Source organism: Ammospiza nelsoni, chromosome Z (genome assembly GCF_027579445.1).
Source record: "Ammospiza nelsoni isolate bAmmNel1 chromosome Z, bAmmNel1.pri, whole genome shotgun sequence".
NCBI classification, from domain to species: domain Eukaryota; kingdom Metazoa; phylum Chordata; class Aves; order Passeriformes; family Passerellidae; genus Ammospiza; species Ammospiza nelsoni.
In genome coordinates this window covers 22575087-22647175 of record NC_080669.1, presented here as the reverse complement: position 1 = coordinate 22647175, position 72089 = coordinate 22575087, and the positions used below count along the sequence as shown (strand labels likewise).

The 72089-nt window shown below is 39.5% G+C and overlaps 1 protein-coding gene across 1 annotated transcript; it reads left to right on the top strand.

Annotated features, from left to right (window-relative positions):
* The first annotated feature begins 32862 nt into the window (after positions 1-32862).
* MTAP (methylthioadenosine phosphorylase) lies at positions 32863-64943 on the top strand. Its single transcript, XM_059492115.1, has 8 exons — positions 32863-32951; positions 37889-37975; positions 45359-45417; positions 47680-47847; positions 52947-53049; positions 57720-57959; positions 58496-58618; positions 64068-64943. The coding sequence occupies exons 1-8, from the start codon at positions 32913-32915 to the stop codon at positions 64104-64106; spliced, it is 858 nt and encodes a 285-aa protein (XP_059348098.1). The 5' UTR covers positions 32863-32912; the 3' UTR covers positions 64107-64943.
* Positions 64944-72089: the final 7146 nt, after the last annotated feature.

Here is a 72089-nt window from a genome sequence, read left to right as displayed (position 1 = left end):
ACAGCAATGCAGACTTGTGAATGCTCTTATGGGGGAGGTCAAAGGCTTATCAAAAAATAAGTGTATGTTCTTCTTTTCTGACAGACTTGGCATATTTTTTCATTTGCACTTCAAGTCTTCCTTATTTCTCAATTTTCCAATATCAAAATATCACAAATGTAATTATTTTACATGCTCTGTTCTAGTGAAAGAGAGTGTTTCTGTGTAGGTCTGATGAAAAACACCTGGTTATTTTTCAGTTTGATAGATCTCCATAATTGTTTGTAAGGCTATGCAATTCTGCAGCTGAACTTCATATTCCTGCTTTTTATAACATAATAGGACATATTCCTTCAGCTAACAAGAAGGAACACAGTAAATAAGGTAGTAATTTTATTTTTAAAAAATCAAAAGAGGTACAATTGCACTGCATCTGTCTACCATCCCTTTGCACTAAAAACAGGTTGCTTGGATGAGTAAGAATGACTCACGAGAGCATACTGATGCTTAAAAAACCTGACATTACATTTAACCTAATTTATAACAGACATTAACAGACATTTCAGAAATAATTCAAGTTGCTATCGGATCCTTTATAAAAGCAGTCATGGTATGTAATGTCTGGGACTGTATGAGAGTGGGTTACACAAATTGCTTAAGTCTTTTTCTTCGCTCCTGTTTATAAATTATTGGTGGGGTGAGATACAAAAGTCTCCACAAAATCTCTGGCCTTTCTTGGGGAGCTTGTTCAAATTTTCTCAGTGCTCTGTGTGTGTGAATATACTGTGACTTATCCACATAATCATGTTTTCATTGCCCACTCTGGCATCACCAGCTGCTTTCACTTTTTCAGTGAAATTCTGTGGAAGATTGAAAGAGGTGTTCTTTAATATAAATAACTTTTATCTTGTGTGGTTGTTACCTCACACAGCTTCTGAAAATTTCTTTACAAATGGATAAGTTTCTCTTTCCCAATTATTACTTTTTTTATTAGGCATTGAAATAATGTTTATATAAGGAACATGGGTATATTGACTATTGTATTCATGATCTATTTTGGGACAGAACAAAAGCAACATGAAGCAAATTTTAAAAAATGAGATGGGAAAAATTGTGAACTACATATTTGTATGTCTGCTTGGAGAAAAAAACAAAACGTGTTTTTTTATTTAGTCATTCTTTAAACCATAAATCAGGAGGAACATTACAGGAAAGCTGAGTTTTGACATGCTAAGTCTGAGCACCAGAAATTGCACTTTTGTTTTAGGCAATGTAAAGAAAAGAACTCTAATTTCAGAAGAAAAACACTTAGAGATTGTATTTTATCTCTGAGTTTCCAAATAACATCCTGCCAGCCAAATCAACTAAGAGATTTTGCAAAACAATGAATACCGTGACATGAAAGCAGGTTGTGTAAGTAGGAGTGCATAACTTTTAAACCATGTTTATTAGTAAGCAGTAAGAGAAGCACAGGCAAATATCAATTCTGTTTGAATTCAGAGAGGTTTATTTGTGATGTTAGTCAATACATAATAAGCTCAGGCCCTTTGTAGCCAGATGCTTTGATGCTGCACAGATCTGGCTTTGAGGCTATTTCTACAAACTATAATTAAAAATCAGAAAAGCAAACTTCCTCACAATTAGGTAAAACGTACTGTATATACTTGTTCTGAAACAGCAACAAGTGCATTAGAATTCCATAACTATCATGCTATTATGAAAATAAATGTATTTGTTAAATTCTTACAGATTTTTGCACTGATTTATGGAAAGAGCAATTCATAGTGTTCATTTGCCCAGGCATGCATCCAGAAAGGTGATTTTCAACAAGCCAAAGAATTCTGTCCTCTCTCTCACGAGTGAATATTCTTTGCCCTCACTAGGAAAAGAAAAAAATTTCACGTGTACTCTGAAATTTCTTACATAAGACTTTTTCAGGACCAATGACCATCTTTGTAGATTTTCTGCAAACCTCAAAACCTGAAGAAAACAAATCCTTTGCAGAGTCATTAATGTTAAGCATGACTCAAAAGAAAATAAAGATGTGGAGGACTGATTTAATAAAAAAAAAGCAAACATAATCAGCTAAAAAGAGCTTTTTGGCATTATCAAACATGGTTCTACCAAACCGTGCATTCTGGACAATTAAAAAATAGATAGCTCTGCTGTACGGTGGTGGTGATTGAGAACAAGGGTATTTTTGTTTGTATATTACCCATTTTATTAAATTGACCAAAGACATAAATATATTTACATTATCTATATTTTATATTTAATCTTTATACTTAATGAATCACAATAGCATTGGGGTTAAGATACCAAACACATGTGAGCTGATTTAGGAATTCTTGATTTTGGTTCTAGGGATATAATTTGTACATCATACTTCAGTCCACTAAAACATTTAAGCATACCTTTGCCCTAAGCAGAGCTGCCTGCAGCACTTGCCCATTTGTTTGGGTCTGTAGCTTTTACTGCTCTTTCCTTAAAACAATTTGCAGCTGCTCATCACAAAGCATTGTGCTCTAACATGAACAAGAGGCTCTTCCAGGCTTTCTTAAACTCCTCTTGGGTGTGCGCTGCCAACAAAAATAAAATTGTTACTGAACATGACTGGAGAAAAGCTTAATAATCACCGTAGTTTTAAAATACTCAATAGTCACTTGGTTCTCATGCAACAACACAGCTACTGGTAAAAATCCTATGAAAAGTAGTCAATAGAAATCCAGAAAAATGAAATCTAAAGACACCAATTTATTGTCTACTTCCCAAGAACTTGCAACAAGTTTTTTAAAACTGCTAGTTAAAATTATGGATATTTGTCTTTTCTCCCTTTTTCTCTCTCCCTGGTCACAGCCAACTGATGGGCACACAAGATATGCTGTGAGCTTGTCCCTATGGCCTCAGCTGAAGGCGGGGTGAAGTGGTGGAGAGTCTCCAGCAGGCTTGGCAGCCCAGCTCGGAGGTTGCTGTTTGCAAGAGAAGGGAATGTGCCAGGTTTCACAGATCTGTACTTGCAGGAGGAGACCCAGACCTGTGAGGCAGCACCCTGCCATCCAGCTCCTGGCTGGCACCCAGACGCTGTGAGTAATCCTCCACTGGGGGAGGCATTCCAGCTGAAGGGAGCCATCTCTCATTCATCAAGCCCCCAGCAAAAACCCCAAACGAGCCTCTGTTTCCATAGGACGAATTAGGGGCTCACCAGGCACATGGGGCTCCCAAGATCTGCTCTTCAGAGATTTTGAGGAGCACTGGTATCACATATGCTTAGGTAGAATGGGAGAACTTCCTGTTATGTGAAGGAGCCAGGATTGCAGATCTCTTGGCCACTCTTGGTTTTTTGGACCCTCAGCTGATTTCCAGCCCCAGCTGGATGTAAAAGGCAGGTACCCACTCCTCCTTGGCACTAGGCTGACAGCACAGAAGTGTAGACAGCTATGCTAAGTCCAAGAAGCTGGGAAACCCAGGTTTCTGGTGCTCACCAGCAATGTCACCGTGGTGTCCTGTGGGCAAGGATCAGGGCAGGCTCAGCAGTGGTCATGGTGTCCCCACATCACACACAGCCAAGCCCAACACCCACAAGGCACATGGGGCAAACCTCAGGGCTCGGGGCTCCAAAGGTGAGCAAGCAGTTCGGCTGTGCCAGCACTTATCCTTACGCCTGCAAGCAAAACTCTTTTATTCTTTATTCCACTGCCAGTCTTCGGAATCACTGTGTCCTTTCCCTGCTTCCCTCTGACTTGTACTCACATCTAGCTTGCTTATGTATTTTAAAAGGTGAAAAAACTGCCAAGTTTTCTGCCTACTGATGTTTTGGGATACTCCTGCCTTTGCCATCTTCATTGGGCAAGGCACACAGTGCAGCAGGAATAAAAATGTGGGGTTTTTTTCTTGACCTTTATGCTAATAATTTCATATTAAACGGAGAAATAATTTCAAAATACCAGGAAAGCAATTAAAAGAAAAAAAACAAACTTGACATGTAATAAATAATTTAACACCTCACCCTAACGCAACCTGCAGAGTCTTTCAGTCACGTTATGGATGTACAGTCATCAGTTTTTGTGGTGCTTTGCATAAATTTCATTAGTATGAACACAGTAATATTAAAACACACGCATAGACACAATTTTCTGGCTTTTCAGTTCATTATGAAATACTTTACCTCTGGGCAGATGACTAATATGCCCAGAGGTAAAGTATGCTATTAAATTTCTCTATCCTTGAGTTGTGTCATAGCCAAAAAAAGGGTGCAGTCACTCATAATCTTTATTAAATGAGCTGAATACACCCACTCAGGGAAAATGCTGTTGTATGACTTTAATGTGTCCTGCAGCAGCAGTAACATGCTTTTAGGTCATTCACCTCCATATTGTGGAGCTACAATAATAAATCTATGGTGAAAACTGGGGGAAATTCCCTGCCTGTTCTGAGTAGTTTGGGTGGCATTACCCAGAAGGTTTAAATTCCTGCTTAGCAGAAGGAAAACTTCCCCCCATGCTGTGTTGTGAAACTATGGAGTTTATGTATCTGGGGATATAGTGAACTCTAGCAAACTATTTGAGTAGGGCAATATAAATCTGAAGAAAGTTTTAGTTTCACCTGTTTTGTGAAACACGTTTGTATAAAACTGCAATCTTCTTATGGATTAATCTTTAGCAGAATTGACATCAAGCTTTAATTGTTTCTTTATTTTATTACTGATTCTGTCTAGAACTAGACATGAATTCCTATGGTTTTTGCTTTTAAACTGAGGAAGGAAAACACACAACCACTATAAATCATAAATAAGAAATCCTATTTATATAACATAAAAATACATCACAAAATCTTTTGTGAATATAATTTCGGCCAGAACTAGCCTATTTTCAAGGTGGAATAGAAAACACTTTACCAGCCATTGAAACGTCCCTATAGATTCTAGCTGGAGTAAGCTAGTAACTTCAATTGGAAAGGAGTTTTCTCTGGTAACTTGCAATGAAGAAATTTCCTTGTCACTGTAACTTCTTTTTCTACTCTTAGGACTAGTCCTATTGAATGTTGCATGAATGATTCAAAGGCATTTAGAAAAACAACACAAATCTATTTGCTCATACAGGAAATTTGGGATATATTCTGGTAGTAGCTGACAGTGACCATACTGGAAATTAATTCACCTTAAAAACAAACCCGATTCAGTGTCTTGTTATAAATGAAGAATCATCTGGTTTGCTTGTATTTAGGGATATATTTTTGCTTGGGTAAGAAAATTATTTTTAAGTTAAAAAAGAGGTATTCAGAAAGCTATTTCTAATATTTGTCATTTTTTCTTTCCAAGCTTGCACTTTTTGAACTTAACTTGGAATATTTTAGACATTTTATTTCATAATTAAGAGTTTCATTGTTCTCTCATTGGTTCATATTCTAGAGATAATGTTGTAAATTCTAGGAATTCTAGTAAATCCTAGTTATTCTAGTAACTTGAGTAATATGATATGTAAACTCTAGTGTTTCTAAAAAATATTTATTGCAGCAAAAGAACAATATGAAAACTAAATTTTAACTCTTTTCAAGAAAGAAAAAGCAAAATTCTTCTAATAACTTCATCAGTAAGAATGCCTTCCTTTATCCCTACTTGTTGGTACATTGGATTACATTAGAAGTACCTGAATTGATGAAATAAAGAAACATGAACGTGAACAGCATCAACAAAGAAACAACTATCAGCATGGTAATGAATCAAGGGCCTTGTTAAAAATTGCTCTTCAAGATGCACATTTATGGTGAATGCCTTGGCTTTATGACTTTTATCCTAAGCCTTATGGTGATGTGTAATAAATCCTTAATTTTCTATGCAGCAACATTTCCCGTCTCATTTCTTGGACATAAATTGGCTAAGGTTGATCTTTAAAGAACTTTTAAAGTGTCTAAATGCTTAATGGGGAAGATAAAGAAATATAACTGTGACTGGAGTTCTACTGAGATAAAGATTAAATTGCCAAAACTACCCTACTAATGAAAGGCAAAACCACCATCTTTATCTTATTATGCTTATCACAACAGTAAAAGTTTATACCATGTAACTATTTTAGTTTATTATTCTGTTTTTCTATTACTTCCAACCTCATTCAAAACAGACACGATCAAAAACAAAACAAAACAAAAATGCACAAAAGCAACACCAAAAAAAATGTCACCCCAAACACTATGTGAATTAAAGCGAAGTAAATATTTCAAGCCCTTCTTCATGAAAATCACTTGGTCTTAAGGGTTGTTAGTAAACCTAAGTGATTAAAAATTAGGCATGTATGAATAACTGTTATTTCATAATGCCAGGCTAAAGACGAAGACAAAACGGCAATTGTAAAATTGTACAGTTCTTATTAAGGTAGCAAACCAGCAACTCATAAGCACATTAGAAAAAATTTGAATAATTTAGATGTCAACCTGACACATACTGGACTGGCTTGCTTACCTCTTAAAATTCATAAGTCTATACAGGTCTTATAGTATGATTCAGATCTCATAATTTAATGAAACAAACTTAATCAGAGGCATTCATTAAATAACAATTCTGATAGAGAGATAATTAAGAATGACGAATTGAAGACCTACTTTCTTTTCCTCTATCATTCTATGAAAAGTTCTACAAAGGTGTAATTTGCTAATTAAATCATGTGATCTAAATCAATGTTTCAGGCATGTAATTACATGGAGTTTTGCTCTTTTTGAAGAAATCATGGAAATTTTTTTAACTATCTTCTCATTTAAGGTATTGATAACATCTTTTTCTGTAATGTTTTAAAAAGGACTGAACTAAAAGCAGGAAAGACTTAGAATCTGGAGTATATAGAGATTGGGTGTGCTTAAAGTTGTGTATTTGAGAGATTCTTTCAGGAGTAAGCTGGTCTTTAGTTTAAGAGCAGCAATGCACTTAATTGCACTCTCATTTTTGTCCCTGTTTGTGGAAGGACAAAAACACATATTCTACGTGAGGACTGTATTTCTGCAATTTTGCACACCTACTTAAATTCTGTTTTCCTCCCCTTTCCTCCTTGCTTTTATGCGCAAAATAATGTCTTAAAAATTAATGATGACTCAGTTTAGATGTTTTCGCTGCTTCTTCCTGATGCAGATAATTTCTGCAACCATATGAAGAATTAAATATTTTGTATTGCATACTGCTATGAATAGAAGTGATTATTGTCTATCTTTGAGAAGTTCCATCATCAAAAGGTTAGATGATAACTTGATTTGTTAAAAATACAGAATGTTTAACATCTTTTCGTAGATGGATAGAATTTATCCTTCAAAACTGCAAATAAGGCTGAGTGCAGTGCATAATTCTTTATGATAAGGGAAATTACAAACTTGAAATCATCCATTCTGATTAAAAAATCCCACAATCCTATTTTTATAATTTTTTAAGGGGTATACCTAGAATTTCTGGTTCATTCCAGAAGGTTTTCTAGTTTACTCAATAATAGACCTAGATTTCTTGCTTAAGGAGTATACATTTTCTGTGGTCCATTCACTGCTCTTTTCTTTGTTAACTTTGGGTTTTTTTCATGTTTCTATCACTACTGTCATTTGACAGGTCTGATGTGAAATGTCTTTATGACACCACTGGGGATACTAAGAATAAGAGGAGGGGAAAATCAATTGGAGTCTCATTTAACTAAAGTTGAATTTTTATTACAGAATTTTTTTACAAATTACCCAACTGCAAGCCATTTTTCTAGCTGCTGGTTCCTACCATTTGCAGTTGGCAAATCGAAAAGCTAAGAACAAGTGGCACAGAGACTGCAGTTTTTGTACTTTCCCAGAAATGTTCTCTTTGTGTTAGTGCCCTGTATTAATACTTACTTTTTCTGATTTGTGATTGACTACTTGTACGCTCTATTATTTTCAGAAATTGCTCAGGTAGCTACAGCTTGAGATTAGCACATCCTTAGAAATGTGACTAGTAATTCAATTGTAGTTATTTAGCTTCCAGTTGGTAACATCGAGTTAACCATTTCCTAGTAGTGGGACTTCAATTCCATATGGGGAGGGTTCTGTGGATTTTCCAGTTTTCAGACGTTTTCCAGGGACAATACTGCCATGGGCTGGAGATATTCAGATATTCATGACTGATATTCAGCCTTGCAGCAGTTTGGGTGGCATTTTCACATGCTGCCCCATAACTCAGAGACATTTAGCACCTACCCATCACAACTTTGCTCGGCCTGTGGTATTAATCCTTGTCTGGAGAGTAGCTAAAATCACCATTTTCGTACCCATGTTTTTGCATTCTGTGGCTACTCTTCTCTGACTGCTCTAACATGTCTTAGTGGCATCATTAACCCTGAAAGTTGGGAGTAATGGATAACAATGCCTGGATATGCCTCTCCTCCATGCCTATTCTCCTGCAGCCTACACAGGTCTTTGTCAGGCTGATTTAAGCATATCCTGGGAAAGTGTATTAGACTAGAAATCCATGAAACTGGAATATCTTCCAAATTGACATTCTGACTGTTTTACAGCTTTGCATTCTCTGTATGTTTCTTAGCTAGATGTAAAGACACAGACAAAAACTTCACATCTCAATGTCTCCATTACTTTTACAAGAGAGGTGACCTGAAGACACAAAAACATATTACCATCATGGAAAATTACCCAAGAACTTTGAGTCATGACAGAATGATAAGTATACATGGCCTCTGCATAGGATAAACCACTTAAGTATCCATTTGTAAAATTTTCTTATCTGAAACTGCTTAAGCATGGTCCTATGCCCTGAAAAAAAAATCTATCCCAACTATGTCTGAAGTTTCTGGGGTTAATATGAGGGTGTAAAGATTTACAATATCAAACCATCTCCTGTTTTGTATGAACAGTGATAAACTCCTAAGTACTACTGGAGCACAACCTTTATTAGACATGACCTGACCAGACTTGTTCTTCTATTGTAGCTCAAGATTAAAGCATTTGTTGCAACATTTTTTAAAGTAATCCTCTCTCTGGCTGACTCATAACAGCTGTAAAGTAACTAGATATATAGTTTAAGATGAAATGAACCTATAAATTTAAAATTATATAATAACCAACCCCTTTATGCATAGCAAAATGCTTCTGTCATCATTTGAATGCTTCATGCTGATGTCACTATCTGCATTTGATTGAACTGATCTAATACCGTAGTTGACAAAAGATTATACCAATGGTGATTATGTATTTTTGATGCATTATGGAAGAGGAAAGACACCAAATAGGAGTGAGAGGCACCACGTGGTGGGAGATGGAAGAGTTGACATAATGTTCTTGAAATGTCCAAAAGATTCTTCAGAGTTTGTTGCTAAGTGTTTCAATTGCAACACATGCAAAAAGTACACATGCATTGGTTTTCCTTATTTTCTTTACCCACTTTGCCAGTTATCTGGTAGTCTCTCTTTCCTCCCACAGGGCTGGCAATGAAATCATAGTTTTGTTGGTGGTATATTCACCTTTTATTTTCTGCCCTCTTAGAGGTTCTGATTTGTCAGAAACTTCTTAACAGCTCCTGCAGCAGCTCATTCTTTCTTGACAGTAGTGCCTCAAAAGTGCTGACTTTTTCTGATGGGAGAGGTTGACACCTGGGGAAGTAAAATGATTAATGTAGAGCAGATTCAGTCTTTATATTCATAGCCCCCTCCTAACTTACATCACAAGGAGTCCTCAGGCTTTTTTTCCCCCATGAAGAGATGACATGCATATAAAGGCTTTTATTAAAACAAAACTATGTAAAAACTCAGTCAGATGAAATAAAAGCTTTTCTTTTCTCTTGTTGACAAAAGTAACTTGTTTCCTTTTCACATATGCTCTTGTTTCAATTTGCACTGGTCCTAAGGTCTCCTTTAACCTTTTCAGTAATATTTGAAAAGACATCATCTACTGTTGGAATTAACTCTAGGAAGTGAGAGGAGTTTTTTCTGGTAGCACAGGTTTCAGAAGACTGAAGTAAAATGACAATTTTAAAGATGACAGGTACATTCCTGAAACCTTTTAAAAAGACACTCAGCTTTAAGCCTGTGTAAAATGCCTTAGGACTTGAAGGTCAATGATTTGAGTAATGTGTTGTCTCAGTGCAGACCTGAATTCATGAGATAATAATTTGTACCCCGAAGTGAAAATACTCAGTTATGTTCTTCCCACAGTAAACATGAGAGCACCAGTGTTTGTGAGCACCAGTGGCTTCAGAACACGTAATTTCCTTATGTTTTGAGCTACATTTGGGATTGGTATCATTGGGAAGTCAGAGTGCTTAGTTATGCTGTACTCTGTGCAAACATGGAATGAAATAACAGCTTTTTTGAGACCTGATAGAGCACAATAAGGCAGTGATACAGATGCATCTGTCGTGTGAGCCAGCTGATAGTAAATCTCACTAATGTAAGTTCTTGTTCTCCTCTGAAGGTAAGGAGCAACCAGAGAGAAAGTCTGAAGGTGTTCACCTGAAAATGAGGTGGAGGAAATTCTGGCACTGTGAACTACTCTGCAGTATCAATCACCTTATTGAAAAAAGAGAAGTAGAGGTTGGTATGGGAAAAACTTTGACAGTGAAAAGAAGTCACCTATATTTGGTAAGGCAGACAGGAAAAAATAGAAGCAATGTGGTATTACAAAGACTGAAATCATCTAAGCTGCAATATGAGAACATAATATTTTGCAGCATCAAAGCCAGAATAGAAAAGGCTGGTCTAAACTCCTGCTTACCAGTCACAGATAAAAATGTCATGATGAATGTGTGGCATTTTAAGAGTTGAAGAAATCAAATGTGTTGTTTGGAATAGCCACATCTCTGAGAAAGAGAAAACTGACAATGAGATGATCAATTCAAAATTACAGATCAAGTGTCTGTGAGGCACGTAAGCATAAAGAAAGGAAAGTAAGGAAAGTCTGCCAAAACAAAGGCTCAAAACCTCCTGAAGAAATATAAGAGAGATGGGACAAGACTTTTTTTGAGAATAAAATTGGCCTAGAACAGTCTGTGGTTGCCTTGTTTCTCTCATGTGGCCTTATCTTTTTGTAACTTTGAGGATTAAATAGGAATATCTCAGATAACATTAAAAAAAAAAATCACAGACCTCTATCAGGTCAAGTGAATTTATATTCCTCTATCAGCTAATCAGACAGAGTCATTTTTTTTACTCATTTGAAGAGTGTGTGAAGTAACCCAGTTCAAGAACCCAGTGATCACAAGTGTCAAGTGCTCAGTGATATTTTAACCAGGGGAAAATTAACCTGAATGTTACTGGAAGTAAAACCACTTAACAAAAGACATGGTCAAAATGGTAGTGGGAACAGAGAATTACATTCTGTCCTGGTCCCAGGAGGCCATGCCTGCACAGCAGTGGATAGCCGCACAGGGATATGAGGGCTCTCTGACCTCTCCTTGCACAGCCTTTTAGCTACACGGGCACTGCTTCTGTATACGTAGCCTGGTTTCCCTTGGGAAACTGAACTGAAACCATATTGTTTCAACTGTAACAACGGTGTTAGTTCCTCTCTTTTCCCATTCCTTAATAACCCACTATGAAATCTGAGTCAGTAGAGCCAAGTTCAGAGATGTGTTTCACGCAGGCAGGGGAAGGAGGCTGACAGTGAGGCTGCAGAGACGGGCACCAGCCATCACTCCCAGTTGTGAACATAATGCTCAAGGGACCTCCTGGCCATGCACTGTCCTCTGCCCAAGCTGAGAGCAGTGCTTCCATCAGGGCCAGGGGTTTCCCCTCCTGGAAGAGGATGTGATGTGATGGGAAGGGGCAAAGGGACATAGCACATTGCACCAGGTAAAACTGGCTTTTATCAGCTGTGCTCCTCACACAACAGCAACTGCTCCACAGCTGCAGTTTTGCAGCTCAGGCTGAGGATTTCCAGGGGCTCTGCTTCAGGGCTATAAACAGCTCAGTGTCCATCTGTGGGGTCTTCAGTTAGCTGTCAGAAAAAATAAATAGCCACACAGTATCCTGTGCTTCTGGAAGAGGAGGAACAGTTTTCTTACAGTCTTCTCATCTTTCACCCTCTGCCTTTGCACACTTTTATGTTCTGCCAAGTGTTCCCTCTTAAACAGATACACATCTTTGTCCCAGACTTAATTTCTGTCATCAGCTTCTCTTTGTCTGCAATCATCATGATGTTGAAATCACTAGTGAAATGTACAAAAAATGTTTGCAGACACGCATCAGCTTGGCTTACAAACACACGCTTGGAAAGTGGACATTTTCAGCTCTTTAGCGCCTCCCATTTTAGCTCTATGTAGCGGCTGTGCTCATGTCATGGCTGCTTGTGGCTTTGGAAGATGGAGTATTTTTAGATTATTGGCACCAGAAACACAGGAGAGACTGGCTCAAAAGTCTAAGCCAAACTCCATGCTGAGCAAAACCTTTGGTTAAGAAAGTGGTGTTTTCTTCTGGCTCCTTCTCTCCGCTCCACCCTCCAACTGGATAATTCAGGTTTTTTTACCTCAGGCAAAAAGCCATGGGGAAACCGATACTTTTTTTATTTTATTATTTAAACATAACTATTTGACAAACTATCAAATTTCATAGCTTTTAAAGGTCAGCCCTGTGTCCAGTGTCCCTCCTCAAAGCCATGCCCCCTTCACACTCACTAAACTACATCTTGTTTTTTAATGGACACATACCAATATACAGCTGGTGATGAGAAAGGTAAACAAAGAAAGGCAGAAGCAATATGAGCCCATGCAAGAGCTCGTAGTAGTTGTTCTTCAGAACAGAAAACCTAATACTTCTCTTAAGCAAAAAGGCAGGGAAGGGGTAAGTCACAAGCTGGAGAAGTCAGATGATATCAGTAGAGTTGTTAGTAGACAGTAAAACACAGCACTAGCTGCACACTTGTAGCATGTGCAGCTTTGAGACAGGTGTCTAGCCCTTTCTCTCTGATAAGATAGCGTTAAGAAGGTCTAGTATTAGAGAACAAGGAAAGGAAAGCAATATACTTCAATTCCTGGCTCATGCCCTAGGCTATGCCATAGGTGAGGCATGGGTTACTGGGGAATATGTCATTTACAGGAAAAATTACCTGAAGGTGTGTGTTGTGGTTTAATATGTGTCAAACACCAGGCACCCATGAAAACCATTCCCTCACCCTATTCTGCTATAGTTGTACAGAGGAGAGGTAAAAAAACAACAAAGGGCTCATGAGTTAAGTACTGTGAGAAAAACACTCGAAGGGCAAATAAAGGTTCAGATTTAAAGGTATAAGGTAAATATATTACTAACAGTCAGATGAGAATAATGAGAAGTAAAAGAGGCCTTTAAAACACCTTTTTTTCCCCCCAACTCCTCCCTCCCTCTTCCCACCAAGAGTGCAGGGAGACAGGGCATGGGGGTTTTGGTCAGTTTGTTATTCAAGACCTTTTTGTATTCGCTCAGGAGAGGAATCTTTCCTCTGCTATGCCATGGCGTCCCTTCCACAGGAACAGGACCAAACAGTCATGCACAACTGTTGGGCCATGAGTCACTCGTCCACTGGGTTCGTTCTTTCAAGGATAGGCTGCTCTAGTTTGGAAGCAAGGGCCCTGCCTATATTTCTGGAAGCAGGGGCCCTTCTCTCTCTATTCAGGTCTCCTACTGGATCACAGCTTTCTTGAGCATCAACCTGCTCCAGCGTGAGCACTTTTCCTATGGACTGCGAGTGGATCTCCGCATGAACTGAATTTATTACAGAGGGACAATTTGTTTCATCATAGTCCTCACTACAGCTTGCAGAGGAATCTTGACTCTGATGTTTGGAGCACCTTCTCCCTCTCTTTTTTTTTCCCTCTGACCGTGGTGTCACCATGTTTTCTCTCACATGTCTTAACTTCCTCCTCTTCTCCGACCAGTCTGCTGCTCATAGGTACCGTTGCCAACAAGTTTCACCAATTCAAAGTATTCTACAGAATCCCACCGAGCCAAGAGGCCCATCTATCTAGGTTCCGCCCTGGGGAGGTGCCTGCCCCCTTTGCACTATCAGCCGTGTGTCCCTGCTGCCTGCGTGGAGTGGCAGCCAGCATGGCACTGGCGCTATGTAATGCCTCTCTTCATGCAGGGCGTTGGGAAGGAGAAGCCACTGCTGCCACACCTGCCCTTCCAGCTGTGGCACTGCTGGCCAGGAGTGGCTAGGCAGGCCAGGCCTGCCCCAGGCTGTGCTGAGACAGTGGCAGCCACCGTGGCACATCACTGCAGGCTGCGCCACAATGGTGCTGGCAGTGGCGCCTCACCATCCCTGGAAAAAACTGTGCTTGCCGTGTTATAATTTTCTCCTTAAATACATCAAAACAGAGGTGCTACCAACCTCTTTATTTGGCTCAGAAGCATGTCCATGTTCAGAGCCATCAGGGATTTATTGGCTCTGTCGGACATGGTGGAAGCTTTCCAGCAGTTTCTCACAGAGGGCCTTCTCACAGGCCCTCCCTGGCAATGGAAAACCAGGCTGTGCCAAGTCAAGACAATGTGACAAGTATGATAATGCAAACCAACAGATCATGACATGATATTTTTGAACCCATATGTACAAAGATAATCTCCCAGCTACAGATGATCCTTTTGGTCAGTATGCATTGACACAAACACATACACTGTTGTGTGCTTCCATGTGGCCATCAGGTACTCTTACAAGGGCCATGGGGAAAACTTCCCAAACTGAGGTATATATTTTTGCGTCTGCTGCAGTTACCAACTCTACTTATGTGTAGTCATCATGCTATTAATTCACTCCAATACAGCCCAAATGCTTCCTCTGAAATGGAAACACGGTATCTCCAGGGTTAGCAGGATAGAGAATTTTGGTTTATTCCACTTTCTACATCTGATCCAGCTGATAATTACAACTATAGGTGCTTTTAATTTATGATATACAATTGTGTTCAACACAATGTATATCATAAAAATTATATACAAAAATAAAAGATCTGCAAAAATAAAGATCACAAAAATTCAGATATAAATTGAACACTTGCCAAATGTGAGGTCATGTATTGCATTTTATGTGATGTATGTTTTGTGAAGAGTAGACTGTCTATTAGTTTGAACACTGAAGAGATAAACTCAATATCAATGACTTGTGTTCTCTGACACAGTGGAGAGACTACTTAACTATTGATAGGACACCTTATATATCCAGGAGAATTGCAAATGAACATTGTCTACATCAAGGCTTTTACATGTTTGTCATGAGGTGAACTTTCACAAGCATTCAAAACTGTCAGGAAATTTTGTTCCCCCTTTTTTTATCATTGAAGAGGAGAGAGAATCCCCAAACATCCCCTCTTGTCTATGAAAGGTAGAGAATGTGGGGTTTCTCATATTTTCAGCACCTTACTCCTCCATTATCATGATGTTGCCAAAATTTCATGCCAAGGGTCAGAGATTTCGTTGTGGAACAACTCAAACATTTGCCTTACCCCATGAAACAGTCTGTGGTTAGCTTTCCTCATCCCTTCCATCTGATCTGTGTCAGTACTAGAATAGGAATTTCATCCACAGGTCCTTGGGTTTTGTTGTCTCTCAGTCAACAGAAAACTCAGTGAAGACCACTTTGTTCCTTGACTAAGAACTGTATATTTGTATTAAAAAGTCTCAGTTTGCCACTCAAACTTGTGCTACAAGACCAATGTATTTTTTTTCCCCCAGACTGCTATGCCACAAAATAGCTGGGCTAAGAGTCATTTACTCCATCTGCTGGGGCTGTTGAAACTTCTGCTTGACAAGGAGAAAATTTTCCATGTTATCGCAAATTTTTATTGTCTTTGTGCATCAAGTCCTTCTTTATAGACTAGAGAAAATAACACACTAGTCCAGAGACGAAGCATTTGAATATTGTGTTCATGCCTGTATTTGCAATTCCTCCATCAGAACAGATTTCTTGAGTTACTTATAAATAGTTGCTAAATTTATTATGCCACAAAACAGAGTGGTAGAACCATCACTAGTAATCATAGCACATGTTCTATTACCCTTTTTGCTTCATAATTAAAAAAAATTATTTCTATTATTTTACATCTCCATTTTTAGGCCACCTGGAGCACTTTAGAGAGGCAGACCTTGCTATGGACTGTTTGACCATTCTAGCATGTTGAATGTCACTGTGTGTGCTGACACAGTATTAGAGCAATAATTGACGAGTGCCTCTGGGGGTGGGTGGAGGGAGCACAGGCAGAAAGTTTTAGAGAACTCATGCAGAGGTAGCAAGATAAGCTCTGGAGGTGGGGAGGCATGAGCATGAAGAGTATTATTGCCCAGAAAAAGAAAAAGGAGCTATTTAATATGCCAGATCTATACAATGATGTTTAAGAACATATGCAATGTGACAGTTTATGCAACTGCAATATATGAATATAATGCAAGCATGACAACAGTGTTTACAGTTATGGTGTAGCCCTGTTAAATTCTAAGATAACTAAGAGATTACTTTGATGATGGCAGTGGGTGTCTACAACAGCCTTCGCAGCATGCAGTCATGAAAGAGTTAGCAGTACCCTGCTATGGTTATGATTGCTGCACCCAAATTCCTGGATTTTTTTTGTGGTGGAAGGTCTGCTTTTGTTCCTGAGCATCCCTGTGGATGGCTTAAGGCCTTAGGATGTTGCATGTGGTCAGGGTAATCTGCTAAAAGAACAGCCACCATAGCAGCTGATGCTTACGACCTGGTGGTAACAATGCTGGCCCTCTTCTGCTGACCCCACCCTTGTCATTCTTGATTTTTCCATTTAACTGCTTAGACAACATGACCTATGGCTCTCTGGCCTTCATTCGCTCCATTTTCTGGACAGATTCATCATTACTGAGTCACTTGCTGAGCTGATCCAAAAGTGAAAAATCATAACATCTTCCTATTATCCTGTCTTCATCTTGCAGCTCTTCCCCAGGGGACACCATTCCCTGAAACCACTCAGAGGTCAGATGTGATCTCTGCTTTCATTGGTCTACACACCCTAAACATGCCATTTTTGCACTTTCTGTGCTAAGTTCTACAAATCATATTAAATAAGCAAGAGAATAAATCTTTTCATGACAATATCAGCAGTTTAATTGTTGTCTTACACATACAGTGATAAGGACAGTAGAACAGTAAAAAATTTTACTCTGACAAGGATTAAACAAAATAGCACAGCTTTGGAGAAACAAAGCATGTAACTTAAGCAAACAGAAGTCATGCAAAACATAACAGGATGTCTGCTTAGCTTTGCAAGGCCGACAAAGCAGAAGTTATGCAAAGTGACCATGTTGCTTTGGTTGCTCAAAATGATAGCTGAGGAACAGGCACCTAAAAAGGACACTGGACATTGAAGACAAACCCCAAAGAACCATATAAGGACTTCCAAAAAGAGGGTGTGACTACGTAAAATAAAGTAATTCATGTACATCCCAGTAATCAGAGATAGCCAATGAGTATGCCATCAGTGTGTATGATTAAAATCTCAGTTTTGAGCTTTTACCAACGTTCAGGGCGCTCAGTTAAAGGAAGGATTCTGTGAGTGACCAGCACACTACAGTAAAGAATGCAGCTTTCTAATACTCAAACCTGTGTTAGAAAGATTTTATCTGGCCAATTTCTCTATCAATGTTAAGGCTTTATGGTTAGGCTGGGACAATGATACATTAGTACACTAGTCTTTCACCACAGGCAATTATAAATCTGTTTCTTATGTTAACGTAAGTGAAGTTATATTAAGGTTTTATTGTGTGCCAGTGGTATATATCTTTATATAAAAATTTTTTCTTTCTGATATCATTTGCAATTTACAAAGTATGTCACCTTATGAGCTATGTGACATAGCATGGACCATTTAAGTGGGAGATGTTTGGGTCTTTTTGACTAAGTACTGATAGCAAATCTGATCCTATATAAGTGGTTGCAGAGTTGGGGCTGAGCACAGCAAAACACCTACAACAGAGTGTATAACTCATCAGGTTGGTTTTGCTAGGACAGGAGATGGTTATTGTGGAAGGTTCTGAGAAGGAGGAACACGGATGCAGGACCTGCATCCCTGTCACTCCTACAGGATGCAGCTGACTGAGTTCACTAGTGCTTTTCCTCTCACCCAACCAGAACTCAATGAGGCCAAGAGCACCTTAAGCCTGATTTCACCTACTTTTAGGTTGTGCTTTGTATGCACTTACTGATATTTTCCAACAAAACCCTCACCCTTATTTGAATGGAAAATATCTTCCAGATGATCTTACTAGGAGACAATACTTAAGCAACTGTTTCCCTGTGTATGACCTTTCAGCATTCACATATTCATTTTCTTGTTCTTCCAAATGGCTCTGGGAATGAGTAACATTCCAAGCTGTAATTAGTAATGATCCCTCTGTGAAGCTAAATACAATTTCTAGAAGAGCAGTTGCATATCTACTGCCTAGTAAAATATATGCCATACATTATAGCTAACACATTACATTATATAATACAATCTAATGCACTATATTGTACCATATAATATATTGTACTTACTACAATATATTGTATTGTACAATATATTGCACTTAATACAATACATGGTATCTTTTTCCAGGTGTGTGTTTATAAAGACATTTGGAATTTTTCTTGCTAGTATGTTTAACAAAACTGTAAAATAAAGAATGGTAAATTTTCCCCAAACCTTTTTTTCCTTCCCATTTCTGCAGAAATTGAATGTTTAGTCCAGGCAGAACCTGTAATTTAGCTGTTCCATGGCTCCCATCACCTTTGAGTCACATTCCCAGAGGGTACTACAGCTTGCATGATTGACTCCCACTATTGCCTAGCTGTCTTTTAAGTAATGTTATGTCTCATATCCCATATTACAAAAAATTCTTCTTTCCCTGGGAAGCTCCAAAAAAATTTGGCCAAAAAATCATCAAATTAAACTTAAAATTGGTGAAAAGGGTAAGTTATGTTATCATACAGAGTGGAAAGTTAGGCCTATCCTGAAATATATTCTTTTTTAGATTTTAAACTACACATATGCTTCAAACACTTGTTGGCTTAATAAGGTATGTTTGATGGAAGTAGCCATTTTTTCAGTATGAAGATTTTGAACTTACTTTTTCCCACTTTTCAGTTACAGAGTATTGAGGCCTTACTGTGTTTTAATTACACTTGTGTAGAAATATCTCCCTACAACGATAATTTCATCTTGGGAACACTGGCATTTTCATATTGTTGAGTACATTCATTAAGGTATGTATGTGCCTAATTTTCAGAGAAGACATTAGCAGATCATTAATCATTTGCGTACATTGATTGCTAGTTTGGTGATTGAATTTATGCCAACCTTACGAGAATGAGCTGTCACACAGCATTAGTCACTTTTTTGCTTTACATTGGTGACAGAGGAAGTAGAACTTCTGGGAACTATCCAAAACTCTGTTAGTGGTGGTGGCAGGCCTGCACCTCTTTGAAATACCTCAAGAGATGGTGACTCAACCACTTTCCCTGTTCTAGCCTGTTCAAGTGCCTGACCACCCCTAAGCAGAGAGATTTTTCCTAATATCCAATCTAAACATCCCCAGGTAAAACTTGAGGCCATTTCCTCTCATCCTTCACTTGTTACTTGCAAGAATATACCAACCCTCATCTCCCTACAAGCTCCTTTCATGTCATTGTAGAGAGGGATAAGCTGTCCCCTGAGCCTCTTTTTCTCCAGGCTAAACAACTTCAGCTCAGTCAGCTGTTCCTTATAGCCCTTGTGCTCTAGACCCTTCAATTCACTGGCTCTTAATCTGAATTTACAGTTTTGTTTTGTTTTGTTTTTAATTATATCCAATACTTTATCATTTACAGGACTCAGTAACTTCAATAACTAAGCTGTCAATAAACTGGTTAAAATCAGCATTATACTGTTGTTGTTATCTTATTGTATTTCATATTTCTGGAGTCCCATCTTAAAGTCCATACCTTCTTGCTGGTCCTATTATGCAGCTCCTCTCTGCAGCACAGTTCCTCATGGCTTCCATAGGGGCTCCTTTATAACAATACATATATTCAGGCCCCTACATTTCCCCCCTTTTCTTTTAACAATTTCTCAATTACACAGTTACAATATCCATATCTGTCCCAGCTCTCAGGCTGCCACAGCTCTCAGCTGTCCTATCTTCCACTGTCCCAGCTCTCTGGCTGCCACAGCTCTCGGCTGTCCGGGGGATTCCATACCTTCTCCTTGGCTGCATGTTCTTTATCACGTCGGGGTCACCAATTGTTGTTATCTTATTGTATTTCATATTTCTGGAGTCCCATCTTAAAGTCCATACCTTCTTGATGGTCCTATTATGCAGCTCCTCTCTGCAGCACAGTTCCTCATGGCTTCCATAGGGGCTCCTCCTGGGCTCTCGACCCAACCCCCTTTTATCCCAGAGGCCTTCATGAGCTACAGCTGCTACCCAACCAAGGATCCCACAGCTGTAGCTCATCCAGAGCAACAGGACCCACCTATCTAATACATAGGACTCTCACTACATATATATATATATTCACAAGGACTCCTTTATAACAATACATATATTCAGGCCCCTACATTTCCCCCCTTTTCTTTTAACAATTATACAATTACAATATACGTATCTGTCCCAGCTCCCAGGCTGCCACAGCTCTCGGCTGTCCTATCTTCCACTGTCCCAGCTCTCCGGCTGCCACAGCTCTCAGCTGTCCTATCTTCCACTGTCCCAGCTCTCCGGCTGCCACAGCTCTCGGCTGTCCGGGGGATTCCATACCTTCTCCTTGGCTGCATGTTCTTTATCACGTCGGGGTCACCAATTGTTGTTGTTATCTTATTGTATTTCATATTTCTGGAGTCCCATCTTAAAGTCCATACCTTCTTGCTGGTCCTATTATGCAGCTCCTCTCTGCAGCACAGTTCCTCATGGCTTCCATAGGGGCTCCTTTATAACAATACATATATTCAGGCCCCTACATTATACCACTACTGATCCTCTTTTACCAGTTTGTAAATAGGTCTCCACAAAGAATTTCAACCCTTAATCATTGAAGTCTTGCTAACAAATCTTGGTAGTAACAACCATATATCCCCATCATGTAGGAAGACTTCCAGATCCTCCACATTTTCTTGAGCTTTATGCATTAATATGGAGGTAACTTATTTTAATTTAACATTTTGCTTGTAATAGTCTTACTATTCAATTATGATTATATTCTTCCTTCACAGTTCTCAAGCTCCATTAATGCAATGAAATATTTTCTGCCTGGAAAAGTCATTCCAGATTTGTATACAAAAGTAATTAGAGTATCAACTGGTAATTATGAGGTGAATGTTTTAAGTAAATTTATAGGGTTGCATGGTCTGGTTTTGGTAGCAGTGGGGCTACAGAGATGTCTTCTATGAGAAACCGGGGGAAGTTCTTTCATGTACCTGGTGGCTCCAAAGATGGACATGCTGCTAGGCTAATTAGAAATGATGGTAACACTTCTCTGATAATGTATTTAAGAAGAATTCAAAACCAAAAGGGGTTGCAGAGTTGTAATTTTGACTAGAGAAGAGCAGAGAGAGAACATGTGAGAAGAACAACTCTGCAGACACCAGGGTCAGTGGAGAAGGAGGGGCAGGAGCTGCTCCAGGCACTGGAGCCAAGATTCCGGTGCAGGCCGTGGTGCAGGCTGTGGTGAAGCAGCTGTGCCCCTGCAGCCCATGGGGATTCACAGGGATGCAGAGATCACACACAGCCCATGGAGGTGCCCATGATGGAGCAGGTGGATGCCTGGAGGGGGCTGTGATCCTGTGGGAGACCCGTGGAGAGAGGGGCCCTGGCCCCAGGCTGGAGCAGCCTGTCCTTGGAGGGCTGCACCCCATGGGAAGAGAGCCACACCGCAGCAGTTTGAGGGGGACTGGTGCCCATGGGATGGACCCACATTATAGCAGTCCACAGAGAGATGGACCCACATTACAGAGTCCACAACTGCCACGTCACAGCAGTTTGAGGGGGACTGGTGCCCATGGGATGGACCCACATTACAGCAGTCCACAGAGAGTTGTTGCTCCTGAGATGGAGCCATGTTGGAGAAGTTGATGGAAAACTGTCTCCTATGGGAGAGTGCTCATTGTGCAGCAGGGGAGCAACTCCTCTCCCTGAGCAGTGGGAGAATGATGAACTGACGAAAATCAAAATACTTGAGTAAATTTCCTTTTTTGGAACAGTTTTCCTTAAAAAAGTTTTCCTTAAGAATTGTTTTTCTCCTCATGCACAAAGTGACATTACACACATTTATGAATAATAATAATGTCTTACATTTTAAAATCTTTTGTCAGGAAGTACTAATTAATCCACCAAACAGCAACTACTCATTCTGTTTTGCATTATTATGATGTTGTCATGCAGCTGACAGCTAATTGGAGAGATAGAGAGAATATTTAAATATCAAATACATTTCTTCAGCCTAGTCAGAAAAGTTGCTCTGCAATAAGAAGCATTTCCCATGCTGAAATGATTGCCAGGTAAATTTGCTGAAAACTTGTCAGGTAGCAAGTAGTTTATTTGGAGTCAGTATGATCAAATACCTACACAATATTAAAACAGAATAATGAAGTCACAGAAACTATACAAATTAAAATTTATTCCAGTGCATAATTTCTTGGAAAAAGCTTGTTGCACAAATGTATTTGCCACAATACTGGAAATAGAGTAAGGCATTGTGCATCAAATTGTTATCAGGAAATCAGGGGGTTTTCCAGTTTTCTTTGGAGTTTACTTTATTGTTGTTGTTATTGTTGTTGTTGTTTTTCCAGAAACCTCAGAATGAATGTGGAAGAATTGATAAGGCAAACTGGAAAGATAAAATGAGATGAGCAAAACAGAAGACTAAAATAAAGAAAAATGGGAAGTATGGCTTAATGGTGGTAATGTTTGATGGTCATCGTAGCATGGTGATGCTATTGTGCATGGTGATGTTGTTGGTTGGACTTGATGATCTCAAAGGTCTTTTTCAATCCTAATGATTATATGATTTTGTAAAATAGAAATATATGATCTGAGCTTTACAATGAAAGTGAAGGGGAAAAGTACAAAAAGTAATGAAATGTGCTAATGGAAAATAAAATGTAGTGTGGTAAGTCTGTACTCCTACTGCCCCAGGATACATTTTTCCTCCTTTCAGCTTGTAGGTTAAATCAATAAGAAATTTTTTCCTGACTTTGCATTTTATTTTGTCTTGTCCAGTCATTACATCCTGCAGAGATCAAAATTATTATCACTGTTCAGAAAAGGTACCAGTTGCTGCCTTGGCCAGAATATAACTAACTAAAAGAATCCTGAAGACTGGTTTTCAGTACTTTTTTTTTCTTTAACAATAAAATGACAGTGCTTTAGTCTTCTCCTTTGGAAGAAGCTGTTGGAAAATATTGTTTATTAACTGTCTCTCCCTATTCTACCCAGCCACATGTTTTCACAGATCTCAAGGGAACCAGTATCTTTGAGACTTCTGTCCACTTGGATTGGAATGGCATTGGACAGTAAAATAGGCGGAGGTGAGAAAGACAGGTGCAGATAAACAAAGAGGTACAATGATCCAGTATGTCCAGTTGTCTCCAGAAAAATCCCCTAAAATAACTATGTGAAACAATACTTAAATTTTTTCTATCCCCATATGCCTCCTTGCTCTACTTTGTAGAGAAATGTAGAGACCAAAAACTATTAAATAGCTACATTTGTCTGTAAGGATCACAAGACCCTTTTCTCTCTCTGTACAAAGTGGAAAGATCCTTTCACATGAAATGAGCACATGCTCTGCATATGTCTTGTCATCTTCCTTTATGGTCCAGGACATCAGAGCACATGCAATGCAGAGCATGAATTCATAGTAAGAATACTTTCCTTCCCTTTCAATTTCTTACTAGCCTAGAGAGATAACTAAACAGAAGTTTCCCCTAACAAGAATATCAGCTGAAAAAATAAATTAGATAATTAGCTCAAAGTAACTCATCGTATTTGCTGTGTATTCTAGTCTGTTGCTTGTTTTTCTTCTCTTCCGTAGCCAATACCTTTTGTCTTATATAACAAGCTATTATTATTAGGCTAACGTCACTCAAAAGTCTGACTCAGCTATTCATAATACTAAAGATAAAGGAGCACTTACCGTTGGCTTTCAGATGGGTTTTAAGTTATTCTGTTCCCACTGAGTCAGGAGCTCTTTGCCAAGAGCTTTTGAAATCTTCCACTTCTGCCATTTGAACTTGTGCCTTTTTCACAATAGTAAGCAGCACATTCAGACCTTCAGTATGCACACCCACACACCATGTCCTGCTCATACATCAATTTACATTTACTTTGTTATTTTGCCAACCTTTCTTAATTCTACCAGTCATCCTTCCTTTCTGCAATTCAAATGAGTCATGGAATGCTTCGACCTGTTGTAGCACAAGAAGTTTTCCTACATTCTTGTTGAAAATTGTTTCCTGAGAGCCTCACTACAAGCAGTGACTTTTAAGTACTTTCTAAATAAGGTCTTGAGAATTATTTCTGTAAGTATGTATTCATTTAGCAGCTGAAGTACCCTAGCTCCATAATGCATTCCCCAGCAATATTTTTGGGGAATTTTAGCTCCTACCTTAATCAATAAAATTGATAAAATCGATAAAATCCTTGTTTGAGGACTGGGAGAAATGCTCTTCAACTGTGGTCCCTTAGATTGTAAAGCTCTGTATTTGGTCTGGCTGAGATGGAGCTACTTTTCCCACAGCAGTCCTCACACTGCTGTGCTTTGCATTAGTAGCTGGAAAGGTGTTGATAACACAGCAGTGCCTTGGCTGCTGCTGAGCAGTGCTGGCACAGCACCAGCTTCTCCTTTCACCATTAGGCTGGGATGAGCAAGATCTTGGGAGGGGACAGAGCCAGGACAGCTGACCCAAAGTAGCTGAAAGAGTATTTCATATCGTGTTATGTCTGGTCAGCAATACAGCAATACAAGCTACAATACAGCAATACAAGCTAAGGGAAAGGAGGAGGAAGTAGGGGAGGGGGGGAAAATATTTGTTCTTATGATGTTTATCTTCCAGAGCAATTGCACATACAGAAGCTTTACCTCCCAAGAGGTGGCTGGACATTACCCGCTGATGGGAAGTAGAGAATAAATCTATTGTTTTCCTCTGCTTCCACATGCAGCCATTGTTTTTACTTTATTAAACTGCCTCGTTCTTTACTATGTGTTTTTTCCATCTTTCTCCCCTCCTCCAGTCCTCCTATGGAAGGAAGTAACTAAGTGGCTTGGTAGGCACCTAGCATCCAGCCAGGGTCAACCCACCACAAACTCTTAATTTTGCACAAATTCTAATCACAGGCCTTCTGTGAGCATACCTAAAGGGGTCTGCAACATGTTTCTGCATTTTTTCCTTCTAGAACTCTGCTTTCTCCTCATGACCAGACTAAACACACAAATCTTCTTATCAGCTGCCAAGTTGTACACAGGTAACTGCTATTCAGTTTGCTAAAGCTTGTTAAACTCAAATTGTCATTCTTTACAGTAACAAGACACATCAATCACCTCAGCACAACTCTGCCCCTTTCTATACCTAAAGATTTCAATTAAGTGCTTAGAAAAGAAAGTTAAATAAATCTACTCCTATTAAATGAGAAAACAGGAAAAAAGACATTTTTAGAAGCATGGTGATGGTTCCACAGGGCACAGAAACCTGTTAAACAATTCATCATGGGGGTTTTTAGGCTCCTGTTTCATTCAAGCAGATCAATTCTAGAGATAATCAGTCTCCTGCTGCTTCCTTTCTGCTTTCCAGAGTTGAGAATTCTCTGAAGTAATTGAAATGTAAATCTCTCTTATACATTGTCCCAGGGACAGTTAGGGAAGTTTTGGCAAAGTTCTTTAAAGAAGGAAGGGGTGCAGATGGTTGAGCTGATTGGGGGGGGGGGGGGGGGGGTGTAATTAGTGCATAGCAGCATCGGGGTGAATCCTAAATTTAAAATTAGTTCAAAACTAGGATTTGGATGACTACTACTTGTCATTGCTTGAAGAATCTCAGAGTCCATAACTTAGTCTGTCTCAGTGGAAGTATGCGATTAGGAGAGCTGAGACATTGGGTTCTGTTTCCACATTTTCATTGCTCAAGTATCTTCAATTCCTTCTGTCTCTCCTCCCTGCCCATTAGGATCACCATAAACAGTAAGCTCTTTGAAGCAGAGACCATCTCAACACATTCTGTGCAGTTGCAAATCATTGTCTTAACACTTTTGCTCATCTACGCTAAAGATTTTCCCTTTCAAAGATACACTGGTGGCTACAGCAGAGCATCCTTTCAGAAGAGAAACATCCTGCACATCAATACTCTTGTTAATCATGTTCAACTCATTTAGCAGCTAAAAAAAAAACAGAAAAGGATGTTGGTCCCAAGAACCTTGATTTTTACCTTATAGCTGTCTCTTATATCTTGCTCAAAGACAAATAGTGAAAATTAGATAGATAGACAAAATTTCATCTGCTGAAAACTATTTCTGTCACATGAGCATCTGATGGATGTTAAATGTACTCAGTGCAGACAGCTCAGTGTGCAAGCTGTAGTGCAGGCTGCAGACTGAGCTCTGCCAGGACATGAGCCTGAGCCTAAACAAGAAGCAAGAGGCCATGGACTGCTGACCCTTTGCACATCAGAGGGCACGGGAACATGTGGCTGGCCAGGTGATGGGACACCGAGACACAGCAGGAGCCGAGGGCTCTGGATAAAAAGGGAGACTTTGGTGTGCTTAGACTGTGAAGGTATAAAAGCCCAGGGATTCCTTTGTTCAGGGTTCCTCCTCAGAGGCACCAGCTCGAGCTATTATCTTGTTATTTAGTTATCACACCAAGATTAAACTATTTTAAAGATCTTGACAGGTGAGACTTTGTTTTAGGAAACTTGGGGTTGAGCCAGTGAGGAATGCTGGTCCGACTGTGAGTGGGGAGATGTAGCTGCAAATGGATTCCAGCTCAGGTGGTGGAAATGTGACTGCCAGAGTGGCTCCTGGGTTGTTGGACAGAAAATTTCCTTAGCATGGAGATTTCCTGTTACAGTCAAAGAGTTTTTCCCTTGTGCCCTGAAACTGAATGAGACTCATGCCTGGGCAGTGATGTCTCAGGATGCACCTTAGTGATTGATTGAGAAACAGAGAATTCTCCTGAAAAATGATCTTGGGAAATTCTTTCCCTTCTGTTCGGAGATGTGCAGACCATGGCAGAACTACTGGGTGTGATACCACGGCTCTCCTGCTCAGGTCTGTCAAATGACTCACGCTGTAACAGGGACAGCATGAAAGTTACTCCTGATGTCTGTCTTGACATTTGGGGCACTTCGATCTCACTACCAAGTGTGCAGCTTTCTCCATTAACTGATCACCTATTCAGAGACATGAGGCTGAGATCTTCAGTATTTTGACACAGTGACCTATTTTTTTTATCAACCCTTTAGCCTATCATTCATAAGTAGTTTTACCATCTCATTTGGGTGTTGTTAGGAGATGATTTTTTATAATATTGCATATTTCTAAACTACAATAAGATGAATGCCATAGACAATAGATACCAGCAGACATCATCTCATTATTCAAAGCATTACCCCTTTACTCAGCTAGAAAGTATATGTTCTCTCTGATCAGAGGATTTATGTTACTCCTCTTATGACACTAGATCAACTTAGATTAGCTAAATTATTAGGTATGAAATTTTAAATACCTTTTTAGCTTCCCTGCAAATATTTTACAATAGTTAATGAATTAAATTGTATTTTAAGCTGACACCTTCTCATCTCAAAATTCCTTTATCATTTTGGAAGATGGCAATATAAAGAAGACATTTAAAAAGCCTCTTTTTTCATTTTGCATGCACAAAACTAATATTTAATTGCTATTTAAACCTGAATTATGAGCCAGAAGTTGGCATACACCACAGTTTAGCTAACATTGCTAGACAGGCTACATTAGCAAAGAAGCCAACCACACAATAAAAAGGAGCTATTCTGCTGCTAGACATAAATCACGTTGCTGAAGGACATAATCTGTACCTACAATGGATACACATGTAAGAGTTTTGTGAGTTTTATTTGGCACAGAACCACTACATTGGTTAGAAGTACTGGCAAACCTCAGATCTAAGCATTAAATGCTCAGACTCTATTCACCTCCACAAAGGACCTGCTGGACCGGGGAGCTAACCACAGGGAAATGGTACTGCAAGCCCACTAAATGGAAGCAGGCATAGGCATCAAAAAGGTGAAGATCTGGTCCCATCCAGAGCACAGCTGTGTGGGATGGGCATGTAATAACTGAAGGATTTAATAGGTCTGCAGTGAGTACCCACACGCCCATGGCCAGGAGGAGGTAGGGAAGCAGCCTCTGAGTCACTGTGCCTCCTGGGCCAGGACCTAACTTCTAATCAACACCATTCAGAAGTGATGCCTGAGCAGAGCCAAGGAAGGCACCTGAAGTCAAGATGCAGTCAAAGAGGGATATGGGAAAACAAAATCCAGCTGGGGTTTGAATAATCATACCTCAGCATAAACCAATTAAATACTTAGGCCACTCTTTTTCACTCTTCTCCTTTTAATACCTGTGTGGTGGGAGCTAAGCTGATATGTAGATTAGAAAAAATGCTGGAAGTAGAAGCATGTACTAGAGGAACAAGTTCCAGCCAAGACACGTGGGAAGGCAGCTTTTACTCCAGCTAGCTACATTAGTTTTATAAGCACTTCTATGCACAGGTGATATGGATGCACTCATGTATTTCATGAACAATAACTAATTAACTGGTATGTGGGCCAAATTAGAGAGAATCACTCACATCTTAACATTAGCAGATCAATGCAGCTATTGATTAAAATAATGCTTATATTCTGTAACCATTTCCTACATGATCTGAAGCTCCATTTTCTCTGTAGCATCACTGAAGATAATGGGGACTTTGAGTCCTCACATTGCAATCAGGAAGAAAAGTATGACCACATAATTGCAGTTTGCATTTTATCTTCTGAACTGGCTTATGTCAGTAATGTCAAAAGTCAAGTTTCTGAACTCCACTATCTTATCTTGCACATTTGACATACCTGAGCTCACAGTGTGTGTTTCTTTGCATGTACACTTTCAGAGTTATTATATCAGTAAATTATCTGTAAGACGAAAAATTCTCTTTTGTAAATGCCAGAGTTGCTCTGTCTGTGGACTCTGCAATCTTCATTAAATTAAGGTTATTTAGTGCACAAGAAGCACATCTCAGCTTTGAAGATGATGAGGTCATCTTCTTCATTGTTCCTCCTTGTGAAAAAGACCATGCTAGAGAGGGAAATTTCTGGTGTTTGTTTTGCTAAAATGGTCCCTTCAAGACACTTCCACTTGTTTCAAATTAGGGAAAACCCAGCTGCTCATTTTACAAATGTATGGACCAATGTAAAGTGTTACAATCCCACAGCAGAGTCAGTGTAGAAAGACAGATGTTTTCAGCTCCTGCTAAAGGTCTTTTTCACTTCCTCAGTTAGCCTTTTGCTGACATGCTTTTAGGGTTCACAGACCCCCTCTGCTCCACACGACATCTGCAGAATCAATAAACTAGCAGTTTCGGTACTAGATCCCAATAAAGATTTTGAAACTTTAATTTTCAAATATTCCTGAACCTGACTCAGATGCTTATGTACACTAGTCCTTAAACGTATTTATTCTTTAAAAGTTATTTTTCCTAACACCAAACACAGAAATTAATTTTTCTTTGAAGTCAGTTGAAATCATAAATCGTTATTTTGAGGACAGGGGCCAGAAAATTGTTTCCAGTATACAGGAGCAAAGATGAAAGCAACATGGAATGTGAAAGAGAAAGCCAGTCTCCCAGTAAGAGCAAATGGCAAATATGGGCTTCCTTTTTGGGTCAAATTTTGTCTGACACAGAATACTCGTCTTTTAATGTGTGCAATATTCCATCACTATTTAAAACTTTCTGTGAACTTTCAGGGCAGAAACAACAAAGTCAACAAGCAATACAGCATAATGGGAACTCTTGACAGCGAAATCGGCAAGAATGAATGGAGAAGGTAAACTGGACTTGACTGAGGCTTTATTTTCCCTTTTTCCATGCAAATACTGTTTCTTTGAAGTAACATTAGCAAAAGCAATTCAAAGCTCAGCTATGTGTACATAGCACTGTTATTTCTTTACAGAAACTTTTGTTGTAATAAAAAAAGTAAGACCTTTTACCTTGATACAGAGCTTTTCATCTTCAAAGCATTCTCACAGATACATTCTAGCTAATCTGAACACAGTTTAACACAGTTGATGTGGATTACTATCACAATTCTGATTCAGAAGGGACAGAGTTTAGATTATGTATATGGACGAAAGTATTTGATGTCTGAAGAGCAATTAAAACTCTAGGGTCACTACATCCTAATTGCCCGCAACAGACCTTTCCTCAGCTTTGGTTTGTACTGTGAAGAATTATCTTCCTATACACAAACCGTTTTCTGTATTTACCTAAATAATATACTATTTTTGTAATTAAAGTGTTTCTTACACTAACATGTTTCTGTGCATGTGATCAAGGTTTCCAAACTCTGTCAGCCCTGTGACCAAAACTGTTAGAATAGTTGTGGAGGACTTAAATTGTCAGGTCTTCCCAGACTTCTAAGGACTTTCAGAGTTTTTGGGTATTGGCTACATGTAGAGCTCCACAAAAATTCCCTTGAGACACAGAAAAATTACTTTACATTTAAGTTTGAAAGGCATTCATCTGATACATTAACTACCTATTTTCATCTAAAGGTTCTTTTGTATTTTTTGAATGGTGTAATGGTTAAATTATTTTTATGCATTATTTTAACTTCTGCTAAGGAAACACTGCCCATGAGACAGCCAACAAAAAACACTGCAAAATCAAAGCAGAGAAATTCCAAATAATTGTGCATTTATTTTATTTTTGAAAAAATGAAACATCATATAACTGTTCCTCTTTATTCAGATAAATGGATTTACAGTTCGTCATTTAGAATATGAAGTACAAAATGCAATCTCTGGGAAAATACAAAGCTATCACTTTATTTTATGGCGCTCTTTTCTGCAATGCCATAAATGGAATTGTGAACTGAAATTGCAACGTCTCTAGTAATCCTGTAATAAGCTTTTTATAAGCGATTCAGCAGAGGAGAATTGTGGGATTAAACAGAAAGACTTGCCAAGAATTATTAATTAAAAGATTCTGTACACCAGAAGCAGAATACATGCCTTCAACAGAACAAGAAATACATGGCAAATTTCAGTCTTATTGTGGTATTATGGCTACACACTGAAGCCATAAAAGAAGTTAGCTGTAACTTCAACTGAAGAAGTTAATATGTGGCATCACTCATGTCCTTCTTTCTCTTTGATTTTCCAAAGTATGCTCTACATTTTGACCTGCAGTAAGTTTCAGCCTTTGTAACAAACATCCCAGCAGCATACCGAGATTGCCAGCACACACCGAAGACAGTGTTTAAAAAAAAAAGTGTTTAAAAAAATAGTGTTAAAAAAAAAAAAAGTGTTCAAAAGTGTTGAAAGCTCCACAGAGAGCACATTCCAGCTGAAGTGTGAGTTCAGCAGTAGCTCCTACTACCTTAAGTTATTTGGAATATCCATTTCTTTCAGTATACAAGGAACTACCTCAAGATCGTAGCAGTTAAAATGTAGGACATATGTCCAGCGACGAATCTGAGCCTGCATTTACTAGCAGACATGTGACAGTTTTTTAACAGGCAGGTTAAGTGGCATGTGAGAATAGCACGTCTGGTGGCCAAGGTGTCTCCAGTCGATAAAGTTGCTTCAAAGAAAATATATCAAACACTTTTACAAGCAAGTACTCCCAATTAACAAGATAGTGGCTCTTTTTGAAAGCTATACATTTTATTAAAAATATATATAAATTTGTAATGCCTATAGAAATAAAATGCACAAATATATAAAAACTATTGATGTGTCTCAAAATGTAGGATTGTGGTACAGTAAAACAAGTGTTCTTCCTAAATGTATGGACTGGTAGCAACAAGAAAAATACCACAGATAGGAAAATCTTAATTATTAATACACAATAAAATGTCTATCTTTTTCTATCACTTGAAGCTCTGTTTAGCTTGGAGAGCTAAATTTCCGTGTTTAGCATATCCATCGTTTAGCTTGTGTTTAGCTTGGAGAGTCTAAACATGTGTAAACTTTCTATGTGTCTGTACTTCAAAAAGAACTATTTTTCTTTTTTGCAAAATGTGCTCCAGTTTGTTCTCAGACATCTTTTTGGATACTGAAGACACAACTCTTAATTCAGAGTACATTAGAACTCTAAATTAATTAGATTTTTTTTTTAAAAACAAACCTCTTTTACTTAGTTAAAAATATTCTAAATTAGGAATTTTCATATAGGTTAGAGTTAGAATTTAGATCTCATTTTGCCGTTCCGGTACTCCAAGGCTAATTAGCACTTTGTCGCTTCATGTTGCTGGGGTTTTTTTGCTTCAGGCATGTGTGGCTCAATTTAGCTCCACCTCTGTTGGCAAATCCAAGGATTTGAATGGGGAGGGGGGCGAAGTCAAATAAACCGCTGTTTCCGGGAATATGGAAAGGTGGTCCGACTGAAATCCGACTGAAATACAGACCCTCTGACAATTACGATTTCTGAGAGACCGAGCCAGGGCTCGGCAATCTGAGCACACAGTTGCACCTTCCGGTAGACAAACTATTTCCATCACACCTCCCGTAGCACCACTCCGGCTCCACGCAGCAGGGGCTCCCAGAGTCGCCGCGGAGCCTGCAGGTGGGAAGGATTAAGGAGCAAGCGCGACGGGCTTGCGGCGTTGGGCACGGCAGGGCGCCCGCTCCCCTCACGGCCCGGCGCTGCCGGGCCCGCGGCGCTGCCGGGCCACAGCGCGGGCGGGTGCTGCCCCCTAGCGGCGGGCAGCACCCTTCCCCGGCGGGCTGAGCGCGGCCCCCGCGGCACCGCCCCGCCCTCCCGCCAGCATGGCCGCCGCCGCCGCAGCCGCCTCCGTGCCTGTGAAGGTAAGCGTGCTTCCGCCCAGCGGCGCCTCAGGAGGGAGGGGGTGGCGTCCATCGTCGCCCGTAAACCCTCCCCGCCGCCGTCTCGGGGCGGGTGCGGGAGCCAGATGGCGGGAGCCGTGCCGCTGCCCTCCCGGCGCTGCCGACCGCGTGCCGATGCCGAGAGGCGCTGCCTTCTCTGCTTGCTTCCTTCCTTCCTCCTCTCTCTCCTGCCCGCTGCATTTTTCCCCGCTTCCTGCCGGCTTCCCGCCCTCCTGCTGCGCCGCCTGTCGGGAGCGGGCCCGGGAGCGCGGTGGCGCCGCTGCTCTGGGGGGCGCCGCTCCCTCGCCAAGGCCCGTGCAGGGGCGCCCGCGGCCGTCCCGGAAGGGACCTTTTTTTTTTTTTTTTTTTTTAATTTGGAGAAATCGCCTTTTCCGGTTATCTGACCCACGTGCGGTATGTTGGGTTTGTCAGTGAGAGGAATCGTGGCGGGTCTGTAGCTCTGGGCTCTGTTTTTATACGTGCACGGAACTCTAAGCTTTGGTAGAAGTAAGCAATGCCGAACCTCCTCTCTTAAGACTAATTTCTTGTGGGTTTGAAGAGCTGCTTAGAGCGATGATGGCACCAGGGGTGAGCAGGCCGGTACTCAGTATGTGAAATTTGAGTTTTCACATACTGTGCGTTATTTTTCTGCCATGAAGTAAAAAATCCCAGTCCTTTTGGATGTAGAAAACAGTTAGAACCCGTCTTCAGTGTACAGATTTTTTCTCTAAAGTACAACTTATACTTAGCTTGATGTTTGTCTTCTTTAAGCAAAATTATTTGTAATGCTATCCTCGTCCCTTTCTCAGTATCCCCAAAACGGAAGAGAAGAATACAGAAGGATTTGTGTGTGGTTAGTTGTCAAAAAGACCCATAGATGATCATGATATGTACTAGTTTAAGACCCGCAGGTGAACAAGTGTAGGCAGTCACTGCAGAGATACCACCATGCCTTTCACTTAAACCTTTGAGAAGTTCATCAAACACCACATGAAGAAAGGCATACACACTTTAGTGTGATTGTTTCTTGGACTTTGATGAGAAATGGGTTTGATTTTTGTAGTTACTGTTGTGATAACTTTTTGTTAGGTTTCACTTCTGTTGCTCTTCACCCCACTGTTTGAGATTCACTCTATTGTAATGCCATTTTGCTTGAGATTTAATTCCAGATTGCCTTTGATACAGGCTCCGTAAAATTTTACAAGTTATATCCTTTGTGTCCCCTTGTAGGATGCAAAGTCTGGAATGGAGAATACAGTCCTACATCTTTCCATTCTTGAAGTCATTTCTAGGTGTGCCGTCAGTTCTCTGGCTTTTGAAGAAAGGTGAAACTCTTCTTCCTTAGTCACATCCTCTCTGCCTTCCCATGTGTTCGGCTCCTGGGCTGGCAGCTGGGAATAGAAGTCAGCACCCCTCACCGGGGTGTTGTGGTTTAGACATGATGCTCCCCAATTCAGTGTTCCCACTGTAGCCACTCCAAACCACACATCATCCCATCCCCTGCAGCAGAATGAGAGGAGGATTGGAGGCACAAAAGGTGCAGATCATGGGTTGAGATAAGAACAATTTACTAGAAACAACAATAAGATAAGAAAAACAGTAATAATAGCTATATAATTGAGAGAGGTGAGAGGCTAATATGCAACTGCTCACCACTATGCACAGCCCAAAAATACTCAATTGTCATGCTACCCTGACCCCAGGCCCCTTCCCCTGTTTTTGGAAAATGATACTAGGTCATGTAGAATAATGTCCAGGTCCTAGTCACGGCCCTCCCAGACTACTGCAAAAATTAATCCTATCCTGGCCGGAGCCAGGATGTAGGGTATTTGGCCCACTGAGCCTAGAGCATTTGTTTTGATAATTCACTAGGAGATTTGGAAAGCAGAATTTAGTATGGAATCAGATTTTTCTGTCTAGTTCCCAGATAAAAATAGTATTTCTGGAGATCATGTAAACTAGAGGAAAAATAATTGTCAGGTAAAATTAATTTTAGGATTAGAGCTGCTAGCTCCAAAATTAACCTTACATGGCTGGAGAAGCTGCTACTTCAGAAATCTCTGCTGCCTAACTTCCCTTCCACTGAAGTAGCTCTCCAGTGAATTGTAAGTGAGCCCAGCATTTCTCTAGCCAGGGTTGCCTCAGGTAGCCTGACTGCCACTGCGGTAAGTTTGCAGTGGGTAAGAAAGCGCAACAAGCTCAACATAGTCTGGGTCATCTGTGCTTTGGGTTCTGCACCGTGGGAGCTGTGAATCTTTTGCAAGCTCGTTGCAGCCTGCAATTTCTGACAGCAGGGCTATTGGTGTAGAATCCTGGGCAGGAACCGAACAGTGCAGCCAAAGTACATACTGATGCTGCTGCAGCCCCTGAGTTATGGAGCCTGAGAGCAAATGTGAGAGCAACCACACCAGGCCTATGCTGCCACAGGCCATGTGCTTTCTGTACAGGAGCAGTCTGTTACTGTCATGGATCTGTGTGTTTATAATAACCTTAAAGCACTGCATTTCCAAAGTAACTTTCATGTTGTGCATCTGTAGCTACTCTCTCCCGCATTGCACATTTTTCCTCAATCCCAACAACTTTCACTTTGGTAGAGGTAAAAGTTCAGTTCCCTTTTGTATCCTAAGTCATAGGCCACTAGTATTATACCCAGCTAAAACCAGTAAAGTGACTGAAGGAACCTTTCCCCCCCCCCCGCCCCTAGATTGAAAAAAAATGAGAAAGGCGCCATTTTGGTCCTGTCCTCTGGCAATGTAGCAATCATCAGTGTTTACTGAATATATGCATGAACATTGTTAAGGATAGTCTTTTCTGGATTTTGAGTTTTGTGGTTGTTCCTGTTGCAGACCTTTCGCAATTCTTAAGGCAATTTGTTATTCATCCTAAACTGTACGTAGTTTTCAGGATTTTCATGAGCAATCCACGTCAGAACCTTTGTGTTAGCTAAGCAGCACGAGTAACACGGGAACAGACCCGTCAATATTCCTGCAACACAAAGACAGTGGTCTGTGTCTTCCCTTGTGTATTCCGGGTCGGAGTGTGTGGGTCGGCGCTGCTGTTTTCCTTTGCGCTTCTCCTCCTGCTCCACAGGGGGGTAGCAGAAGGAAGGGGGAGGCCGCTTGAAACCATTTCATGTATGCGCGTTTGCACCACCGGCTGTGGAAAGCTTTGTTAAAGAGGTGTTCGTAACCAAGACCACAGAGCCTCTCATTGTTGAAAAGAAGTGCATAATGATCCAGCTAATACGGTGGTTGAACAGATGGGATCTCTACGAATGTGAAAGTAAGAAAAAACTGGAGTAAGAAACAGCTCTCTGCGTGTTGTGGAAGGAGGGGTTGTATGTTGGAGTCTGGAAGTTTTACTTGGGAAGTTTTCAGTCAGGATAATAAGTTACATCACAAAGGTTCAGATTTTGAAGCAAATCAGTCATGGTTTCAGATTTTGAAGCAAATCAGTCATGATATGTATTCAACTTGAAAGTGATACAAACTTTGCAACAACTGATCACGCTGAAGAAAAAAGAGACACTCTTTTTCTCTATGTGTGATACATGGTGACATAACTTTTAAGTACCATTGCTAAGCTTTCTGTTGCAAAAAGCTTGACAATAACAATTCCGTCTGAAGAGTTACAAGTGTTCTGAATTCCAGAAAAATCTTCACTTGATTGAAAATCCAATTATCCCTTGAGAGACAAAAAACAAGTTACTTTCAATAATGAACTAGAAACAAGAAAAATCAGATGCATTTTTCTTAGCTGGAATATGCAATCACAGGCAAATAAAAACACAAATGGGATTTTAAATGGGAAAACTTAGATTTTGTTGAGTCAGCTTAAAAAACTATTTTTTTTTTTTCCCCACAAAGTTTTCTTTCTTTTGGAGGTGTAATACCATAGAGAAATGCCTGTGTCCTGGTTATGGCTATAGTAAAAATTTCCCCTCAGTCACTGTTCCAGTGCTCTGTTTTGGATTCTGAATGAGATCAGTGTTGATAACACACTGATATTTTGGGTTTTGCTGAGTCATGTTAATCCTAAATCAAGGACTTCTTTTTTCCCTGTCTCATGCTGTGCCAGGGAGGGAGTGGAGGGGGTACGCAAACAAAACTGGGAAGGAGCATAGCTGGGGCAGGTGACCTAAACTGATTGAAGGGATATTCTACACCATGGAATGTCATGCCCACTATATAAACTGAGGGAGTTACCCAGAGGGTGACCATTCCGGATTTTGGAATAGGATCTGGCATTAGTCAGTGGGTGCAGAGCAATTGTATTGTGCATCGCTAGTTTTTCCCTTTTTTACTATTATTACATAATTTACCCTTGTTATAATGTTTTACTTTATTTTCAGTTATTAAGCTTTTCTTATATCAACATACAAGTTTTACTTTGATTCCACTCCCTGTTCCACCAGAGTGCAGGAGGAAAGAAGGGGGGTTTGAGCAAGTGGCTGTGTGGTGCTTAACTTCCAGCTGGGCTTAAAACTATGAGAGCCTGATATTCAGTATGGTGGTTATATGTAAGACTTTTTGTCTATATAAACAAAAAACCTTTGTTTTAATGGGCTTTCTACATGCATTTCTCACTCATTACAGGCATTCCCAAATAGTCTTAATTTTATATATTGGAAATAAATGTTTAATGGCATATCTTTGTGCATTTTTTTCATAGCTTTTTCTAATTTGATACTTAAAGAGGAGAATCATGGGGTAAGAAATTGGCAAGCTAAATACAGTTGTTTAAAATCAGGTATTTGAGATTTGCATTCTGGAAAAGTGTGGTGAGCATATTATGATTTGTTGATCTGTTGTCTATCCTCATCCTGAGAAGAAGATACATTTTGTAGCTTCCTGGTTAGTTTTTCAAGCATGCAGTTAAATGTGAATTGCAAGAAGACTAATATGTACTTTCTGTGTAAGATTGGAATTATTGGTGGAACTGGCCTGGATGATCCGGATATCTTAGAAGGAAGAACAGAAAAATATGTTGACACTCCTTATGGCAAGGTCTGTATAATCTTTTTATTTATTACTGAAGGTTTTTGCCAATTCTCAAGATGTTTGCATGCTTTAAGAATTTTCAGAGTGGTAAATGAATGTATAAAGGAGGTGGCACAACTATTTTTAGTTGCTATGTATTGTGGGATTCTTAGTTTGCAGAAACAATGTATTATTGCAAAGATTATGTGCAGAGGAGACTGTACCTCTTCTCATTGGTAGATTGGATTAATTTAGAAACTCACTGCTGAATTTGCAATCAAGGGATAAACCCTCTCTTTCAATTTTGTACCGGTGCATGACCTGTATTATCTATCAGATTGGTCCAGGAACCTTTCTGAATTGCAGAAAACTCTCCTTTGAGGTATATGAGATACCATTTTCCCTGTAACTAATGAATTATGTCTTACATGCCAATGTAAGATCATGCTTATACCCACATCATTTGAAAATTAAGCTCTGAAACGGTGTTTGTGAGGCTGGTACCCCTAAACAATTCTCCTTTACATTGCTTCTGCCCTTTTCCTCAGCAGAAGGGAGTGGTGGCTGGGGCTGTTGCTCTATACACAGTGCTGGGTACATTTTGAAGGACAATTCCTGGCACAAGGCATTTATAGTACAACCAGGCAAGACAAAGGATGAGGGAGTTTTATAGGCAGGAAGTCAAGGGGTAGGGATGTTCTAGTTGTCACATGAAGCTCATAGAAGAATTCAATCTTAGGTAATCATGTCATAGGACATGGGGAGTCTGGGTGCTTTATAATTGTCATTGGAATTATATCTTATGCAGTCTGTCAGTGTATGCTGGTATACATACAAAAAAATCTGGTGTCTGATAGCAAGTGCTATTTTGTGACTGGAAGCTTGCCAGAAAACTCAGTGGTATGGTGTGTGATTGAAAACCAAATCCATGCCTCCGCTCAAAAATGGTTTAAAATGGAGTATAAAGAGCAAGAGGAGTTTGTATCCACACCATTAGGAAGGGGAATATATTAAAGGAAGTGAAAACATAATCACAAGAATGCATTTGACTTTTCTATCCTCTTTCAGAATTAGTTAACAAATTGTAGTAGAATGAAGGAAACTTACCTCCTCTGTTTTCTTTACTCTGGCTTCCAAAAGTAGCCAGCTTCGGTTTGAAGGAGAATCCACTGGCTAAACCAAACCAGTTGCCATTGCATTTCCTGTTTCTTGAGAATCATGGATGTTCATGACAGCATGGATGTGTTTGGAGACTGCTGACAAAGCAGAAGTAATACTATGCTTGTGGCAGATATAAACTGAACCTCTCCTGTCTAGGACAGATGGAACACTTCTCCCTCACAGGGTTCTGTTCAGATCAGAGTTAAGAGCACAGTGGCAGCACGGAATTTGAAGATCTGTTCTGTCACAGCATTGAGGTGTCACAGGATTTGGGGAATGCAAATTCTGCAGTGCAGTAAGTGGCCTACAGTAGGGTTCAGTGTTCCTGAGAAGAGTAGGAATACTTGCAGGACGGCTCCTGCACAAAGGAGTGAAATAATCTTCATTGGCCGTGCAGCTTTGGTCAGTACAGAGGGCTTTTTTACTATTTTTTTTTCTAACTAATAAGAAGCTTATCTAGTGGTTTGGGGTTTTTTTCTGTGTTCTTCACAGAATGTAAGATAAATAGCAAAAAAACAATGTTGGTGCCTATTGTGGATTGTGAGAGACCTTGATCAATTGACTGCCTGTGTCTGAGCCTGCATGTTACATATTTAGCATAAATATGTAACTTAAAAAATAAGAGCTTGTGAATATTTTTTCTTTTTGTGAGGGGGATGAGAATAGAACTGAGATACCGTAGTATGAATCCAAGCCTGAATTTGAGATAATGTCCTGAGTTGAACTGGGACTGTTAAACTGACCTAAATGGAGTCAGGACACAGTCGAAGAAGGACAGCACAGCCAAACAGGAAGCTTTTATCTTTTTACCTGTAATGGCCTGTCTTCCTTCTTTCTATAGATCTGAACTTCTGATAATCAGGCCATTGACCTGATAGTTGTTTAATGTAGATTTCCTCCTCTATAGAATCACATTAACTTCAGCGACTAAATGCAGTTTGCAGTTCAGCAGCTGATGGATCAGCCTTAGTGTAAGATGTGCAGAGCTTAGTCCACAAGTTACAGTTGCACAAAGTGCAATGGATTTTGATTGAAATCCAATTAGTATTATTAATTATAAGAAGGTGGATCAATATTCACTTACTTTGCTGCTGAGACTATTTAGTATTCAGGAAGGAGGTGTTACACAACCTACCACTCATTTTAGAGCTACATAGTTGAGGGGAATAGCTATTGCTGAATGCTAGAGGGCAGTTTTATTTTTTTCCAAGTGTGCCTGGAAAAGTTTAGAAGTTTGTATTTTTTTCCTAAAGGTTTGTTTTGTTCTTGATTGTTACTGGAGTAAAACCAAATTGGGCCTTTTCTGCCATAAAGATACTTTTTCATAGAGCTGTGAAATCAGTGGAGACATAATCTACCTGAAATTTTAAGAAGTAAAGGGCTTAATTTAAATAAACTTCAGAACTTTGTGGCCTTTGATTTCCTGAGAAATAGACATGAAATATCAACCTATTTAGTTCAAGCAAAGCTAGGAAGAATGAGAATGAATGAATGTCAAGAGGAAATTGCAAGGCATAGTTACTAGAATGTATGTCTGTTTCCTTCTGTCCTGTAAAAATGCAAAGTGTATAATTCCACTTCACTTAAATCTTTAATTCTTAAGTTTCTAGACAAGGAAACTTGTGGCAAAAGATTTATGACTGAAAAGCTTTCTGGGTAGATGTTCCTTGGCACCTTTGACATTTGACAGCAGGAAAATACATTTTTGTGTAATGAAAAAATGCTATTTTCTTTTCTTTTAAAACATGAATAACAGCTTACTTTTTCTTTATAGAGAGTCCTTGAATTGTCTTCTGCTTTGGTCTTCTTGAATCCTAAGAATCATTTAACTACAAAATTTAGCATTAGGGAATGTGAGAAATATGGAAAGGTTTAAAAGAAACTATTATGGCAATTTTTTGCTGTTCTGTATGTTGACATTGGTCGTCTATGATCTATCAAGTTACATTAGTAATAATGAAAATGCAGAACAAGAGTTTTTTAAAAAAACTAAGTATACTTACAGCTCTTAATATTCCAACTGTCTTTTCTCCTTGGCTTCCACCATTTTCAGTGCATCAAAAATTTAGTATTCTATGGAAAATATCCCAAAACCTTTTGAGATTCTATCTCCAGATATGGAAAATATTATTCTCCTACAGGATAATAGATGCTGTTCCAAGCAATTTTATCTTTGTCATTGAATTTTGAAGCTCCTAAAAGCTTTGTTCAGAATATATTTTCAGTTAGATTCTCTTCCTTTCTGGCTGATGGATCTTTATTCTGAATCACCTTCCCTGGCAGGCAAGAGATCTTCCCACTCTAGAAAATTATTCTAGGGGCTCTGTGGTTTTTTTCTGGTCAGAAATATATCTGGCAAACAAAGCAGGGGGTAGTTCCACCTTTCAATTGGGTGAATTTTGCTTGTATCAGGAAAACCTGATGCATCAGGAAAACCTGACCATGTAACATAATACTTAATCTCTTGTTCTACCTCCCCAAAACAATGTACATTGTTTGGTACCTAAACTAGCTCACAGGTTGAATGGAGGCTTGCAGAACCTCTGAAATAATTTTTCATCATGAGTGTTCTGTATTCAGTTTTCTGTTCCAACTAGCCTCTGAGAAGGGAGACCAAGGGAAAAATTAATTCTGTAGACAACACATGAACGGTACTTTATGCATATTTACACTATAGACAAAGGGGATTTATTACGATTATTTGTTATTGTAGTAATTTGAGGTTAATTGCCCAGGGTTTTATTCTTCCTATTCTGTTTTGGAACAAAGGGTATATCATACTTATATTTTGTGAAAAGAGGGAAGTAGTTAAAGACGTTTATGAATTTTTAATGTTTGAGAACTTTTTATTGGACCTTTTATTAAATCATCCTTTAAAAATACAGTATTAGAGCTTTGATTTCAAATTGTACCATTGAAACTTTTTACTATTTTATCATCACTCCTGGCTGTGACCATGATAGTAGAAGAGAGGTACAGCACTTGGAAAGAAGTAGTGGGAGAAAGAAAGCAGAATGGAAGTATACATTAGCTATGTTACATGGTTAACACGTGGTTTGAAATGTCTGTTTCTGTAACTTTATGCACGTATGGATAGTTGGTCCAGCTATTCAATCTCTTTACAAACAACATGGATGAAGGGATAGAATGAACCCTAAGCCAGTTTGCAGATGTTACAAAACGGGGGGGAGTGGCTGACACACCCGAAGGCTTTTCTGCCACTCAGAGTGACCTTAGTCTGGAGAAGTGGGCATAGAGATACCTAATGGAATTTAATAAGGACAAGTTTAGAATCCTGAATCTGGGGTTGAATTCCCACCTGGGGTGGGAATGACCCCAAGTACCAGCACAGTTGAGGGCTGACCTGCTGGAAAGCAGCTCTTGGGGAAGAACCTGGGGTGGTGGATGACAAGTTCACCCTTGCAGTCAGGAGGGCCAATGCTGTCTTGGGGTTCAGCAGCTAGAGTATGGCCAGCAGGTCAAGGGCTGTGATTCCCCTTCTACCTGGCCCTGGTGAGGCTACATCTGGAGTGCTGGGTTGAATTCTGGGCTCCTCGGTGCAAGAAATACCAGGAGCTACTGGAAAGGGTCTGGCAGAGCCATAGAAAGTGATTCACGGTCTGGAACGTGTCTCTTACAGGGAGAGACTGCAGAAGCTGGGCCCTCTTAGTCCAGGGAAGAGAAGGCTGAAGGGATCTTGTCAGCACATATAAATATTTTAAAGGTCAATGCCCAGCAGATGATACTAGACTCTTTTCAGTGGTGCTCAGTGACAGGATAAGCAGTAATGGCCATAAACTAAAACACAATATGAGTAAGAATTTCTTTACATTGAGGGTGGCAGAGCACTGGAACAGGCTGGCCAATGAGGTCATGGAGCCTTCCTTGCTGGAGACACTCAAAGCACCTGGATATATCCCTGTGTAACCTGCTCTAGGCGAGGCTGCCTTGGCAGGAAGGCTGGGCTAGCAGACCTCCATGGGTCTTTTCCAACCCTAACAGTTCTGTGATTCTGTGATCTTTATTTAATGTCTTTTAATGAAGCATGATGCAGTATCTGCAATTCTTTTCTTAAAGTGTTCATCCATCATTTAGCAGTGCTCTCTTTGTTCCAAGTGTTTCTTTTTCTCTTCCATTTTTCTAGAAATGCTGTGCCAGAAAGATATTCAGTAAATCACGTGGAAAATGTGCAGAATGCATTTTGTGGAAATCCATGCAAACATGTCAGTCAGAATGTTACACAACCATCCTGAAACCTTTTGAAGTGCTAGGATATGAGCAGATAAGGAAGGAATCCCTGGCTACACCAATTAGATTTTGAAGCCTGTGAATTTCAAAGCTGTTATGTTCTTTTTGCATCGTCAATGTATGCCAGAATTCAAGGGAGTTCTGTAATGGGAATGAATATCAAACTACCCTAAGTCTTTTGAAAATGGGTATAAATTTAAATCTACCTCTTGGAATAAATTTTAATCTGTTACATATAAAGCAAAGAGCCCAGTGTTTAGTTTGCTGACCTTTTTAATGGGAGGCAAGAACTGTTGCTGGAAATCCTCTTTAGTTTTTAAGAGTATTTTTGTAGTCTTTTGGGGTCTTAAGTTCCCAATTTTAATAAATGCTTATTACTTAACACAGCAAATGTGTGTAAATGAAACAAAATCTCAAGTGCTAATTTTTGTGGATCTTCCTTGTTATGGAATGTTGCAATGCAAGTTGCTGTGGCCAGTAGACAGCAAGGCTTTTGCCCTGTGTAATTTTGCTCTTAAAGCCATGTTTGTTTGAGAAGACTGTATGTGAGGTAAAGATTAAGCACTTAAAATCAATAGTTTAATATTAAATGGATACGTGAAAAAAAAAAAAAAAAAAGAAGTCAGAATAACTACTGTTCTAAGCATAAATTTTCTGGAATATTCAGTTTTTTAAAAAAGAAGTAATAAGTGTCTGCCAGAATTTCAACCATGGTGGTTGAGTAAGTTATGGTGCTTTAGAGAGCTTTCAAATGAATAATTACCAAAAAGAGCAGTGCAATAGGAAGTAGAAGATTACGGGATTTTTAGAAATGGGTATCTTTAACGTGGGACTCCTATATTGCTTCACTGTCAACCTCTGCAAATTTTCAACAAAAATCAACAGCTGTAAAATAAATGCTAATTGAAATCTTGCATCTAGCATTATAATTTTATTTCTTTTCTATCAAATACCTGGTAGCAGAACATTTGTAAATGCAAATGTGTGAGTCAAGACACTTGCAAACTTGTGATCAGTAAATAAACCATGGTATTGTTAGTAGCTGTTTTAACAAAAAGGAAAGCTGTGGCATAGCATATTTCAGATCCCTGAAGGCCAGGAGCAGAATGCAGCCCATAGAGCAGTTAATTGTGATTGATGACTTGGAGGCTGCCTCTTGTGGGCACGATGACCCGTCTCTGTTGCAAGGTACACATTCCAGCTGGACAGCTAAAATCAAAATGTTCAATTGTTCTGGCTGGTTGGTAGTCAGGAAGATTGTATTTTCTTGTTGGGTAGCAATAAAGAGAAATCCCTAGGATGAGAAAATACAACACTGCTTCTGCCACTTATGTACCAGAATTTCTCTGTTATATCACCTTTCATTTCCCAAAAGCAAGACTCCCAGCAGCAGGGAGGAGCAAGTTTTTCAGGAAGGTGGGGTTGAGTGAGGGATGGGTTGGAGGAATCCAGAACTCTTCACACCCTACTGCAAGCCCAAGTTAGAAAGGGGACAGAGAAGAGAATGGGGAGTGTTATGGAAAAGCACAGATTAAATGGTTTTTATGTTGGAAGGGGGCTTTAGTAGAGAATGGCTCCTATTTAGCAAAAAGAAACTGAAGTTTACAGGAAAGAGTGAGTCATGCTAACCAATTTGATGGTAACCTGTGCATGCTACTATTTTTGTGTTTGAAATACTCTTTTGATATGTTAGAAAGTATTACAGTTTCAAGCCCTAAAGTAAAGAGTTGCAATGTTAATTTTTGTCTGAATACAGAAAATTTGTGTAATTTTTGTGTAATTGTGTAACAGTAATCCTTCCTGTTTCAAGTTTGATCTTCCTGTTCCAGGCTGTTTTACTGACCAGTCATATCAAAATACAGGGCTGAGCTCAAGAAAACGTGAGAGTACAATGGTAACCAGTATTTTCTTCTGTAACTATTGTGGTTATTTTTAGGTGGTAGTAAAAGTTTGTAATGTGATTGTCAGACAGTAACTCATTCTTATGTGTTTGTCTTGCAGCCATCAGATGCTCTGATTTTGGGAAAGATCAAAAATGTGGACTGTGTGCTCTTGGCAAGGTAAATGAGCATTTTAAGTGTGTTTGTATTAAACATATTAAAGTCTTCTCAGAATTTTTTCTTTTCATTAGGTGAACTGAATTTCTATGCTGACATGATCTTAACTCTGTATTGTTGCTGGCAAAGTCCAGCACAAGTTTGGTTTTTTTCATAAGCAAGTTTGACGCTACAAGGACTGAGAGTATTAAAAATGCTGTCTAGGTTAGGTAAAAAAATCTAGTGGGAGGTATTACCCCAGTAAGAATGGCAGCCTGCAGGGCCACCTGCTCTGATGGGGGATAGGTGATGCTGATAACCTTACTAATTAGTTCATCTGCTCACTATGTTTGCAGATTTCCTTTGTGAAATAGAGAAAATGTTAGCTTCCAGATTAACTATGTCTCTGGTACCACAGTAAACTCTCCAAATCATTCGCTGAGGTTATTGAGTCCTCCTGCTGTTACTATTACTGCTTAGGAGACTGCATCCCCTGCAGTTCTCCCTCCCTATATAATTTTCATTCAGACATTTTTACTATACTTGAAGAGACTCTGGAAGCAGGATCTGCAGATGAGTGAGTAGAAATTTCCCACTGGTTTAACTTTGGATGTCTGGGACCAACATGCTATTGGATTAAATGTAAGAATACTAACACACCTGGTCAGAATGGTCAGAGCAGGTGCTGATGACAGCGTCTCTCAGCAGGCCAAGTCAAGTTTATTAGTCAAGCACAGGATCCATCCAGGGAATCCAGGCAGGAACTTTAGGAGGTAAGAGACAAGGCTGTAGTGTGTGTCTAAAGCCCATCCTGCTCTGGAGACAAAGTACAGATAGGTCTGAAGGCTGTGGGGCAGACTGAGCTGGGGACTGGCACACTGTGACATAGCTCAGGCCAGGGGTGAGGTCTGGGGCCTGAGCTTGGAGGCAGGAGCAGCCAGGCTCACAGGCATCAGCAGTTTCTGTGGAGGCCCAGGCTGAGACTGGCCGGGGCACTTAGGACCCAGTGGTGCACTCAGGGCCTGATTCTTTTCATTCCAGTGTTTTTCCGTTAAAGCTGCTGACTGCTAACCATCTCTGTGACACTTCTGTCTGTGGTTTTACTTTTCTTATCTTTCATGGACTTTGCTCACGTATTTTATTACACCTGGACAACATTTTTCTCTTTTTCTCAAACTGCTAAGTCAAGTTCTTGTTGCTGTACTGTTGCAAGCTAGACCTTGGATGACAGATGTCTGAACAACTTGGCTGTGGTTACCTTCTCCCTGGGATTTATGACCATTCATATAGAAAACTCCTGAGTTTACTTTTAGGGCTAAGGTACCTGCAACTTTTTTTTTGTGTTTTGGCTTCTGAATCAGATTGGAAAAGAAAAGGCATGTATATTCCATAAGAAGATTATGGCATCAACTGCAATAAAGCAATAGATCTGTGTGCCATTGGCCTCAGGAAGGCTAATGACAACACGGGAATCCTGACTGACAGTGCTTGATCATGTTGTGTGTAGTTCCTGAATGATCAAATTCTTAGGGCTTTTTGGCCTTTGAAAAAAATCAGTTGAGAAATTAAGTTCCTTCTTTTCTCTTACATGGTTGAAAATAATTTTCTAATGTGTTTAATCATGTAAATGATGTGCTTCTGTAGCAAAGACAGTGATAGCACAAAAGCTTGTGCTTGTAAGACCCAAGTATTTCCTGTCTTGGTGAAAAAGAATACTGCAGCGGTATGAAGTCATACTTTTAATTTATGAAAGCTGTCAGATCACTTAAAGATCAAAGAGAAAAATGTGATGATTCTACTGTTTTCTTTGGAAAGATTAGAACACAATGTTCTGTGATGTGCTGCTCTTTGTGTAAGCAATGCTTACGGGCAGAATATTCGTGAAGGTGCGTATAAATCTTCCCTCTAGTGTTTGGAAAAGGGGTTTCAGAATCTATGGAACTGAAGAGAAAATTCAGAGAAAAGAAGATTCAGAGAAAAATGCTCATTTTATTCTTGAGGCTGCTGAAATATATTTGAATTATATTTTTAAGGTTATTTTCATTACAATCTTGAACTTAAAGTTTTGCATATAAAAAGAAAATTATATCACTGCTTCTTAACTTGAATTCCAGGAGAAGCTCAATACATTTAGGAAAGCAAAATATAGCAGAAGTAGCAGAAATGGTCAGTTCCGCTTCCAATATTGTTAGGGGAAATATGTTTCCTGAAATTCTTCTTACTTGGAAGAAGGAAGGCAATTTGAGTCTGATTTATTTTACTGTCTTACTTCGTGTATCTTTGCAGACATGGAAGGCATCATACAATTATGCCATCAAACGTCAATTACCGTGCCAATATCTGGGCATTGAAAGAAGAAAATTGTTCCCATGTATTAGTGACTACTGCCTGTGGCTCATTACGAGAGGAAATACAACCTGGTGATCTTGTCATAATTGACCAGTTCATTGACAGGTGAGTAAGAAGGAGGAAAAAGAGGAGAAATGGGGTTACTCCATATAATAACATGTTCATATTGTAAAATAAGATGATAGCCCCAGTTCTTCTGTGAAAAAGCAAGATTCATTCAAGAAAATATGATAGGAAATGGGAATGTGATTATAAGAAGTTCTGTTCTAACAGACGCAGAAGTACTAGGCTTTGAAGAATGGCCATAAATGAGCTAAAGTGTAGCTCTGTGGGAAGACTGTTCAGAAGTAAAAGATATCTTCCGGTGTCAGATGTGGGAGAGAAACATGAATAAAAGCACAGGCCATTCCAAGCTTTATGAAGAATCTGAAAAAGAGATGGAGTAGTACAAGAAGGCATAGTAGGAGTCAGCTAGGTAAATATATATCATAATAGTGAGGTCTTGCAGAAGAGAGATAAATGCAGCACAACAGCGAGAACGAGGAGGTTGTTTTAAAACAAGAATAGATGCTTACATATCTTATTTGTTAAGAAACATAAGGAGGTAAATTTGTTTCCAAAAGTCTCCGTACACCAGCTGGTCTATCCTTCTTGATCATTGACTAGAAAAATTCAAGCAAAGCTAGGGGCAAAATAAAATTACATTTAAAGATCACCAGCAACACCAATAATTCAGAGATCTGGTTGCACATTTTAAAGGTAAATTTACTTTTAATACTTGGAGGAGTATTTTATCTTGAAGTCTTATTTTGTAATTCCACATAGTTTGAAGTATTTAAAATGGCTTATGCAGCTTCATTGGGCATTTGTGGTGCTGTATTTAATTGCCAACTGAACATGTAAACCTAGATTGTTCCCCACTGCAGTGGGGATAGCACTGCAGTGCTATACAAATTTTCACTTACCTACTTTTTTTTTGCATGCGTAACTGAAATGCTTCTTTTCTTGTAAGAGTAGGTTTTAGGTACAGCGTATCTAAATTACTAAGTAGCCTGCAGGGGCAAGCCCCACATAAAATGCTTCCTGTTATACTAGAGTGAATTTTGGGGTGAATATGAGATATATAGCTGACAATACTATTTTTTTTTTTTTTTAGTATTGGTACTGATTTATGTAGGAAAGATGTTAAACAGACTTGGGGACATGGTTTGAATGATTGTGAGTCAAGCACCAGTTATTTTGACTGCATTATCACCTGGCAGACTCCTGCGTAAGTTGACAGGAGCCTCTATTTGCCATTGGTGAACCACACCTGGAGTACTGTATCCAGTTACGAGCTCTACATTGCAATTTGGACATGGACATTGTAGAGAGAGCCCAACAGCCCAACATGAAGATGCTAAAGGACTGGAGCATCTCTCCTAAGAGGAGAGTGAAGTGAGAAGTGGAACTTCCCACTGAGGAAGTGGGACTGTTCAGCCTGGAGAAGACTAGACTCAAGGTGAATATCATTGATGTGTAGAAATACCTGAAGGGAGGGTGCATAGAAGAAGCCAAGCTCTGTCCAGCAGCACCCAGGATCAGAGGCAGTAGGAACAGACTGAAACACAGGAGATTCCCTCGGAGCCTCGGTGAACACTTTTTACTGAAGGTGACTGAGTACTGGCATAGGTTGCCCAGAGAGGTGGCAGTCTCCGTCCTTGGAGATACTCAAAGCCATCTGGATATGGACCAGGACAACCCATTCTATGTGGACCTCCAGAGGCTACTTATGCCCTCAGTTGTTCTGTTTTCTTTTAGAGTTTATTCAGATGGTCACCAGTAGTAATGGTGTAGCCTATTTACGAGCAGTGTTTTGTCTGGGCAAGTAAGTTTCTGTTTTGATGTGGGCAAGTGGAAACTTGTTCTGACTTGTTTAATGGCATCAGGAAACCAGAAAGCTTCTCAGAAAAGCATGTGAAAATGTTTCTGTGTGGAAAATTATATGTAATATGAATATTTCAATCATCCCCAAATGCAGTTTAATTCAGAAAACTGATACATTGTATTAATGTGTCTCTTTTGACAGCTGAATTTCTGTGTCAAGTCTTTTTCTCATAATGTTCTCTGCCAGGGAGTGTTAGACTGCCAGGTCTTTGCAGATCGGGTCTGCTTTTAGCCCTTCACAGAAGTCCAAGAGTGATTGCATTATATAAGTCACTATGCCAGCAGTCCTACTGATTGGAAGATATTTTCATGGAACAGAATATTTTAGTTGTCCACCAAAGTCTGAAAATACTGAATTTTTCTGAAATACCTTCTAATGGAAGATCAGGGTCATGCAAACAATGTTAAAAGTCTTGGAAAGATGGTACTGGTTAAATTTGCAGAAACAGTTATTTCTCTTAAAAGTTACTCTGGCTTCTATATAGTGGTTAACCCATGCCAGGCAGTACATAGGAAGTCATGGTCTAGGTGGCAAGGCTTTGCTCAGGCCACCATTAAAACAGTGCCTTCTGGTGTCCAGGTACCTTTTAGTGTCTCTCTCTCTATATATATATTCTCAATAGGGAGAATTCCTATTCTCAATTCTCCCTATAGGTGTGAAGCAAAAAGAAGGAATACTGAACAGAAATTGAAGAAGAGCTAGAACTCAGCAAAAAACTGTTGGCAGCTACTGTAATTTGCTCTCCTTGGGCATGTGCACCGTGAAATTAATGACAGGATTGCAATATAAGAGGTTGTGTAGAACTTCTGCGTAGCACAGATTTGATTTTCAGTGTGAAACACTGGATAGGTGTAATTAGAACTGTGTAAGATTTACAAACTTTTGAGAGCCTAATTCTGCAGGCCATTACCTCACCTAGTGTTTGATTCTATATATAGTCTCTGCTTCCTTGATACTTATTATTTTGTGTATTTAAACAATAAAATATACATTTTATTAAATAAATACAAAAATACATCTTGCTTCCAAATCCAAAAATAACCACTTGCTACTATGGGCTGCAAAAGTTGTTCTCTTCTCTAAAAAGGTACTTTAAAAATATAGGATAATTTTTTTTCCACCTTTGACTCCTGTTAGTTAATTGCAGTGCTGTTAGTCAGCTGATGACATCAGGCTAATTTAGGGCTTTAGAATACTTGCTGTTTGGTTTGCTGCTGATATTTGCTAGGAAGAGAAGAGCAAGACAGGAACTACTTACTTGAATGACTGAACTCAGTTGGGGAGATGCAGAAAATAGCTTCCTGTAACAGCTGCCAGTTTTATTGTTTCAGTTCTCTGTGACACAAACACAACTACAATTACTGCAACATTGTCACACCTTTAAATTTTTTTGTAAAATTTTCTTTCAGCGTCCTTGAAGATGCAGAGCATACTGAGATTGCTTTTTATGCGCTTATGCCAGTCTGAATTTACATTTTGTTCTTTAATTACCAGTAGTTTGATAATTCAACCCTACGGGAAGAAGAATGAAGTTGATGATGGAAATGATAGAGGGCTCTTTGTCACAGATGGAAATGACTGGTTTGTTCATTTGTTTGGGTTGTATTTTGCATCCTTGAATCAGTCACAGTCAGAATTGCCAGAAAATCCTATGTTACTGTGATAAAACCAAAATGAAGGAGCAAAAGCCACCTTATTGTCAGATTAAAAGTGTAACTGTTGCTGCAGGTACAGGGGCTAAATGGGGTTTAATTTCCAGGTGGGTTTAAACTACAACAGATGGAGAAGAGAAATTATCTAAGTGGAACACATGTGGTCTATTGCTCAAAGCTTTTATAGGTCTTATTGTTGTTGCTTAGTCCCGTGCAGCGTGTATGAACGATGCTAAACATAGTTGGATTTCTTTATGAAGCCATGTAATGATGTTGCTGTTCTCTTCAAAGAACACAGAGTATCTGAAAGTCAGATATTACTATTTCTGCATATGAAATCTTTCCTTGGGCTTTTCTGATTGAAAGTGCCTGGCTAACAGCATCTGAAATACCGTAATGCAGGAAATGGATTGTGGCTTTTACCATTTCCTCCAACTCTGAATAATTAATTGGCAGACAAAATAGAAAAGTGGGGAAAATTGCGTATATTCTATTTGCAGTGTTTCAGAATCCCATAAAGGAAGAATTAATTTTAGTGTTTCAACTGATTTTAACAGCTGTACATTTTCCAGATGTTTTTAATTTGTCTGTTTCTTGTTTTATAATCTCATTCTTAAGAACTGGTGATTTGCAGTAGTTTGCATTCTTAATGCATTCTATTGATGCATTTTTGATGGATCTTTTTTGTCCAAACCTACTCTTAACATATAAATTGTATTTAAAACCTTCTTTTAAATATTTCCTAGTGAATTTACTGGGGACCTGTTATAAAAAGTATTACCAGCAGATACTTTGTATTTCAACTGCAGATTGAATTTGGCTATTGGCTTTATTTTCTGCTGTAAAGCACAGTAGGGAAGAAGGGAGTGTCTGAGAAAATTATTCCAGATGGTTTGCACCATCCAGTTGGGTGGATTAGCTTGAGGCAGTGCTTTTGAGGGTAAAGTGGTAATGGGTAGCAGTTCCATGTGTTCCAAAATGGCATGCTGAATGGTAATTTTAATTTTTGACCATTTCAATCCATTGAAAGAAGAGAAAAAAAGGATTCTTTTACTTGGAAGCTGGCACTACAGGTGTGTGTGATCTGAGAATATGAGGTTTTCAGAGCATCCTGTTCCAAGGTTTTTTGTAGTTGAATTCATACTTCCTTCATACTAGAAGCTGTTTCTGTAAATTCCTGTCCTTTGGGATGTAGGAATGCAGTGATACAAACAAGTTCTATTTTGACTGGCCTTGTGGTAGTTGAGATTTTATTCCTTCTCTTTCTTAAAGATTACTAATATGTTTTTCCAGAGGCTACATCCCTGACTAATAAATTAGCTGGTTGTTTTGCAGTAGAATCACATCACAATAGGGGTGTTTATGTCATTTAGGAACAAATCAGAGTTTCACTGTCTTGGTTAACAAAAGATTTTCATAATGAATTGACAATGGACTAGTGGAGTAACAGTTTTTTAGTCTCCAGCTCAATTCTCAAAGGTCTGTACAGAGGCAGAGCAGGATTACAGGTGGTCATAATATCATCCTGTTTTTTCCTTCCACTCCCAGGGATGCTATTTTTTGGTTTGTATCAATTTGTTGCTTTGTCTTTTTGTTTTCTCTAAGCAAGTTTCCTGCTTTTCTAGGACAACTAAAAGACATTGTACTTTATATGATGGGCAGCATTCCACTCTCTCAGGAGTATGTCATATTCCAATGGCTGAGCCTTTCTGCACCAAAACCAGAGAGGTTAGTGAATTCTGTAATAGTGTTAAGAAATGTTGTTTTATGGCACTTATTTGTGATATATTAGTCTAATTGTGCATTCTTAGAAGGCAGAGGCAACATGCACGTCTTTATCCTGTTTCTCAGATACATCATGGTATTAAGGATGAATGTAACATTTAGAAAGCATGGAAAGTAAAAGATCTTGTGTCTGTCTTCCTAAGTCAGTTGGCAACATATATTCCTACAATCTTAATAACAGGACAAAATATCTTTATTTTAGTCAAGTAACCAGCCAAGAAAGCAATGAAGTGAACAAAGCAGTTAGAATTAGAAATTAGTTCCATTTTTTTCTGAATAAAGATGAACCTATGGTAATGACACTCTACATACTCAGATATTTAAACAAGTAGTGCTTTCACATTCACAAAAATAGCAGTATTAGCATTTGCGCTTTTGTGTATTGTAGAGGTGGGTGGTGGTGGAGAGTCAAGGCTTAGGATGTTAAGCATTGAAAAAACCCAAATTGTATTTGCCAGTTATTCTTAGTTGTTGCTCTCAGTTGCGTCATTTTTCAGGCTTCTCAGACTACAGAGTGTGAAACACTTCTCTGTTTTTCAGCACCTTTATAAACTTCTGGGAGGAGTGTGTCTGATTAAATATGTCACCTTAGTGTATTCCTAGAGTTAAAGAAAAAGGAAGGTGAAGATTGAACTGCATACTTTGTGGTGTTGTGGAATGCTCTGATCAGTAGCTGCAAGGAGGTACATTCTTCAGAGGAACGGGAGTACTTACAGAGTCAGTCATGGTCATCTAAGAGACCTGCTGTCTGCAATCAAGACAAAGCTAATTGTGAAGCAGGTGGCACAAATAACCAGAGCATGTACAAACATTTGGACTACTGAGCTATTCTGCTTTTGTCACCAATTCTCTTCAGTGTCATGTGCTTTTTTTGTTAATTGACCATGCTGGTTGAGACATATCCACTTTGGGAATCAAGGTGTTTTACAATGACCTAAAGATATTCTAAGTCTCATGAAGAAACAAAGCACTGCATATTATACATGTGCATGTTTTTGCCCTTCTTTCAATGAGCAGCAAATTATGCAAAATACTTTGCATTTTTCTTGCCAAAAGAGCCTAGCTACATGCTTTTAGCAAAGATTAGTTGGTATTTAGTTGCTTTCTACTGCAAGCATGATGTCATGTCACAGCAGATGCAAGGAGTTTATTAAGAAATGGATTAAAAAGTGTTATTACTTTGGTGATTGGTAGTACTTCACATTGTCCTTTTTTTAAAAAAGCAAGCACTCATACATAAGACATTTCCTGAGACTGCAGGAAGCAGTTTTCTTTCAGTTGTTAACTAGCTAGAGATGTTATTTGGGTTTTTCATTTTTTGAAAAGCCAGCAAAGAAACGTGCCTTTTCAAACTGAGAAAAAACATTTAGGTACTTCCCAGTCTCACATGTGATCATTATCTCGTTAGTTTGTGAATTCTAATCAGCCTGAGAGATGCTTTAAAGAACATGTGGGTTTGAGCTCTTTGTGAGACTGAGAAGGAGTGTTTTCACTTCATTAGAAAATATCAGATAAAAGTGATGTAAATTTTTTCCTGAAACTATGTCTGCAAATTGTTGAGATAATTTCAGCCCAGTTTATCCCAGTTCAAAGGAATTTCAGAGGTAAGTGCAGTAATAATAAAAAAGCCAAAATAGTGAATGTAATATGTTTAAGGAATTTTGCAGCAAAATATCTGAAATACCTTCATATGTTGCATTTATGCAAGTACATTAAAATTATCTGGTTTAGTTGGTTTATGCACTGTAAGTTAAATGAGAATCTAAATGGAGTTTTACCTTTTTCTCTCAGAAGTTTTGAATAATATAGGGTATTTTGGGTATTGCTGCTTTTAGAAACTGAGGCTCAGCAAAACATCCTATAGGCAGTAAAGTTGGAACTTCATAAAGAGTTTCAGAAAGATACTGTGGCTCACCTGTGGTTATGTCATGTCAGTTGGTCAGTTGGTTTATTAACAATGTAATTAACTAGCGTTCTTGTAATATATTCAGAATTCATATATTCAGAATTAATAGCATCAATAAACCTAAATATTAGGTGTAATTATTACTAGATCAACTTACAGCACAGAATGATTCACAGACTATTAAGGGGTTGTAAAGGACCTTGAAGATTATGTAGCCCCAGCTGCCACTGCCATGTGCAGGGGTACCTTCAACTAGAACAAGTTTCTCAAGGCCTTATCCAACCATGCCTTGAACATTCCCAGTGTTGCGGCATCCACAGCCTCCTTGGGCAGCCTGTCCCAGTTCTCACCACTCTCACATTAAAAAATGTCTTCCTGAAATCTAATCTGAATTTCCCCTCTTTCAACTTGTGGCTGTTATCCTTGTCTTATCACAGTTCCTGACAAGGAGTCCCTCTCCACCTCCCTGTAGAACCCTTCAGATACTGGAAGGTTGCTATGAGGTTTCCCCGCAGCCTTCTCTTCTCCAGGCCCAAATTTCTCAGCCTGTCTTCATAGGGGAGGTGTTCCACTGCTCTTAGCAATTTCGAGACCCTCCTCTGAATTTGTTCAGATAGTTCCAAGTCTTTCATACAGTAAGGACCCCAGAGCTGGATGCAGTGTTCCATTAGGATCACCTACTGGAGCAGAGCAGAGGAGCAGAATCCTCTCCATCACCCTGTTGCCCACACTGCTCTGGGTGCAACCCAGGATCCTATTGCCTTTCTGGTCTCTAGAGTGCTCATGGCTGGGTCATGTTGAGTTTTTCATCAGCCATCACCCTCAAGTCCTTCTCAGCAGGACTGCTCTCAATCACTTCATCCAACTTGCACGTGTGTCAGGTGTTGCCACTCAGGTACAGTGCAGACTTACCTGTTTACACACATCTGCAGTGGCAGATGCAGGTGGTCCAGCTTTATTTTGTTGTGCTGCTCCATAAAATCACTGCTCTACACAATCTACTGATCCACTTGCCAGGGACGAGGCACCCCACAGGGTCGTGTAACACACTTGAGCTCTTGTTGCTTGTTGCATCTGTTTGTTTTCAATGAAGGTTCTCACAATGTTTTGCGGGGAAGCTGCTCCACAGTCATGATGCTAAGTTGCATCTAGTGGTGTCAGACTAGGTTTTTCACTGCTGCTGTGTTATGAAGGTCTCTCCTGGCCTACCACAATTTTTGGAAGTGCTTTTGCTTTCTTTTCTATCTTTTACTTTTTTTTGTTGATGGCCATTTAAATAGATGGCATCATAGTTCCTCTCACTTTCCTGCTCAGACAGTGATTGGCGTCCTAGTCCCATGTATCTAGGCCAGTATCCTCTTATTCTAACTGTATCAACTGTCATTATCCAGGCTGATTACCAAGAGAGAAAGTCAGGATTATTCTGCCATATATGAGGGCCTTGTTAGAACTAAAATAGCTGATGGGAGGTTGTCTTGTTTTGAAAGGCAGATGTCTACTAGGGAAGGCAGGAGCCTCCCGTGGAATGGAGAATGTAAACCCTTTCCCTCTGAGTTATTGTAATTTTGAGAATAAGGGGCTCTCAGGCAAAAAGAAATGGGAATAGGAATAACAGTTCATTACTGGTGTGTAATAAAGCAAACAAACAGCAATGACTATAGCATTAACACAAACAGGGCCCAGTCCCGGCCTGCTCGGCCGCGGCGCTTTCCGTCTGCTGCAGTTCCGGGCTCGGCCGGCAGGGGCGCTGCTGCTCCCGGGGGCGGGGCGGGGGCGGTGCCTCCCCCCGCCTGCAGGGGGCGCTGTGGCGATGGCGGCTCGGCCCGAACGGGCAGGGATGAGGGAGAGGCCTTGGTCCACAAACCCCATGGCACCGATCCCGGGGCCCAGAGGGACTCTCGGGAGCATCGAGCCGACAGCAGAAGAAGTAGGACCGAGCTGGGCTCTGGCGGCAGCAGCGAATTGCCTTCCCGAAGCAGCAGTTCGGACCATCCTGCTCTGAAGCTACAGAGTAAAGTCGCAGAGCAGGAGAGCTAGCAGCTACCCCAGCCCTGCTTTACCTGCCCCACTCCCCTGAGCCTGTTCTTTTGTTTTTCTTCAGCACCCTGTTTTTTCCTTAAGTACTCAGTCGTTACAGTTTCCTAGCAACTTATGGGGAAAATTATGTAAGTAAAAAGGAGGAAAAGGAAGGAAACCTAACCCCCAACAGACTACATGCTATATGTCCAGTATGCAGCTCTGCCACTGGAGGGGAAAAACGTGGTAATAATTTCTGTACAGATTCCCAGGGTACTCTTTGAATTATGTGCTTGTAAAGTCTTACTTTCAAAATATAAATTTCTTACTACTGTTTTCACTGTCTCCACCATGTGATAACAGTGCTCAGTGGAATGCTTTTACCTGCAGTTCTGTCTGCAATTTAGGCACAATCTAAATGTGCAAAAAATTCTGTTTCCCAGTCTTCTTGGTCTGCATTGAAAGCAGTAATCCAATTGATACTAATAAAATCAGATGAGTTCAAGTTAATCCCTGTTGGTAGGACTATTAATTTTTCTTGTTGGGTGAGGAAAACAAAACTCATCTTTGGTTTTGGACAGCTGTGACTCTGTATAAAGTTAACTTATTTTCTGTGCAAGTTTGTGATGGAATGCAAAGGCAGTGCATGAAGGGAGTTATTTCCTTTCTTCAACATTGGCATGTTTTGCAGGTTCTTATTGAGACTGCCAAGAAGCTGGGCCTCCAGTGTCACTCCAAGGGGACAATGATCACAATTGAAGGCCCACGTTTCAGCTCTCGAGCAGAAAGCTGTGTTTTTCGCAGTTGGGGAGCTGATGTTATCAACATGACTACAGTGCCTGAAGTGATTCTTGCAAAGGAAGCTGGAATGAGTTATGCTAGTATTGCCATGGCAACAGACTATGACTGCTGGAAGGAGCATGAAGAAGCTGTGAGTGAAACTTTTTTCCTCTGGTGTTGACCTGAGGAATTTGAATGAGAATGTGTAGGTTTTGATCAGAGATGATATACTATACTAAATCTTTTCTTAATTATGTTAGAATCCCTGAGTTATTTTTGATGAATTATTGTGAAAGTAAAAATAGAGTCAGTTGTTGCTATTACATTCATTTTCATGAACCTGCCTCACTACTAGCAAATCTTTTGTTTCCTATTGTCTGAATCAGGGGGTCTGTAAGTATGAAGCTCATGAATTCTGTGTGACTTGTCTTCTTTGTGGCTGTGATTGGTGTGGTGATTTTACCTTTGCAGCTCGGTACAAAACAATGTATATGCTTTAGTTTTCCTATTTGTTTACAATACACAAGTATAAACCATAAACATACAGAGGAAAAAAGCATTTGTACTATCTAAAAATACTGATATTCTAAGGCTTCACTTTTACATTTCTGAGTTAAATTTATTTGTGTGTTTAAAATGTGTGCCATGAAAATGGAGAGACACCACTCAGTTGTATTGTATTTCTAGGTTTCAGTGGATAAAGTTTTAAAGACACTGAAAGGGAATGCAAATAAGGCTACAAGCATACTCCTTTCTGCCATACCTCAGATAGGCTCCATGGAATGGACCAGCACCCTGCACACTCTGAAAGTAAGTACACGATCGAGGCTGATAAGTACCAGGGACAGTGTATGTTACAGGATGTCTTTGCTTAAATCAAAATGTTTCAGAATAAATGCTTCAAGAAACCAAATTCATTCAAGAAGGGTGGACAGATTCTACACAATTCTTGCAAGTTTTGTTGTCAAGATCTAGCTTCAGTTTTACAGAAGTTTTGGAAAAGGTTAAAAAAAACAGATAGCTATATGTGGTTGATTAAGTGAGGCATCAACCATAAGATACAAATAAATGAGATACACGGGAAGATACAAATATATGTGAGTATCCAAATGAAACCCTGATCTTGGATCTTAGCACAAGGAAGAATCAACTGGAAGAGACTGAACCAAACCAAAAATATTATGCACACTTTAATATGTCGAACAGGAAGAGTATGGGTAATAATGAATTTGGAATTACTAGAATTGAGTTCTCTGTAGGTTTTAAGTCCAAGCTACATGAAAAAAATATGGAAAAGAAAAACATTTCAAAATATATTGACAAGGGGGTTCTTAAGGAGAATTTTTCTTAGACAAGGTTTACTTGTGTTTTTTATCATCTGTATTTCACAGGCATACTCGAGATTCATTTGTGGATATAACAAAGAGGGGGGAAAACAATGTGAAGACAATTGGGGTGTCTATTCAGCTTCTTGGTGAGCTTTATTTGGCTGGGTTGAGATAAGGACCAGGAGGGATCATTCATCAAATACTGTCATGAACAAAACAGGCTCAGCTTAGACATACTAATTGAATTTATTACTAACAAAATCAGAGCAGGATAATTCCACCCCTGGCTTCTATGAATATTTAAGAATTATTATCAAAATTACACTCAACATGTAACACTTAGCTAGAACAACAAAAAACTACTAAACTAAACAGAAGAAAAAAATTGGTACACTTAATCTAAGGTACAGTCATTACACAGAACCAAAAAGACAAATTGCACAAAAAATCTACCCCTAGATTTTCGCTACAATTACAATACAAATTTCCTACTATAATTCTACTTAATTTTGTGATTGAATACTTGTTTTGTCTGTTATTTCTCCCAATTAGTATCCTTATCTCAAAGTCCTTATGTTTGCCTGCATTCTCCACCAAAAATATTGCAATTTTGACACTGGCCAAATGCCAGTGCACCCATGAAAAATCATTCACTCATGCTTCTCTGCTATAGTTGAACAGAGGAGAGGGAAAGAAAAAGAAGTTAAAAGGCTCGTGGAGTGAGATAAGGATTAGGAATAAACACTAAGGGCGAAACAGAGTCAAAACTTAAAAGGTATAAAGAAAAAATTATTAACAGAATTAAAAGAGGTTAATGATAACTAAAAACTTTAGAACACCTTTCCTCCCTCCCCCAGCCCTTCTTTCCTTCCCACCAACAGCAAAGAGAGACAAAACATGGGGTTTTAGTTTTAAAGTTTGTCACCTCTAAAAATCTTCAGTTTGCTTAGGGAGGGGTCTCTTTTGCCATGCCACCCTGTAGGCCCTTGCTACCAAAACCAGGCCAATATGTGAAACCCAGTATGACATATCAGTGATTCTCATCTCTAGTTTAGTCAATGTCATGAAGGGAAGGCATATTCAGTAAAATGCACCTCAGCCACTTCTTAAACATAAAATAACCAGGTCAGGTTTGTAGAATTCTAACCCAAATTCTTGAAATTACTCTTTTGCCAATTCTTTACTGAAAAACGTACTTTTCTTTAGGAGTCCTCTGAATTATCTTTATGAATCTTCCTCACCTGGTTATCTGAAACAGTTATTTTAATGTTCCCTCTGTACGTATGAGAGAGGTAACTGACATTTTCCTTTCCCTTTTGCGTTCATTAGGAAGTTGTATCATTGGATGGATAAGGGAGGCACCAAAATCACTATTGCTTCTTCCCTCTAATCCACTGAAAACATTTTCAGAGAATAGGACTGCATTTTTTAATACAGATGCCTAGCTATACAACAAACTCAAGAGTTACAACAAATAATATAAAATGCGCTAGATATTCCTCAGGCACTTTTTTTTTCATACTGGCATGAAAGGAAATGGTTTCCAAGTATATTATGCTGCTTAAGTGCTGATGAATCTGCCTTGGTTTCTGGCAGGCATACTTCAGTGAGCACTGTCCTCCTGTGTTCCTTTTCGTAATTGTCTTGAATCTTCATTGGGAGTGAAAGAGAGCTGGCACTACCTTTGCAATATTCCCCTTTATTGAACGCCAGCTGTTCTTTCAGTTCATTGTCAAGTACTTCTTCCTGCTCAGTCCCCTAAGTACTGGAAGAGGAAAATGTGATGCACCAGGGGAAGGGTCACTTGGGTCCTAGTGTTGCTTCTTAATTTTTTTCTCTTAAATATCAACTGCCTCATATCAATGATGAATAATGAAATAGTTTCACTTACAATTCTTAGGTGTTTATGTTCTTTGCAGACAGGTTTGAGTGATAGTGTACTGAGAAAGAGAGCTGATCTGAAGGCTCTGGAAGAGCTGGAAAGAGGCAGTGGGGATTGAAATTTTATATCAAGAAAAGTAGGAGCCACGAGGATTAATGACTTGAAAGAACAAGAACTGTGGAATAGTGAGAAGTTCTGAAGCTCCAAAGGCTTTGGAGGCTTCCTTTAATTTTACACAGGAGCATCAGGAAAGGCTACAAACGTTCCTGTTTGGGGAATTCAGTGGTGATAAAGCAGAGGAAGGATTGGTGTTAACAAATGAGAGAGGCAATTTTGCAGGGAAGCAAAGAGAAAGATACATGTATGTGCCTCTGTACAAGTATGTAATTGAACCATAAAGAGTTTTTAAAATCTATTGTCTTGTATTGTCCTTCAGTATATTTTATAGTGTGAGTTTTGAAGGCCAGACTATTTCAACTGTTTTGGAGCTGTTTTCCTAGACCTTGAAGGCAGCTACTCTTGCAGCACTGTGGAAATGTGTTAAAGAACAGACAAGAACAGACAAGGAGCCAGCTGAGTAAGACTGCAAGCTGGTACACTCCTTTCAGTGACAGAATATAGCCAAGCCATAGCTGTGCGTATGAAATGAGCAAATGTCTGGTTTAGTGTTGGGGCAACTTGTGAAACAGTAAAGCTCTATATAGACACAGCTTTTCTTCAAGATCTGTAATCTCTGCTTTGACAGGAGGAACTTCACCTGGGAGGAGAAAATGTGCTGTCAGTCTCTGCCTACCTTTATTTCTCTGTCTCCTTGTGTGGAAGCATTAATCCCAGATCAACACACACGCCAGTGGTGTCACCTCTGAATCTCACTGTAATTTCAGGAGAGATTTTGGTGTTGAAACAAAATGTCCAAGGGCTGTTTTTTGAATAAAGGATAGGCTGCTTGCCATCACTTCTCTTTACTGTATCATTTAATCTTTGATATGTCAGTGAGTGTAAGTGTACTTTGAAAGTCTAAGATGAATTTAGGCCAGTGTTTCATGGCTTTCTTGCTGTAAAGAGATATGTTTCCAGTGTCAATTTAAAGCCCTCACTCTTTCAGAACAGGTTATGACCACCTGCTGTTTATGTCAAGTGTCAGGAAACACAGATGATGATTTTGATGACAGTGGTCCAAGTGATTTCTGGTTGGTGTCAAGAAAATTTCTGGATAGGCTGGTCAGTCATGGGTGATATACAGCTGGATATGCTGTTAACTGAGAAGAGTTGTTTAGTGAGGTGATAATTACTGACAGTTGTTGCTGTAATCTTTATGAAATTGTGGCATTTGACATCTTATGAGGAGCAAGTAACGCAATTAACAGTACAGGTTCAGGTGAGCAGGTGAGCATACTTGTTTTCTGAAGAGTCAGGGAGCTCCAGAATGTTGGCAGGTCTTCAAGGGCAGCATTCTGATCCACAGAAAGATTTTGACTGAACAGGAAACAGCTCTAGTGCAAAAATGCAGCAATCAAGGATTGGCAGCAGAAACAAGCTGCAAAGAGAGAACCCAGATGGAAGTGCAGGTATGTTAGGGATGCTTTCAGGACAATGGAAGCTTTTCTGTAGTTGACAATTGGAAAAGATGTCAAAGGCAGCAAGGACTGCAGCCAAAGCATTGATAACAAAAACTTATCATGTAAAACATGGGCTCATTGTCCATAAAGTAAGTGAATTGGTGGCAGCAAACAATTTCATATGTTTCAAGACTTTTTTTTAATCTTTGCTAAGAAAAGTATGAGTTAAAAAAAATCTGTCCCGTTGAGAAGAATTTTAACTCATCATAACTGGGAATTGAGCTCTGTACCTTTATTACATTACAATAATGGTTAACCCCATGAGTATCAGGAGAGAATCTGTCCTATAATGGTAAAAGGAATTTCCTGTTAGAACTGATTTTTTTTTACAGTGTGTCTGTAAGAAGATTAGCTTGTGGTAAGGTGTCAGAGCTTTTGTGAGTGCTCCTTAGGTAAATTTCATTATTCTCTGGGGAAACCTGCTTGTACTACCTGCCTTTTTCTTGAACTTCTGTACTAGCCTGTGAGAAATGTATTTGTCAGATCTCTGATACAAGGAATAATGCTCTATTTTGAGAGTTGTGGTGAGTGAATACTCTAGGATAGTTTAGACTGGGTAAGCTAACTGCAGATGTATTTCAGTACACTTCATTAGGGAGTCACTTGGGCATTTATGTGATTTGACAGGTAACAAGTTGAAGGGCATAAAGCTTAATATTTTTTTCAGTAATTTTTTATAATCTATCTCAAACTGAAACTTACATTCCTAAATTCTGTATTTAGAACTCTTATCTTGTAAATATCTTTGAGTAATTCTCTTCCTCAAAAAATATCTCATCTGTGATACTGGTCAGTGAATGTACATGTGTGATCACAGTATATTGGCACAGGTGAGTAAAGTGGAAGAGGAAAATTCATCAAGGCTTCACTTCAACTGTAGTTGCATTGGTCTACATGCAGGGGTACTTGCAGGCCAAGAACTTCTCACAAAAGCTGAGATTAAAATGTTTCTTAGACCCTGCCCTTGAATGTGGCTAATGTAAAAGTTGCCTGTCCTTACATCACTTGAGTATTTCATTCACCCACATTCAATGCCATCTGGCTGGTTTCTGTTCTTGATAGCTGTACTTCAGAATTTATAAAAGTCATGTAAAAGTCACAGAAAGCATGCTGCACAATTTTTCATTTGCAGTCTGTAAGCCCAAAGTTCATAAATTAGTGGTTTTGCAATATGGTTGTTCTTCTCCATACCGATAATCCTATTACATAGCTTTGCAAAAGTTGTAATGAAAACTCATTTTGTGTGTATGCCGTCCTTGTAATAATACTGACTTCTGTGGTGTTGGAAAAAGTTGGAGATACTATGCACATGAAAGGATTTATACATATTTGTACCCAAATGGAAGCTACATAATCTACCTTTACAATGAAAAGTAATTCTCTCTACATTGGAAAAAGAAGTACTTATCTCCTGTGACTTTGTATTTCAGACAACGGTGCAGTGTTCGGTTATCCTGCCAAAGCAGTAACAACCTGGATGAACCTTGAAGTTTCAGTGCTCTCAAGGAAGAGTGGATCACTTTCGAGCTTTCAGAGGTCATAATAGCTTCAAAAATTGCTACAAGCTTAAAAGAATGTACTAAACATTGACCAATGATCATGTGTAAGGCTGCTGTTAAAATCTTTGTCGGTTTGATCACATATAAGATGGTTAAAATTAGATTTTGAGTACATTTTCAACTATAAATAGCCCTATGGACAAACTGTATCTGACAGAGAAAAGAAGTTAGTATCTTCTATTCAGTGGTACCTTTTAACTGGTGATAGAAAGCAAAGTCTAAGTTATATTTGTGTTGCTGTTTCTACCTCCATCTTTTCCTTCAACAAGGCACATGATTACAATTCACTTCAGAAACATAACAGAAAAACTGAACAATTTCAAATTAAAATTATACTATTTTTATACATTATCCTTATTTTTTATTCCAGTGATTTTTTTAAGCAGCATATTTGTTTTGTGTGCTAGAAGACCTGGTTTAATAATTATGATGGTTCTGTCACCAGGTGACCAGCAGCAGGTGTGTAATAAGTTAGTATTGGAGACCGGAGTAATGCCTAAACCAAATTTGTGCCTGAAGATGTACTTACATGACTTACAGAACTGTACAGAAAAAGTATTTTGCTGACAATGTCCCAAACACACCCATTTTCTGCTTTATTGAACAGCTCCAATTTTAGTTCCTGTATTAAGTGATGAATGTGCTCGAGTGGTTTGAATGTATGCATTTCAATTTTTTAATACAGTTTTATTTTAATAAAACAACCTGCTACTTCTTGTCTAGTAAATAAAACAAATGAAACATGTACTTCTCCAAGATGTGTGGAAATCGGGAGGGGGGGTATTTACTTCTAGTCATTATGTATCACAATTATTTTTGCCATTCATTAAACAGGTTGGTGATGATATCTTGTAAACAACACTTTCAGAAAGACACTTTTTAGAAAATACTCTGCTGCTCAGAACTTTAGGTTCTAAGTCCCTGAACGGGGATTGCTGAGGCAGAAGTGAATCAGAGTGCAAGGAAAAGATCAGAAACATGAATGGTAAGGATCCTCATAGTACTGTAAAAAAAATACTAATCCAGAGGAAAATAGAGAAAGCTGGTACACAAGCATTTTAGCTTCCTTGTCTTTTTCTATTAGACACCCAGTCTCCTGCTGTGAAATCCTTTAGATCTGGATGTATTGTTTCTAGCAAAACCAGTAGAGGTGCTTTTCAGGTACTGGGGAAAATAGTTTAACCAATTTTCTATATTCATGGTGTTTTTTTAAAAATTTGGATTGCAGGAGCCAGAGCTGGAACATACATTTCCTTACCTTCCATTAAGCCAAATCATATATGTGGCCTTAAGAATGGTTTCCATTTTTATCTTCCTTCCATGGGCACTTCTGGTGAAATGGATCAGATCTATGTGTTCTAAAGAGAAAGCTTTTTGCTAGGTGTTAATTTTCAATCCCCTTGGGTTTCTCTTTTTGCACATGGTAGTGACATATAATGGTAATTGTTATGCTATTTTTTTTGTTTATATACTGGATACTTAGTGTCACAGGAGAGTGGCGCAGAGCAGATCCATAGGTAGTAGTGGCTTCTGTTACACATTTCTGTTACATATTCTTCATATGTGAGGCTAGGTGAGAACATAGATAAGAATAGCTGCATTCAAAGAGTTAGAGTCAAGTAGCTCAGTGTCCAGGTGGAAACCAGGAACAGATGGTTTCCCTCGGAGGTCTGGGACCAGCCTGTGTAGTATTTTCATCAATTAAGTAAGAGAGTGAGACTGAGTTTGTGGAAGAAAAAAAGCACCAAGCTGGGTAGTGAGTGAAGGTAGGAATGTCATCCAGTGGAACATTGACAGCTCAAGGAGTGGGGCCCAAGTTCAACAAGACCAAGCAGAAGGTGCTGCATTTGAATTGAGGTGAAGCTGGTTGAGATCAGCCTAGTGGAGATGGACTTTGGTGTATGAATGGATGAAAAATTGAACATGGGCCAGCAATGTGCACTCACAGTTCAGAAGTCCAGCTGCATCCTGGGCTGCATCAAAAGCAGATTGAGTGATGTGATTTTGCCCTTTGCTCTCATGAGACCCTACCTGGAGTATTGCATCCAGTTTTGGGGTACTTTGTAAGAAAGATGTGTTGGGGCAAGTCCAGCAGAGCGCCACAAAGATGACCAGAGGGATGAAGCACCTCTCCAAAGAGGACAGGCTGGGAGAGTTGGGGTTTTTCAGACTGGAGAGGAAAAGGCTCTAGGGACATCTTAGAATGGCCTTTCAGAACATAGTGGGGGCTTATGAGGAAGAGGGAGAGAGACATTTCACTGCAGCCTGTGGTGACAGGACAAAGGGCAATAGTTTTAAGTGGGTATTTTTAGACTGGATGTAAAAATAGTTTTTATGATGAGGCTGCTGAGACAATGAAACAACTTGCTCAAAGAAGTTGTGGATGTCTTTAGAAGTATTCAGAATCAGATAGACAGAGTTCGGGCAAGACTAGTGGAAGGTGTCCCTGCCCATGGGGGGAGGTTTGGGCAATATGTGGTTTGGGCTGGAAGAGACCTTTCCATCATATCTACTTGCTGTGTCAACATAGGCTTGGTACCTAACAGTCTCTCATGCAGAATTTGTATATAAAGTCTATAAAACTCTTGTAGTGTATAGTATGTTTTTTGCAAAGTTCAGTGTACCTTTTACAGTCTGAAATGTGCTGCAAGTAATTTATCCATAGGACTACAGACAGAGATGGCAATTGGCTAGAAAAGCATAGGAAAATGTTTAATTATGTAAAGAAAGGACCAAATATAAGTGATTTTAATGGTCTTTCTAAAGAGTCTTAAGAAATGTATTTATTGTAGGCAGAACTGCAGCTGTAATAGAACAAAGATACAAATTGTATGTGTTGCATTACTAAAACCAAGTAAACATTCTAACAAAGAATCATGGCCCTTTCTTGGACTCAGAGTGTGTCTGGTTTCACAAGAATGAGATAGTGATGGGCAGAGGGCTTCACTGATAAAAGTTGCCACACTTCAGTTTGTGTCTCTCCATTACTTTTTTCTTTTTTCTTTTTTTTTTCTTTTTATTCCTTTTTTTTTTGCCACTGTTTTTCAGTCCATTTAATGTGAAGGATTTGGAGTACTAACTTCTGGTGCAGAGTATTGATGTTGATCCTATATCATAATATCAGAATCAGTGTTAGCAAGTATCATTTTGAGGCTCTTAGAAAATTGCATCTTGGCTGGTAAATAGCTTATCAGGATATAGGGTGGTAAACTGGGTAAACTGTGGCTGTTGCCTAGTTTTCAAACATTCCAGGTTCCAAAGTGTGGCCTCCAAGCTTGACTGATATTGCTCATCTTAAGAGACTTACTGGTTTTGGGTTGTTAAGTAAGACACTTCTGGTTTTACACTAACATGTCTTACAACAAACGCTGTCTCCTAGAAAAATGAACAAAGCTTTCGGCAGGAAACCTTTCTACTTTCTATGTGTATGTTTCACAGACCACTTTAAAACCTCCTCTAAACATCATTCACTTCAAGACAGGTACATAAATAGTGAGCACTGAAGCAAATGAAGCAGCTTCTCTGTGCATAAATTACATGGATTAGAACCATGGAAAGCCTAATAAAGTATTAGCTAGTGGAATTTTACTGTAAATTTTCCAGGTCTGCTTCTCCTTCTCCAGCAGAATTGTCCTAAACTTACTGATTTGTATGGCCTGAATGCTGTCTTGACTTTGAGTGGAAGAGAACACCCCTAGACCTTGCAGGAGCTGCCGAAGAGCAGATCAGTCTCACATGCTTCTATGCAGGATATGCTTTGGGGGAATAGAGAAATGCAGCTGGCAAGCAGTGGCTATGTTAGAAATAAATGCTCAAAGCCTAATTTTCTTTCCCACATACATAGAGGGGAGACTGAGTGGACCTGGGTGCTTGCAAATAGCACAGATACACAAAGCAAGAGGAATGCCAATATTAAGCAAGGACCAGGAAACACCATAAATCGCCAACTGATTTCTTACTGGATTTTCAGCTGGCATCCAAAGACAGAGATTGGAACTTTATTAAGCATCCTGATCTACACAGACCACAGGCAGAAATGTCAGGGTAAGTTCAACACACAAATGACATGCACGAGAAGACATACACCCACTCACAGGAGCTTTTGTCCAACTGTCTCTTCAGTGGACAAGTGATGTTCTTTGGGAGTTCTGCTTCATCTTGGCACAGGTGTCCCAGGCAGCAGAACTCCTTCTGCTTTGAGTGAAGATACTTCTCTATTTGGACTCAGTAGGATTCAGCTCCCTATCTATATTCCAAGCCCACACTTACTTGTATCGTGAGCACTTCCTCTCTGAGTGTGGACTTGCTATTATCTCCTACTCTACTCTTCACTGATTGTTTGGATGTTGTATTTTGCTTAGCAAAGCTATCCATGGCTTTTGAAGTCCTTTTATCTTGGATAAGATCTCCCTTTCTTTTGCTCAGAGCATCCTCCAGTGTGCATATTAGCAGTATAATGTACTGATGGCAATGCAATACTGTGGATTCAAATATGGCACAAACTAGACCAGGAGACAGGCCATTAGATTTACTCATTTTCTCATTTTTTGTTTTCTCTAAAGCATTCTTTGTGGCCTAACACTGATCTATCTTGCTAACATGAGATTGCCCACTCATATCTCATTTTCACTTACCTAAAACTTAAAACTCTTTCATACTAATATCCAAAGCATTTGGAGAATTTGCATAGGTGGCATATGACATCAGAATTAAGTTTTTGTATTAGTATTCAAAACAGATCTGAGAGCAGTTGGTGTTCCCAGAATGAACCAGCAAGAGTGTTTTGTCTATTGAAACCAGCTGAGTATCAGTAAGAGGAGAAATTAATTCAGGAGGTGCTCAGTACTGGGTGGGATCAGCCTTCTAAGACGGAAATTCTGGCTTAACTGTTTTAACGACAGCTTCTTCTCCCCACTGTCATTGCAGTGTTGTCTGAAGCAGGACAGTGCAAAAGAATTGAAATTAACACTTGATCGCACTTTTGCAGAAGTTTGCCATTGTTTATTTAGATGATTGTCAATTTCTCCACCACCTTTGCTTTGACTTGGCTCAGGCAATTTGTGGTGCTAAGGCCTGTGTTTAAGCATACTTGAAAGTATGTTTTCAATCTGAACATCGGGATGTTATAGATTAGACCCAGCTGGAACTAAGAATAGTGCTTCTTGTAAGTGAAACATATTTTAGAGGATACATGCTGTCCTGTTGTTTGGTTTCCTACAATGTGATTCCTCCAGCACAAGAAAGAAGACAATTAATCTGAAATCTTTTAATTTGACCTTTGAATCTTAATACTTAGTGCTTTATAGGAAGCAACTTCTGTATGGGCTTTTATCAACTGTATAAGAAGGTTCTGAAATACATTTTTTGTGTTTTCATAACATAGTCAAATATTAAAATCATTCTTCTGCATCTGCTTCAAGGGTAAACCAGTAAGATAAGCTGATAGGAGAATGGTGGTGGTAGAAGTTTCTTTCCCCTTAATTGCATGTGAGGACAGTGAAATAATCTCTGTCCTTGGATCAGTTTAGTACAAGTTCTCCACTCCATGTTGTTACTGGTACCTTGGGTTCACTCTCATTTTCTTCTCTGGCCCTTAGGCTGCTCACCATCTAAAGAGAAAACCGATGTAAAACAAAACAAAACAAAAAAAACCCACACAAAAAAACCCCACAAACAAACAAAAAACCCAACAAACAAACAAACAACAAAAAACACCAAAAAAAACCCCAAAAAACCCCATAAAGTCAGCAATGTTGTTCAAGCGCTTGTTGTGTATTGGCAAGGAATGCCCTCTCACCCATGCCACCAAGCAGGGTCTGCCGTCTGACTTTTAGTGCCGCTGCTCATCAGCCACATGCACTGGATTTCTGCAAGGATGAGTGTTAATAAGCCAGTCAAAACCATTGGCCTAGGCTGACAGGGAGTGGGATAGGGATATATGTCCCTGGTGCATCCTTTCAGGCACAGGCAGCCATGTTTTCCCTCTGCTTTCCCCAGGCACCTCTTTCTTGGGCTGGACCTGTGTCTCCTCTCCCCTGTTCTGGATACCCTTCTCCCAGGTCTCAGCATGCCTTTTTTCTTACCTGTCAACAACCAGCCCCATGGAGAGAAAAAGTTGCTGATGCTGACACTTTCCCCACCTGGGAGGTCAAACTCTCCTAGTCTAGATTGCCACGCAACCCCTCAAGTAAGAATGTTTCTGTTTAGAAATCGTGAGGGAGGCTGCTTCCTGAAAGGAGTGACTGCTTCTTGTCAGCCACCCAGGCTCAGCGAGCGGCGGGGTGATTAAAGGAGGGCAGCAGGGAAGCGGCGGCCCGGAGCGGGCGAACGGGCACGGCGCGGTAGTTTGTACGGCAGTTCGCGCAGGCAGGGTAAGCAGGCAGGGTTGCAGGTTTCCTCCTGCTGGAGAGGTTTGTCGTTTATTGTTTGTGGTGATTGGTTGGTTTGTTTTTGTCTTTTTGTTGTTGTTTTGAGGTTTTTGTTTGGTTGGTTGGTTGATTTGGTTTTTTTGTTACATCAATGGCAGCAAAAGCTACCTAGTTCGGTTGTAGGAAGGAGGGTATATCTAATATCATGACCTCTGCTGATGGTCTAGCTAAACCCTAGGTGTTTTGTCCCCTTGGTCCTTATTTGCCTGAAGCTGTAGGTGTAAATACACTCTCAATCCTGAACTAACACTCAATAACAAGAGTAATGCCAGATGCAGTGGCAGTCATCTGGGGGGCAGCCTGATGCCTTTAGTTACAAGATTTTTAGTTTTCAGCTCCTAAGGACTGCCTCTCCTTTCACTACACCTTCTTGGACTTTTTCCAGAAAGTCCAGTTTCACATTTTGTTTGCAAGTTCTTCTACCAAAAGCATAAAGATGCTTACAAATACCTAGTAAGAGACAGGAATGTGGAGATATTGGTCCTCTGGGGACATTTCCGCAAAGAAAAAGACTTTTCTGTCCTCTTTTTTAAACTTTTAAACCATTTCTGCCTCTTGTGAGTTTGAGTGAGTTTGTGAGTTTGTGAGTTTGAGCCTGTGAGTTTGAGGAAAAAAAAACCAAAAAACCAAGAAGAAATGTTTAATTGCTTCGGTGAGTGTTGGTTAAGGATTGGTTGAAATCTGATTTAAAAATAATAAATCTAGGTGTATCATCTCTTCCCTGGGAGTGATTGCCCCATCAGGGCACTTAAAAGACACAAATGTCTTTAGAGGTTCCCTCTCCAGCACTTGGTACTTTGGCTTGCCTTTTCCATCTTCAAATACTCACTTTCTTCTGTCAGGGCTCTGAGCATTTCTATTTTCTTCCTGAGATTTAAAGTACATGAGGCTTAATTTCTGTGTAAGTAGGCAATGAAGTTAATGTTATTTCCACACCTTTGTTCCAGGCGAGGTGGAATGATGACTTCCTTTTCTAAAACAGTTTTTATTTTTCCTGTTTTCCCTGAAGCTTTCAAAGACTTTGAACATGGTATTTAAAGCCTGTGAACCCTAAGACACAAAAACATGGGTGAATTTGGAGGGGAAGTTTCCTGCTTTAAAGCTTGGGAGTCATGTTCCAAAAGGGTAAATTTTTGTAGTGTGTAATAGCAAACTCTGTATTTCTAAGTGCCATTACACCTGAAGGTATTTTATTAAAATTTGACAGATGACAGTACAATTTAAAAATATCTTGTCAAATTACTCAGATGCTGGCATTTGCATGCAATTGAGGTGTGGTTTTTTGTAGCTCACAGCACTGCTGGCTCCTTGTCCAAAGAATGAACAACATTTTCACCACCTCTGAAATCACCATACATAACTCCATGCCTTGAACTTTCCATCTTCAGGAAGTTTTGGGCTTTAGCAGGTCTGAGGCCAAAGCCTCTGGGCAGGTTACACTCTTTTGACACGGCCTTCCCGAGTG

Coding starts and splice junctions, on each gene's coding strand:
- MTAP (XM_059492115.1), top strand. CDS start 32,913: ATGGCCGCCGCCGCCGCAGCCGCCTCCGTGCCTGTGAAG. Junction 53,050..57,719: donor TCTGCACCAAAACCAGAGAG/GTTAGTGAATTC, acceptor CATGTTTTGCAG/GTTCTTATTGAGACTGCCAA. Junction 58,619..64,067: donor GCACCCTGCACACTCTGAAA/GTAAGTACACGA, acceptor TTTGTATTTCAG/ACAACGGTGCAGTGTTCGGT.